Source organism: Python bivittatus, unplaced genomic scaffold (genome assembly GCF_059951505.1).
Source record: "Python bivittatus isolate LINGU-HERP-01145 unplaced genomic scaffold, Pbiv_v1 ctg000200_np1212, whole genome shotgun sequence".
NCBI lineage: Eukaryota > Metazoa > Chordata > Lepidosauria > Squamata > Pythonidae > Python > Python bivittatus.
Window position 1 is genome coordinate 22685898 of NW_028277040.1, and position 72089 is coordinate 22757986.

The 72089-nt window shown below is 38.9% G+C and overlaps 1 protein-coding gene and 1 long non-coding RNA gene across 3 annotated transcripts in view; both read right to left on the reverse strand.

Annotated features, from left to right (window-relative positions):
- Positions 1-7723: 7723 nt before the first annotated feature.
- DCAF17 (DDB1 and CUL4 associated factor 17) lies at positions 7724-30640 on the reverse strand. 2 transcript variants are annotated; one of them, XM_007430399.4, is made up of 15 exons: positions 30585-30640; positions 29278-29501; positions 27882-27985; positions 26781-26871; positions 24355-24491; positions 23060-23138; positions 22501-22590; positions 21156-21263; positions 20401-20506; positions 17144-17286; positions 16119-16228; positions 15223-15307; positions 13443-13526; positions 11531-11686; positions 7724-9566 (listed from the first exon to the last, which is right to left on the reverse strand). In XM_007430399.4, the coding sequence occupies exons 2-15, from the start codon at positions 29443-29445 to the stop codon at positions 9390-9392; spliced, it is 1638 nt and encodes a 545-aa protein (XP_007430461.1). In that variant the 5' UTR covers positions 29446-29501; positions 30585-30640; the 3' UTR covers positions 7724-9389. The 2 variants fall into 2 exon arrangements, with proteins under 2 accessions (XP_007430461.1, XP_025023822.1); XM_025168054.2 differs by having other exon boundaries at positions 30560-30609.
- Positions 30641-64025: 33385 nt separating this feature from the next.
- The window catches only part of LOC148216556 (uncharacterized), a 16819-nt gene continuing 8755 nt past the window's right edge, over positions 64026-72089 (reverse strand). Inside the window, exons 2-3 of the long non-coding RNA XR_015795240.1 lie at positions 70090-70146; positions 64026-64785 (exon numbers count right to left, since the gene is read on the reverse strand). This is a non-coding gene — a long non-coding RNA (uncharacterized LOC148216556). The remainder of the gene's footprint in view (positions 64786-70089; positions 70147-72089) is intronic.

A 72089-nucleotide genomic window follows, 5' to 3' on the forward strand; every position in this document is an offset into this window, starting at 1 on the left:
CATCATCAATATGCTGTGCAAGAGTTTTTTAGTGTATGGGGAAAGCCAGGAATTCTGGTTTGTTCTTTTCAAAACAAGACAAAGATTCCTAAAACAAACCATGGCTTTTCTCCAAGAGGAATAAGAAGATTCCTGGTTTGCATAATACAGAAACCATAGATAGCTATTGATAGCTTGCTTAATCACAGACTATTTATAGCTAAGCAGAGGCTGCTTATGTTAGTATTTCCTCAACCCATCTTCTGTGGTTTAGCAAAGAGGTTGAGGATCACATTATCCCTGTCCTCTGTGTATGGGTCCAGTCAGCTAAGTTTCAATTAAGGATAGAAGTGAAATAAGGCTCATGTTAATCCTGATACAAATTTTAGTACCAAAGGGGACATTACAGGGCAGGTCTATAATAAGGAAGTTGTGTATGCCAAGATGTAATATCAAGAGTATTGAAGTGGGCTCAAACCACTGTTTTCCCTGGTTGAAGCACAGCTTTAAATCCTTTGCTAAGGTCTTTAGGGCAGCTACAGCCAAGTTCCACCAAGCAGGTGGGACATTTGTAAAGAATTCTAACTCCCACTTTAATTGAATTGCATGTAGATTGGGAAGATTGACCCTTTCCTAGTAGAAAGTTACAAGGAAGTGAAGTTGGGACCAAATTTTCAGGGACCTCAGAGTCCATAAAATTTTAGATGCCCCTGGTCCAAAAAAGCTGCTAAACAACATTTCACTCATCAGTATTCTCCACCATATAATATTGGATACAATATATTATTTCCTTATAGACAAAAATGACATAGATGCAAAGTCAACAGTGTAGCTATTGCAAATGTTGGATCTGTTTGCATAACACACCATGGTTAAGTTGGTCCTGTCTTGTTACCTGAGAGTATGTGACCCTGTGACCCTGAGGGAATAATCAAGTTCCTCAAGTCTGCAGCCACCTGTAAAACACTGCAGTTTTAGACACATCCTTCCTGGATGTGGAAGGCTTACCATGAAGTGATGTGCAGTTGGAACCATGCAGTGGTAAATTCATCTTTAAGCGAGGGGTGGTTCTGTTTGCCTTGAAGGAGGCGGTGGTGCACCCTCCTCAAGAAGCCATCACTGGACTCAGTGGTTCTTGACAATTTTCATCCAGTCTCCAGTCTTTCCTTTTTAGCTAAGTGTTGACTAGGTGTTTTGACTACAGTTCTAGAGTGCCTTGAAGGAAGTGAGTTATCTGGACCTGTTGCAGTCAGGTTTTAACTGGGTCACACTACAGAGACAGCACTGATCTCACTTATTGGTGACCTCTGAAGGAGCTGGGATGGAGTGGTGGGACCATCTTGGTACTTGATCTCTGGCTTTCAATACCTTCAATTAGGGTATCTTTCTAGACTGGCTACAAGGTCTGGGATTGGGTGGCATAGTGTTCTAATGGCTCTCCTCCTTTCTCTGTGGCTATTTCCAGTTGCACTGACAGGTAGTGAGCGGTTCAGCCCAAAGCCCCTGGTTTGTGCAGTGCCTCAGGGCTTGACACACTTGCCTCTCAGGTTTCACAACAATTAAAAACCACTGAGTTCATCCAGTGACATGGGGCCAGATAACATCAGTTCAGTATAATACACAGCTATACATGTCGACTCCTGGTCAACCAGGTAATGCTGCTCCTGGAGGCTGTTTGGATCTGGATGGGGAAGAACAATCTGAGATTTAACCCTGATAAGATTGTGGCTATGGGCGTGTGGTTCTTCTGGTCCCGGTGATTTCCATCCATGGTTCTGAATAGGATTGCACTTCCCCGTTCAGAGCTGGTGTGCAATTTGGGAGTCCTCCTGGACTCACAGCTCCTACTTGATGAGCAAGTGGCAGCTGTGGCCAGGATAGCCTTTACACAGATTCACTTTGTGCACTGATTGCATCCTTTCCTGGATAGCAAGTCCTCTGGATCACTCATACTCTGATTATCTCATGTATTGATTACTGCAATACATTCTACATGGGGCTTCCCTTGAAGACCACTTGGAAGCTAACAGCTGATAAGTGCAGGCAGTTATGGGTACACCTCAATGTGGTCATGTAACACTTCTGCTACGTGGGCTGTATTGGTTACCACTGAGCTTCTGGGAGCAACTGAAGATGCTTACAAAGCCATTTATGGGATAGGGACTGGATATCTGAGGGACCTCCTCTCCCATTATTTCTGCTCGCCTCGTTAGAGCTAACAGGCTGCATGCGCTTCATGTCCCATCCATTAAGCAATATAATCTAGGAGACCTAGGAAGTTCATCTTTTCTGTCACAGCACCTGCTGTCTGGAATAGCAAGCCTTTACACATTTTTAAAAAATCTGACTTTCCCCCCAAGTTTTAGGATAGGTTGGTGGTCTGCCAATTTCATGTAACTTACCGGTTTGGGTATTGTTTTTTCCATTACATGATGTTCTTTCTGATTTTCCTTTTTTTTTTTTTAGACATTGTACTGACTGGCTCTGAGCTGGGATAACCTTATGCATTTAAATTAGGAATAAATGGAATAAATAATAAATCAGTTTCTGGCTTTTTACAACAGGCTGAACCACTATATTGACTTTATGGGAAACCTAAAGATAGTGCTTAAAAGGACTCAGTCACATGTTGTTCTCATAGAACCGATTTTCAGATTGTGCTTGGGGGATTTTTCTTAAACCCAAACCTGGATTTCCTACTGAAAACATTGCTGTTCAGCATAGTCAACCCCTTGCTCATCTCTATCAAATTTTCCCTGTGGCATCTAGTTACGGTTGGTAGATTTGTGCTGTGTTTTGAATAGACTCTCAGATCATAAAGGATAGCAGTAGGGATTGCAATTGGATATTATTAGTAAATTCCAGCATTGACAATAACATCTGACCAGATTCAAATTTCCAGACAGACAGACAGACAGACAGACAGAATGAATGAATGAATGAATGAATGAATGAATGAATGAATGAATGAATGAAATTTAAAAATGCCAACATATATCTCATACTAGAACCAGTTAAAAAATGAAAAGCTATTTTGGCTATCAGAGCATGGGAATCTACTCGATTTCAATGTTATTTCCTTTGTTCAAGGATATTTGTTTGGTAACTAAAACACATTTTATAAAATGAAATATCAACCTAACCTGTCTGTGGGCTTCCGGAAAGAATCTGATTGGCCACTACTGGAAACAAGATGCCAAATTAGATGGAATCTTGGTCAGATCCGAGAGGATTGTTTTATTGTTCTTTCTTCAGCATATATAATCAGTCTGCCATCTGCTGAAGCTATTTCTCACCTAAAAGTATTCCAGCAATCTTAAGGACAATCAGTCCATAATTAGTCTGAGAATTAGAGGCTTATTCTCACTTCTGGAAAATGCCTCAGGAATGTGCCTCTGGAATGTGTCTAAAGTAGATTTTAACTAATACAGGTAGTCCCCAGTTTAAGAACACGTTCTGTTCCCAAGATCTGTCCTTAAGTCAAATGTGTATATAAGCCAGAACAGTATTATTGTATAATGCTGTATAAATAGTATTGTGTAATTAACTCAAACCATTATGTATTTAACTCAAATTTTGCTACAATAGGTTCCATTCTTAACTATGGATCATCCGTAAACATGACATTCTTAACCCAGGGACTACCCGTATATCATTCTGAGTAGGAATAATGAGACAATCTTCCTTTTTCCTTCTACAGTAGTTACAATTTATTTTAGACTATATCTTATTATTATTCTATTTGTCCAAATGAGTATCACAGTCTAATCAATTGGATGTTGACACCAATTATTTGCATCCCAGCCAAAGACCCAAGAGCCATGGAGGTATATGATATTCCAGGTAGGGTCATCTTTGCAAAATTAGTGGTGTCAAGTCCAGTAAAATTTAAACTTCTAAATATCTCATAAATCCTTTTGGCACTGCATCAAGACCTTCAATTACAACTGATAGGCCAATAATTTTTTTCCTCCATAAACTTTTGGCCTCACCTTATTAATCAAGATATTTTGTTATTTTCTCCTCTTATTTTTCATCAGTTGGACTGTCTCCAGAAGAACGTACCTTCTTTCCTATATGAATAAAGTCTAGTGTCTTGTTCTAAGTGCTGATCAGTTTGAATTTTGAAATCTCACAGCATTTCATCTCATTTTGCAAACTTTTTCATGCACATAGTCTCAGTGCTTTTTACAAACGGTAAAGCTCAATTTTCTATATACATTCCAATGGACAATTTTTGCAATCCTATCATGGCGTTTGTACTTTGAGTGATTTTACTACAGCCGCTAATGAGCCACTGAGATAATCTACAGATATAATCAACATTTGGTAATGACAGAAATACATTCACTTTCATTTTTGATGGTATTGGTTTCTGGGACTTGTTCTTGAGCTGCCATGATTGTCCCCTCAGTTTCTTTTTTTAGTGTTTCAGATTTCAACCACAACCATGTTAAATTTATTTATTTTTTACCCTGCCTTTATTTTTTGTTAACTCAAGCTGGTGTCTATGTGTAATGTTCCTGTCTTCTATTTTCCTCACTGCCACCACCCTGTGGTTGGGTTGAGAGAGAGTTGGTTGGACCAAAGTCACCCAGAGAGCTTTCATGTGTAAGACTAGGCTGAAGCTGCCATAACTAAAGATGGAGCTGGCACGTAAGCAGAGAGGACAAAAAGCCAGGAATCTTGTTTATGAGATACCTTTGGGGAGGTAGATAAGAAGGAAGCAAGTCGTTAAGGAAACAAAGGAAAAATGTGACCTGAACCAGACAAAAGAAGTTGGGCCTGAGCACATGGAAACCCCCAACCCAAACCCATCAACAGCTGCCAGACTTGTGAATCAACAAAGCAAGGACTTTTGGGGATAAAAGAGGTCCCAAAGCCCGCCCACTGGGGAGTTGTCTGAGTCGTCTTTGGATCCAGACTTGGTGGCTTCTGTCCCTCTAGCTAGTGCCTGGCAGCCTAGCTGGGAAGGACGTGGGTAAGTGTGGATAAGCGTGTGTGTGTGTGTGTGTGTGTGTGTGTGTGAGAGAGAGAGAGAGAGAGAAAGAACAAATATACCTTGCAACCAGTAAAGTTTTGCTGTTACTTTAAATCCACTGGGTCTCTGTGTATTACAAAGAACTTTTGTGCCTCAGTGTTCGGTTGGAAGTGATTTGTGTGTGTCCCTAATTATTTCCCGGCTATTGACCAGGGCTGTGTGTCTTGTCTGCTCAAGCCGCACCTATCTGGAAAACCCAGGTAGAAAGCAAGGGGGGCTGACAAGATCCGCATGCCTCAACAGGCTGTGTGTGAGTGAGTGACCATAAGCCAAACCTGGGAGCAGCGTGTGTAACACATGCCTAAGAAAGGACTAGAACCCAGAACCTTTAACCACTACAGCCAAACTGGCTCTCTCTTCCAGATGTTAATCCAACTTTGACTTATTTCTTACATCCCAATTTAGTTTGGGTTGTCTTCAGGAGCCTTTCCTTACAAATTTCCATAAGTAGAACCTCTTTACTTTTCCTGATATAATCATTTGGACTATATTCTTCTTCTTCCACAGTTTTTTATATTCCTCTGCTACCTCTAGTTCACATGTGAATGTCATTTCTTGGGTGAGGTGCATGATGTATGGTCTTTAGTTTCCTGGTTCTCCAATCAAGATTGTCCAGTTCGACTTGGGTCCAGTCAATTGTCCCTGTATCTATATCTAATTAGAGGGACTGCCCAGGAGTTTACTGCTTTATCTGTATTTTCATCATTGTAGTGAATGAAGAGGATGGCCTTGAAGGACAGAGGGAAGAACCGCTATCAAGGCAACTATCAGAGAAACAAGGCTTGATCCCAGGCCAAGAAAGTAGTTTACAGAAATACTTCAGGCAGCACCCCCCAACAATTCTCATGAAGGGAGCGAGAGGTCCAACCCACGGCCCCTACTCTGTGGGGTGCCTCAGGGTTTGGTGCTTTTGCCGCTCCTATTTAATATCTACATGAAATCATTGGATGAGATCATCCGGCGCCTTGGGTTGAGGTATCATCAGTGTGCTGATGATACCCAATTATACATCTCCATCCTGGGTGACCTAAGTGATGCTGTCACTACCCTCTCACAGTGCCTGGAGGCTGTGGGGGCCTGGATGGGGGCCAACAGGCTTCAACTGAACCCTGGTAAGATGGAGTGGCTGTGGGTACAGGGAGCCTCAAGATCCAGGAGTTTATCATCTTTGGTTCTTGATGGGGGTCGCACTACCCCAGACAGACCTGGTGCGTAATCTGGGGGTCCTCCTGGACTCATGACTCTTGTTTGAAGAGCAGGTGACAGTTGTGGCTAGGAGTGCCTTTGCGCAACTTCATGTTGTGCAGCAGTTACGCCCCTTCCTCAATCAGGAGGTCCTCCGCATGGTCACTCATGCACTGGTCACCTCCCGGTTGGATTACTGTAACACGCTCTACATGGGGCTACCCTTGAAGAGTATCCGGAAGCTACAGCTGGTGCAGAATGTGGTGGCGCCGACAGTTCTGAATGCCCCTAGGAGGGCACATATAACACCGCTGTTATGTGAGCTGCATTGGTTGCCAGTTTGCTTCCAGGTCCAATTCAAGGTGTTGGTCATTACCTTTAAAGCCCTTCATGGCACAGGAGCAGGTTATCTGAGGAGCCGTCTCGCTCCAGTTACTTCAGCCCGCCCCACTCGGTCCAGCAGAGGGTGTGTGTTGCAGACCCCACTGGTCAAGGAATTTCAACTGGTGGGGTCTAGGCAGAGGGCCTTTTCTGCTGTGGCCCCCACCCTATAGAACAATCTGCCTCCCAAGGTCCGGTGTGCCCCCACTCTCATGGCCTTCAGGAAAGGGGTGAAATCCTGGCTGTGCCAGAAGGCCTGGGGGCCGGATGGGGGCTCGCACCAGTGGAGGTGGCTTGTGGGGTGATTGACCTTGCCCCCGTCATCTTGAACATTTTTAGGTTTTATGTACAAGGTTTGTTGTTTAGATTTGATTTTTAATGTATTATTTAACTATTTATGGGGTTTTTTAATTGTTGATGGGGTTTCTGATTTTCACTGTGAGCAGCCCAGAGTCACCAACTGGGGGGAGATGGGCTGCATTAAATTTAATAATAAATAAATAAATAAATAAAAAGAGGGAGGGAAGGAAGCAACATTCTGTTATGATAGCTGTTCTAATAAAAGTAGCTTTAGGTCTGCAGTGTGTCTGTTCTTCCTTTTGTTTACTGACAACTATGTCATTTACAGTAGATGTTAATATTTTTTGGACCTGTGTGTTATAATTTATACTAGTAGTCTTTTTAATTTGGTCATGGAATAAATCACAAGCTTCTATTAATCCTCAATATTTGCATCCTTCAAGTACTAGGGGTCTAATGGCTTTTCTATTCATTAGTAGTAGCCCATTTTTTCTTATACCCTTGCCTACTTTAATTGCTAATATAGGACATTTGTCCAGGCCAATTTTCAAATTTTCCTATTACTGTTGCTGTTAACAGTACATCCTGATTGTTAGAATGTTTGCCCTTCTGGTAAAGTTAAGTTCTAAATTCCTCTTTCCACTTCCTGAGGACTTCCTGCTGCCAGAATGTTAGGTTCTATCCCAAAACAGAGATTTAACAAGGAAAACAAAATCTCCTCTGCGTTGGCTATTTATTTTAAAAATGCGTGGAGCTTTTCTGTACTTATTTAAGCATAATTTATTTTCTTGGTCCTTTCCCAAGCTAAAGTTTACTTTTTCTCCACAGAGATCATATGGAAGCGTTTGGTATTTCTTTATTCCTCTCATATTACTTAACTGTTGAGCATAATGAATAATTTAAAAATATGATTTCCAAGTTACTTCTCATTTGCATTGGCTGAGACAGATAGGAAGGTAAGTGTAGCCAAGTCCCATAGCCAGAGGCTTATATGGCTTGATGCACAGCAATAAAATTCCAAAATGTAAAATGTAGGCTTGCAATTCCAAAAGAATATGATTACACAGTTAGAGCCACAAAATGTATCAAGCAGAGATGCAGGATGGATTACTCCACGGATGGCTGCTGTGCTCCCCCCCCCTTTTTAAATAGTTGTTTTGATTTGATAAATAATACAGTAAATTAACATAGCTTTATACATCTCCCCTCTTCCGTTCATTAGCAACTCTCCTTCATTTTAAGATGAGCAAAGAAAGGTATAATAAAGCTGTGCCTTGTAGATTTCATTCTGATCTTCTTCCTAATAAATGTATGAATCTGTAAGTAGATCATCATATTTTTCAATTTTAAACCCACACATTCTATAAGTATTGTAACATCACTATTGGTCCTCTGTTTTGTGATGTACCTATTTGATTAAACCACTTCACCATTATACTAAACCAATAGGTAATGACTAAGGATGCACAATCTATATAGCAAATCACATGTGTGAATCTAGTCATTGTCTATTAACAAATACTTATTTTCAGCATCAAAGTGCCAGGATATAAAAAGGAACGAGTGAGAATGTTTTACGTGTTCTAACACAAATGACTGTCTTTCAATGAAACACTGACGGCAGGGGGAAAAAAAATCAAACGGAATTAATTCTCAGGAACATCTTTCAGAAATGAATTTTTTTCCTTTAAAAGAAAAGAAGTTAAAAAACAGAAATTTCCAAAATGAGATACCTGGGAATGGACAAACATAATATTGGCAAAATCATGCAGCAGGAAGATGAACAGCCAATTTCTTAAGTCATAACCACTCTACTCCAGCCTATTTCTGCATACCTGTAAAATAGCACAGCATCCCCTGTCCAACTCCCTATGCATTTAGCAGTGGACTGTTACACACAGTCCTACTTCTAAAGAGAATCCCACTTGATAGATGGGATTCTTCAGATGACTGGCAAGTGATCAGTCATCTGCTGACAGAAGAACTAAGGTCAGCTCCCTCCCTGCCCATTAGAAGAAATACAACCCTGTCAGTTAGTGTGTTTATACAATGTCTAGCTGGAGCAGGGCATAAGTAACCATGATTAAGCCCCTATATAACTGAAGCAGTATTCTTTGCTCCATATAGAAGAGAATTTGAACACGATTTAAATTCCAATTGTTTTTTTAAAGACAGCAAAAATGTAGTTTGAGTTATACAATGCTCCCAGCAATATTAATTTGTCCAAAAGAGCTCTATTTTAGAGAAAAATATATATACAACAGTTGCAATTACAATTTTGCTACTTGAGTGTTTTTTTAAAAATCATATTTAAAATTATTTATACTACAGTACATTTGATCCTAGCCAAAAGGCTGAGAAGCAATTAAAAAAAAAAGGATTTACATTTACAGAAAGGTGAATAACAGTTATTATTATTATTACATTGCACAAAAAGAGGCTTACACATCTTTGGATACTGTCTACAGCAAAGCCTCCGTAACAAGTTGAATTCTAAAGATATTCAGTATTTCCCTCCAGTTTTTGACCAAACACACCCTCTTCTTTTTCCCTTCTGTATATTGTCATCTTCTTCACTATTGCAGGTCATCTGGTATATGTGACAGCTGAACATCCTGTGGGGCTTCTGTTGTATGTGCAACACTATATTTCTATCAAAGTAAACTTCATGGTTGTACGTCTGCATTAAGAGAACAAGAAACATAATTTTCACTTCAAGTAATGGAGTGAGAATGTAGGCCCTTTGTGATGATAAAACCCTTATATATGATATCACCTTCCAGGTTATTGGTAAGTGCTTCAGACAATAATTTGATTTTAAAACACTGTTGGAAGATATTCTAAACTGAGTGCACTGTTCTAAAACGGACAAGTCAACCTAAAACCCATTTCTGTTGGTTTAGCTTTTATGTTACTACTGTAGATTTATATCCCATCTTTCCTTCAACAAGCAGAAGATCCCTATTTATTTCCATTACAACGTTGGGCTGGTAGGTCAAGCGAAGAGATGGAGACTGAGCTACACTAAGGACATCCTGTTGCATTTAAGCATGGATTTAACCTGGGGCATCCTCAGTCTTACTATGACACAGTATATATTTATGTGAAACTTGAGCAAAACGTCAGCCTTATGTCTTCCAAGTAACCTTAAAGCTAACTTTACTCGATCTTATATGGTAGCATTCCACAATACATTACTTGCTGTTTGGTGACGCTAAGGGAAGTGTTTCTCTATCAAATCCTTTTTCCAAAGAATTAAGTCAGAGAGGGAACCATCCACATAACTGAAACTTCCATGTTTGAAATGGACAATGGCCAAGACATCCTGAAGGATCTAAAATTCCATCTTAAAGGAAAAGTTTGAGAGATGTGGACACATTCTTATGAATGTCGTCCCAATGTCTCACAAATCCTCAGTAACTGAGCTGTGAACAGATCTACTTCCATGGGAATCTAAGAATGGCAGCAAATTCTAGCATTGGAAGTAGCAGAAAATAGGCAGAGCACGTGAGGTGTCATTTCCTACTATGGTTTCATGATTTCTAAAAAAGTCAGAGGCTAGATAAGGAGGAAAGTGAGGGAAAGGTAGAGTTTCTTAGCTACTAAAACTAAGAAGCTGCTTGAGTTTGCTGCCTTGAACCAAGGTATCTTAGAACGATACTCAAGGCTCAAATCTTCATTAAGTGTATCCACCGCACCCCCAACGGAGCTCTACTCTCTTCACTGTAATCAGAAATGTGTAAAATTAAGCATGAAGGTAACTAACTCTTGATTAATATGTACTTCATGAATCTAACTTTTAGGAACAAAAAATATCTTGTTAAACATTGGTAAATGGAATTTACGTCTCCCTGATATCTTTTCTTTTGGGTGGTAATTAGACCTTCAAGAATTCCAAACTTTGCTTCTTTTTAAAAATAATTTTTCCAGTTTTTCTCACGTATACGATACTGAAACAGCAAATATTTCTCGTATAATCCTTGTACCCATGAAGAATGAACAATTCAACCCATTGCTGTAACCCTGAGGCACTCTAGATACATTATCACAATAATTTCCAGAATTCCCAACCAGCAAGGCAGCAGGCTGGGACGACCTGACTAAAGTTATCAGTATACATACACGAACTGGAATAGTCATAAGCCCAACTTCTCCCTGACTTCAGCTGTGACATATTTTCTTCCATGTTAAAGCTTAACAGCCTGTTTTTCCCTTTTCTTCAAACTGGGGGCCTTAAAAAAAAACCAATGTCATTTACACATCTATCCAGTTAGAAAAAAACTGTCCTTCAATTTTGTTTTGAAAAAGGTACTTAAAGCTTATTTTTACATTGGAAAGGTTCTTTGGAGGGAAGTGTGTGGATCACAGCTTCGAAACAACCAGCCAATTTGTGCTTTAAATCTACAAAATGCAGCTCTGGAAAGAAATCAGATGCATCCAACAGGAATGCACTGGGTGTACTTCCAGACTGCTGCACTATTGTTTTTCTATAACTCCTTTATAGCTTTGTCCCCCTGCTTGGCAACTTTTACCTTTAGGATGGGAATGGCATACATAAATGGCTCAATAGTAGCCCGTTGTTAGAGCTAAGTTAGAGTAGCATGTTGATAGTAGGAACATCAGAAATACCTAAATTATACTCACCACATCCCAGGACTCCACAAAAGGAAAACTCTTCAACCGAGTACCCTGTTCATTACAATGGAAGTCAAGACGAGCTGCCCCATCAACTCCTATCTGAGTAACAGCCACAACAGACAGCAAGTTCAGTTCATCTTCATAGTCAACAATTTTGAAGGTCTTACCCCCAAAAAACAAAAAAAGAGGTTTGGTTAAATCCAACACTGGGCATATCAGTCACATTTTTAAGTATCTCCTACTTTCAATACAAATTTGAAACAGAAAAATAAGTAAAAGTTCCCTAAATTTTTAAAAGCTTACTTTCATTCACTGTTACTGGTCATAGCCTACATTTTCAATCCAGTTTACTTGGGATCTCTAGAATCCTTTCCACAGTTGTGGAAGTAGTAGTACTTCCAGTAGTACAGTCCAGTAGTCCAAATAGCAGCTCCAGTTGCCTCACTCTAGCAGTCTGTGCGTAGAAAGGAGAATGGGTGCAGGTAGGATCCCTCCATTTCAACAAAGAAGCTATTGGAGGCTATACTCATCTGAGCTTCTACTTGTACATTATCAGGTTTATTTATTTAATGGACTTCTATCCTACCTTTCATTCAGAAGCTCAACATGGCACCCGTAGTGCTCCCTCCTCTTATTTTTTCTTCACAACCACCATCTTGTGAGGTAGGTCTGAAGTCACCTAGTGAGCGTCCAACGACTGAGCATAGGATAGAATGTAGATCTCCCTGATCCTAGTTCAACACCTCACCATTACACCACACTGGCTCCCTTATTATATTTGTGATAACTATTCACAAATAGTTGTGATAACTATTCACAAATACTTCACAAATCCAATTAAGCTAACAGATGGTCACCAAACCACTGACATCATCAGGATTTAGTTTATAACGTTCACTGCACTGTAGCTTAAGATACTGAGAGATGTTTTGGGAAAAACAACAATGTAGCAACTGCCCAGATGAATACTGTACGTAGCTGTTAGAATGAGACTGCCACATAGACAACTCATACAGGAATCCCATGTCTTAAGATCACACATAATTTTATTCTAAAATGGGACTGAAGACATTTTTGAATTTATGTCCCCAGATTAAACCCAGGAAAGTATTTTTAAATAACTTCCTTCTGAAAAATGTAATTTAAGGCTGTAAAACCAAACAAAAGGTATGCTTTGGGTAAAACTAAGGGTCTTGCTTCTCTGCGGTCTCTTTTTAAATTTGGTAATCAAATATAAATGAACTACAGATTTTAAAAGCCACAAACAGTCCTTGCCATGTTTTCACCCCCCCAACTATATTCATTTCCATGGAAACAAGGCTGGAAATGGTTTCCAGAAGCTGAGGAATTAGAATTCTTGTGGCTGTGTCATCTCAGCTACAGTTCCTGATAGGTGAAAAATGGTTTCCAAAAATAGTTGTTAATGATACAGGGACACATTGCTCAACTGAGATCTAGAGTTTTCTTTGCATTATTTACCATCTTGTTGTGAACTGCATGCTCTCCAAGAGCATAGAAATGGTCCCAGGCAAGGCCTTGTGAGATTTAAGCGGATAATGAACAGCCAGGTTGATTCTTCATATCTCTTTCCAGGATTCCTAAGGCAGTAACCCAGTTTAAATTTCTAGAATTTAACAGGCCTTGAATTCTTTAAGTGCTATTAACACGATAATAATTCACAGATTCCTCACAGATGAAAGGTCAACAATAAAATAAAAATACTCGCTTTATCTCTCTCTCCTGCAAAAGAGAATAGTCCTCAACCTATTCCTGGATATGTCAGTTAAGAAATCATGACATGTGAACATGATTGACATTTTGTAGGCCTGTGCAGACTCTGCCCAGCCAACATGGGTCATTTCAGTGGCTGCCTTATTCAGGATCAAATGTTTGCCAACCATCTGTGAACTGAATTTACCTCTTGCTCAGGATCATCATCCAATAATTTAAAACGCTTCTTCACTATTCGGCCAGATGCTGTTACTGTTACAGGGTTGTTCACCTTTGATATTAAAAATATGGAGAGAAGAGAGGTTTTTGTGTTGTTCTGACAAATGATCAACTAAGGACAATACTAACTGAAGCACTGGTTTTAAGTCTTCCTGAACACAGATATTAAATAGGCTTTTAACTGAGTTGCTGCTGCTAAAGGATAAATTGGCCCAAAGATGTAACATATCAAAAGAACTGAAAAAAAATCACCCTGCACCTAGAAAATATAGCTGCCTTATTGTCAGCACCACTGCATAAAACTATTCAAGAGAATAATGGAGTCAACAGTAGGAGGAAAATATAGAATAATAATCCCTAAACTCTAGAGATGTAGTTTTCTTCAGCTTGATGGATGTTTATAGGACAAAGAGTAATATAGCTTTCTCTTGAGTTAAAAATACTTTGCTGTTCATGAAAAATCTCCTTTCAAACAGTATTAAATCGTTTTAAAATTGCCTCTTTATTAGACTTCTCTTAACCTAGAGTGCAAAACAAGGATTGATGAATGGCAACTCCCATCAGCTCCAGCCAGAATGGCTGGTAGGAAAGGATCCTGAAAGTTGTGATTCACCAATATCCAGAAGGCTGCAGGTTATCCACCTCTGCCTTTTCCTTTTTCTCAGAAACAATATGAAGTGATTCCAAGGGACAATCTGGTTATACAGGATAAAATGCTGTTTTGTCTTGGGATTAATTCAAAAGTGCCTCATGACATCAAATTCTGGTCCAGTACAAATCCCTCCATTCCTGCCATCAATCAATCAGTAACTCGTAGACAGGAAGTAGAACTCTAGGAAACAAAGAAGCAAACCATTGTTCTAAAATTATTTTTCTGACTGCTAAAAGGCTCATTACTCCTTCTAGTGGTTTTGAACAAATTTATTTGAATCTTCCCACATAGCTTTCAAAACTTTCTAGCCGTGAGTTCTAGAAGCTCTTTTGTTTTCAATTAGAAAATTAATATTCATCTTTTTTTCTCTCCAAACCCATCTTAATTCTACAAGGGAACATACATAAAATGATAAACATTGCAACAAAGTAATACTTGAGAGCTCTGTTCCTTTCTGATGCTGGCAATTTATTCACTAGATCAGTGTTTCTCAAACTTGGCAACTTTCAGATGTATGGACTTCAATTCCCAGAATTCCCAGCCAGCAAGCTGGCTGGGGAATTCTGGGAGCTGAAGTCCACACATCTGAGGCAATGACAGCTTAAATCTTCTCCATTAGGAGAGATTTCTTTTATAGTTTCACTAATTTTCAAAACTGCCTAGCTTCTCTCTAACAAACTGACCTTGTAGATGGGTCAATAAGCTGCATATAAACCTAGAGCTCAGAGAAGTAGCAGGCCTTCAAATATTAAATTATCAATATTTCATCATGAGCTTCAACACCATGTTCTTGGAAATCTGTTTCTATATCTCATTTTTCAGACGGCTTGCAAACATTTTATGACTGGGCTCACGCTTGCTATTAAGCCATATGGATTGTTTGATGCTGGTACCGCAGATTGTGCAAGGGCAGCCATCGTCATTAGGATGTTTTGGTTTAGCATGTTTTACGAATCCAGCCAACTGTGATCTATTTAATAAACTATGATTATACATGTAATGTTTGACTCAGGCCTCAGGGACAGAAACTCTCCCAATGAAATATATTTTCCTTAAGGAATAATTATTTCAACCGGTTTTCTTTTTATAACCTTACATTATTTTCCCTGTTGGCTTCTATGATAAAATCTTCAGTAACTTCTTGCTGCTTTGCATTTTCAGTTTCCTTCAACTTCAGGACTCTGTGGAAAAAAAAACCCCATGGGGGCCATATTCTCAAGAATGGGGAAAGCAGAAAGTACTTTTCCCCTAAACACCAATTTTGCTGTTTTTACTCCTTATAGAAAATGAAGTTATGGTTGTTTGAACAAGCCACTGCATGATGGAGCCAAATACTGCTATTTTTCAAGAAGAATCTTTTAAAATAGCTAGATGCCTCTCCAGAACAGCATGCATATAGTATATATGGAAGAGTATTCATTCTTTAACCCCTGGACCTGCCATTTAAAAGGGTCATATAGTGGGATATGAGAAATGCTTCAGCCAAAGAGCCGCTGCCAAGAAGGTAATACTGATCTACCTAAGACATGGTCTCACTCAGGATAAGCCCTATGGCTTGGGACCAGGTTATTTATGGGACTGTCTCTCCCCAGTGGTATCTACCTGTCCTGTTAGATCTGGCAGGATAGGCATGCTCTGGGTCCTGTCCATGAGAGCGCACCATCTGGCAGGACCAGGAACAGAGCCTTTCCTGTCAAGGCACCTGCCCTCTGCAATTTCATACCCCCAGAGAACAGACTCACCCCGACCCTGCTGGCCTTTTGCAAGGCCTTAAAGACCTGGTTTTGTCATCAAAACTATCATACAAGCCCTGAAATAGCTTGCCCATTCCTTATTATCCCAGTGTGGCTCTAATTCACCGGTTCCCACCCCAACCCCATGGTATAACTTTTAGCTTTAGTTAATCAGATATTCAATCTGAGCAGCCAATCCCACAGAGAACTAGCACATTACTTTCATCCTGATGCAAGCTAGTTTTCAGCAGGCACGTACCTAATTAAATTTGGACCCACATGTAGCATCCTTCCAGAACTGTCAGGGTGGAAAGATATCCTGTCAGGTTCCAATGAGCAACATTTCATATCCTGTATGCCATTCTTTGCCTAAATTGATGGAATAAAAAGTTTAAATCTAAACGAAGACTGAAGACAGCAAAAGCTGAGAAGGTCTATTATCTGCACATTCCAATATTCTTACAGGACTGTGGGAATTATGCATACAGAAGGTTGTTCCATTTTAGGAATCTCAACACATTTTCGTAGCCCAAACCCACAATTTCACTGATTCTTATCAGCAATTATTTAGACTTCTTTGGTGTTCCAATATGTTTAAAAAATCTTTAGAATGTTTTGTTGGCTCTGCTTCTGGAGCTGTTGCTCCCAGTTGGTCCTGTTCCAAACTCACTAAGCTTTAAATTCCTTATTGGTCAGAATTAAGGAACTATGATGGATGGGCAGAGGGAGTTCTGCAAAGATCTGAGGAACTAAACTGAAGTTAGTGGAAGGCTATATTTTTATGTGATTTATCTAAGGAGAGGCTATAGACATCTGAGAATGCAATTCTGAATTGGAATGAGATCAACTGAGAAGATTTAAATTCTCTCTTTAACATTAAAAGTCTATTCACACTTTCCCAGGAATACGCTCAACTAAATTCAGTGGGACGTACTTCTGACTATATATGGATAAGTAGATGAATTACAGATGGGGAGGGGGGATGTAGATCAAAATCATAATTGTTGGCCCTGCCCACTTTGCTTTTGGATGTACCCCTCAATGGGATATGGCCTTTCAGGATCTTTCTCAGATTGAAGTTCAAAAATTCCTCAACTGGATCATGTATCATTTCAATATTAAGATGATGCTATTTGGACATTAACTTTCAATATTATGTTGCCAATCTAAATAAAACTGTCTGGTGATAGGCACAATCTGTGAACTCCAGGTGAAAAACACTAACATTTTGGTTCTATTCTCATTCAGGAGGGAAACATGTAATTCGTTACATTAGAACGTTACCAAAGTATGGTCTTTTAAAGAACAAACATGGAAGATTCCTTCTTGACTTTTCTTGTTAGGTGTAATGATATAATGCCAAGGATATCCTCCAATTTGAAATGCACTCTCGAGGGATGAGACTTCAAAAAGAAGGTCTGGAGTATCTGTGAAGATAACTGAATATTAAAAAACATATTCACATGAACAGCTTTATCATTTCACTTGTTCTTCTCCTTGTTCAATCAAAATAAAACCTTCCATTGAATTTGCACTAAATGCAGAAAAATGCAATTCCCCAGTTTATAACGCAGTGATGATTACAAAGCATGCTACTTTGCATTCAATTAGCAGAATTTAAAATGAGTATCTGAGTAACTTAATCAACAGCACAAGGAATCAATTTTTCCCTTAAGTATTATAAAGCGACATTACAAATTACACACAGTAATAGAAACTTTAGCATTATTAGAAAACCAGTTAGGCCATCTGGACATATGTACACTACAGACACCAACTGATTTAACCATTAATCACATCTAACACATTTTCAGCACATCATTCTAATGCTTCTAGGTTTTCAGGGGGAAGTCATGATAGCTGAACTGATATAAAACTGGTTTATACTTGAATGAAGGGTTCCTTCATTGGCATTAATTATGAAGAATATTGGGTAATCCTAAGTCTGTGGTCAAAAACATTCAAAACTTTTGCTAAGCTAAGCCCATAGCAAATATTTCTATTGATAACCAAAGTGTATATTTGAATGCAGATATAAATCTGGGTTAATAAAAATGTAAACAAAATTATAATATACTTCTTAATTTTACTGAACACACTAAATTCTCAGAAAGTCTTGAGGCCCAAGAATAAAAACATATTGCTGTAAGGCCTCCTGTTGCCATGATTCTACTGAAGCAAATTTACTTCAGAGGAATAACAGCACTATCTGATTCAAATTCCAAAGATATTTGCAAGTGGGGTTTCATGCTTTGCCTTGTTTAGTTAAACAGTGCTTTGCTGAAGAAGCCATAATGGCCTGAGTCATGCAATCTGGTAAGCCATAAACCATAGTTAATGAAATATAATAGTAGGTGTACACATCATATTAAGCCAAACTCAAACCATATTATGGCTTAGTAGAGTATGTAAAATCCAGGGACTGTGAAATAGAATGGAAGTAGTGACATCATTCTGCATTATTCAATGCATCCTTTTCAAGTAACTAACACCATTGAAACGTTATTTAACAATGGAATTTCCCTGATATTTTCCTGAAAGGTGTCTCCATCTGGTCAGAATAGTTGTTTGTTTTTTTATTTAATCAAATTTCTCCCCCGCCCATCTCCCCCCAATGGGGGAGTCTGGGCGACTTACAAAAACATTAAAACCATAAATATATATAAAATACATAATACATCTAAAATTTAAAAACAGTACTAAAAAAGGAAAATCCAAGAAGATGGAAAATCGGGCTGAGGACAGCTGGCCACTATGGGGCTAGCCACCCTGCTGCTTGAAGTATTCCCTCCCCATCCCAGGCCAAGTGACAGAACCAGGTCTTCAAGGCCCTTCGGAAGGCCAGGAGTGAGGGGGCCAATCGCACCTCCGGGGGCAGAATGTTTACATGATATGTAAACACATGTTAAAAACATATAAAATATAACTTACTTTTTTTAAAAAAATGCATTACACTCTCTCACACACATATAAAACAATTTAGCTTAATGCGTGTGTGTGCATATATATGTATACACTCACACACACACACACACATACATGTATATACATGCACATATGCTAAGCTAAATTGTTTTTTAATTGTCCTCCTAAAAACATAATGGAACACCTGAAGCTTATGGGGTTACTGTATAACATAAATTAACTCTCTGTCGCCCTTCAGATGCTATTGAAGTACAGCTCCCAGGATCCTTCACCCTTTGTCATACTGGTTACCACTGACAGGAACTGAACTTAGTAACATCTGGAGAGCCACATGTTGCTTCTGTCTCCTTTATAACTAATACAAAAATTGCAAACAATTTCCCTTAAAGAGAAATACTGATGGAGGCATACTGATGGAGACATGCTGATGGAAAATAGGATTTTTTGAAAAACAGTTCAGATACTCCTAAACAGAGACAGCTAACTGGATCTGGCCAATGTTACAGTATACCAGTACTTTGCCATTTTCACTGGCTGCCACTAAGTTTCTGAAACCACTTCAAAGTGTAGAAGTAAATTACAAAGTCTAGAACAGTTCTTCTCCAGCTATACCCCTGCCCCCCAAATAAGGTAGGACAGATAAATACAAAGAATGGCATTTTCCAGACTGGTGCCCCATTTTTGGACCACTCTCTGCAAAGAGGTTCATCTGGAGCCTCCATTATGCTCCTTTTAATCATATTATCTTTTTATTTTCCACAAGTATTTTAGGGAGTGCTGGTTTTAGTTTGATCTTATCTACCTTTCTATTATGATTACTATTGCTGTAGTACATGCTGCTATTTTATCATGTATACTGCTTATACACATTTTTATGCAACTGCAGTTTGGAAAAAGCATAACCTTTTCACTCTTTAAGCTATTGTATAAATTTTCCCCAAAATTTCTTTCCTGGGACACAGAGGGGTACAACTAAAAATAGGAAATTAGTCCTATTTTTATTTATGCTTTTAAATAGTTTTCCCCAATTTGATGTCCTTTATATATGTTGGATTGCAGCTCCTATACCATTCTGAGCTCTGAATGAGTTGGAGGGCATTAGGTTTGGGAGTCTGTTCCAAGACATTTCCATTTGGCCTAACTGTCATTGGCCAGAATTAAGTTTCATTAACATTAACATTCTATAGCATTTATTTCATAGAATTATGCAGACTGGAATCTCAAAAAGATGCTTTAAGCATGCAGGGGCATTCACACAGCAACTGTTAGCAAATCTTTAAAGCAGCTGGATCTTTTGTGCTTGAATTCAAAATACTGCACCACCTTAATATTTTAGTCAGTGTAACTTTTTTTTTTTTTAACTTATCTGAGTTTTTAACAGCACAACCTGACCGGCTGCAATTTATATATTCACCTACTTAAGAATCATTGTCACTGAATTCAAAGAGGCTTACTTGAATATAGGATTGCATTGGGAAAGGCTAATCTGAGTAACATAAACAGTAGCTAAAATACTACCAGATTATAAAACCAATACTAACTGGGACTGCTAGCATTTTTAAACAAAATCTGAAGCCAACCAGTTATGCTGATGAACAATAAGCCTTTATAAATACCTGTTATTTTAATGTTACATGGAATGCCAAAAGGGTATTTTCCCACAATCCCAACTTTGCCATTCCAGCTGTATTCCTGTCCCAAATCCACCTGGTGTTCCATGAACTAAAAATAATATCACATTAGATTAATTCTATTGCACATATACGATGACCTAACTAATACTTGCATATGCATCTAAGAGAAGTCTAAATTGATTTATAACAATTTTTTAGGCATCTCACCTGTGTGGATTTACCTATACTTACTCCTGAATAATTGTGTGCATCAGATTGTAACCTCAAGTTGTATTTTTAAAGTACAGCCTTGTTTCTTAATCAGAACTTTCAAATGATCTTCAACAATACATTGCCAATGAAATTAAATTGTTTAGCATTTCCTCTACATTATATTGGCTTGGATCCAAGCATTTTATTTTTAAAAATACAAAATATTGACAAAACACCTAAATACACTAAAAGAAACACAATTAAACGAAGCAATCTTTAAGTGTAATGAAAAAAAATAACAGAAACTGAAAAAAGAAAAGGATAAAAAAATCATTTTTTAAAAAAAATCATCTTCATTTCTTTTTTTGGGTTTGGATCCAGACAAGTTTTTCGGTTAGTGCCTGGGTAGGTAGTACATGATCCTTTCCTCTGTTGTCTCCCCACCCGCTCACTGGCAAAAGTTAAAAGTCCCTTAAAAATCTCATATAAACTTATAGTGATACTACTAATAAAATAAATAAAGCATTGTAATAATATCCTATTACCTGTTCAGAGATTGCCTGGAAGCTATACAATCTGACATGACCTGTGCTGTGTGTTACAATCAGCATTCTGTGAGATACTGAAACATCTGCCATGCTATTTCCAAAGATCTGGTTTGAAGGAAAGAAAATCTCATTAGTCAAGTGATCACTAGAGGATTCCAGCATCTGACCAACTGATAACAAAAATACGACATAAACAGTTGTCACTATGAGGATACTGGTCGCTATTTTCTACCGAACCATATGATTTTCCATCTAGTTAAGTTCTGATGGGCAGTAGCTCTTCAATTTCTTTCCATAGTATTTCACAGTTAACCCTAAGATCCTTTTCAGGAGAGATGCCTGGACTGAACCTGGGACCTTCTACATGGAGAGCATGAAGCCACGACTATGCTACGGCCGCTCTCTCTGGCAGCAGATTAATGATGTTACATTAATATTAAATTTAGATAAGCTATTGCTAATTGTTTCAGGACAGTGGAATGCTTGTCTGGAATTCTCGCAGAGCATTTTACCAGGAATATGACAGTAATGAAATTGAAATTATAAGATCACTCATGATAAAGCCCACTGAGCATGGAAATCTTCAGTGGCTGGAATCATACATTATGCAAAGCTATTATGCATAGTTTAGGCCCAGAGTGCTGTGTAAACTCAGGTATTGTGCTTCACAAGACACGTGAATCTAAACAACTGTGGTTTATTTTAAAAACATAGTTAACAAATTTTGCCTTAGTTCAATACATAAGTCCAGGCAGTAATTCTGGAGGATTGTGGTCCTGGCAAATAAGATATGGGGAGACTGCATGTAGTTTGTACGTTCCCCACCCTGGACTGTTAAAATGCTTGTGCAATCGCCACTAGAAACAGCTAGCAGAACTACAGAGCTTCAGTTTTAAGCATCTTCATTTTGTACTAATCAATCAAAATTGTGAAATTTTTTTAAAAAATTAATCCAAGTTATTTTACATATTATATTTTTCTTCCAAACCAGACAATTTATGTTTAGTTACTATGTAAATGGTACAGATAAATGGGAGGAAAGAATGTGTGAAAACTGGGATTTAATTGAAAGGGGGTTGAGGTCTAGCAGCTATTTTGATCCAATGAAGCTAGAGCTTCCACACATCAATTTTGCACACTCAACAGGGCTGTACTTTTGTGTAGATATACAGGAAACATAATTAATAAACCAAGATTTATGGTTTTGTGCTATGTGTCTATAATTTGGTGGACAGCTCAGCCTTCTCAAAGTTTGTAAAATAAAACAGAAGTAAAAGGTTTTATATGGATCTACTTTCAGGTATTACTAGAGAGGAGAGCATCACTAAGACAATAAACTTACTTTTTTGTCAAGCTCCAACATGCCCATAAATGAAAGTGGCAAAACTCTGAATACAGCGAGAAAGAACAGTACAGACTGCTGCATGCCTGCCTAAGAAAACAGACAGAAAACATAGCGTAAGACTGACATTCAGATGTGCACATTTCCTATTTATCTAGCACACTTATAAAGCTTATGCACTCACATACATACATACATACATTTTTCCTGTTTCGAAAAGGCAACATAACCTTCCCCACTTAGTCTTCAATGTAAAGAATTTTCTAGCCAGGATATGCTTCACTGAAAAGTCCAGGGATTACAATTGGGGAAGGCTAGATTAAGGCATGGCTCATGTTTGTGTGGTCTCAACTGCCTCATTTGTATAACTGCAACACGATGGAGCAGTAACTTGTGTACTAACCTCAAAAAGGATTCATAAGGTATCCATGTACTGTAAAGATGCGGTTACCATGTAAGTATGAAGAGAAAGCAACAAGTTTTCTCTGAAATGCAATACTGGAAACGCGCTGAAAGATCTTTTTGAAGAGCAGTCACAAAGACTTCCATGTCAACATACCTGTCGTGCAGCTGCTGGGAGCTTCTGCTGAGTTGACTTTATTGCCATGACCTCTTGAGGCATGTCCCAACTTAGGTACCTGTAAGGAATAAAGAGGAAACTCATCAAAAACAGAATTATAATGTATTTTTAGGAAGCCAATTGGGAATAAAATCTTTTATTTAACTAAGAAACAACATATTTTTATTTAACCAGGAGAGTTTTCTGCCCAAGGAAAGGCACAGTTTGGAATGCATTTTTGTTTGATTCAAAGCAGCTATCTCCTCTTGCAATTTCGAGACTGCTATCAAATAAAAGACAGTTACACTGTGTTACAAGTTTACACCTTAGTCCTGAATGCAAATTGTCATCACGGCCATTTGATTTCAACGAGAAGGACTTGCAAGTCAGTATAGGTTGAGCTGCAGGCACACAAACTACAACAACAACAACAAATGGAAATAGGACTGTGGCAAAAGAAAGCAAAGCCAGTACCAATAGTAATAGGCATGCTGGGTGCAATCCCAAAACATCTGGAGCACCACTTGAAGACCATCGACACTGGCAAAATCACCATCAGTCAATTGCAAAAGACAGCTTTACCTGGAATAGCTTACATCCTGCAACGATACCTTTAACACCATCAAACGACATCTGCCTATCCCAGTCCTCGGAAAGGACTCAATAGGTGGATAAAAATGCCAAATCCAGCCTAAACAACTGGCTGACTGTGCGACCTACAATAATAATTTGATTTATATAGCTGCCCATTTCACATACATGACTCTAGGCAGCTTACAATAAAATAAATAAAATATAAAATATAAAAAAATAAAGCATATGGCAGCTAAGCATCATCCAACTAATTATCCACCCATCCAGGAGATGGCCTCTATCACATGCTCAGGGCCCCAGGCTCAGGCACAAAACCAGGTTTTCAAGGGCTTCCGGAGGGCCAACAAGGATGGGGCTAATCTAATTTCAGGGGGGATGATGTTTCAAAGGATGGGTGCCATGGCAGAAAAGACTCTCTTTCTGGGCCCCGCCAGCTGACACTCCTTAGCCAATGGCCCCCAGAGCATGCCCCTCCTGCCAGATTGGGTAGGATAGGTAGAGACAACTGCGGAGAGACGGTCCTGTAAATAACCTGAAATTTCTTTACCTAGAAATAAGCCCTACTGAGTACAATGGGCTGTACTCTTTAGGGTTACATTTTAAAGCACTGAAACCAGAACGGCTTGCTTTCCATAAAACAAGAAGAGTTTCACTCCTTCTAACACATTAACGTAGTCTTATATCAAGCCTACTTTGATTACCTGAATTTGCAGTGGGAAGCAAGATACACCTTTTCAAGTATTTCTCCTGAATTTGCAGACAGACGGAAAAGCCAGTTGTGAGCGGTCAGGGCTGCCCAGGAAGGTCTGTAGTCTGAAGGCCTGGGCAGCACTTCCCCCTGCATTAAAAGGACTTTAGCTCTACAAAATGCAGAGAAAGGTCACATGTCATGCAATGCCACAGTTTGCTAAGCTATGGTTTACTGAATAAACTACAATTGGCTGCATTCATGTAAAGCCAGTTGGAGGTGCTTTTTACTCCTATAGGCCTTCACTTATTGGGATCTCACTGGTTGTTCATCACCCTGTGCACAAATCACCAAGTTACATTCACCCAAGCAGGTAAGAACAATCTTTCTGCCCTCCAGAAGATTTGGACTTCAATTTCCAACAGCTCCAGCCAGCACAGCCAATATTAAGTGAGTTATAATTCAAAAGGTCCTGGAAGACCCAACTTTTTTTTATTATTTTCATTTAGTTTTGCTTTAATGTGCAAAAAGGAAAAACCCACACAAAACCCCCATATTATATTACATACAATTGAGTCTAATTTTAAAACATATTATTAAGCCTTGATGTACAAAATAATATTTATCTTTCCTTCCAATATGTTGACAAAAAGCCAACTCATAAACAGATAGAGATAGTCCCTAGTTTAAGAACAAGTTCTGTTTCCAGGGTCTGTCTTAAGTTGAACTTATCTGTAAGCTGGAACAGTATTATTGTATAATACTGCATAAGTAGTATTGTGTAATGAACTCGAACCATTGTGTATTCAAATCATTGTTTATTTCACTCAAATTTTGCTACAATAGGCTCCGTTCTTAACTATGGGTTGTCTAGAAACCGGGCATTCCCAACCTGTGTCTATAATCCAAGACTCTAAATCTGGAGTAACTCTACTTTTCCAATACTGAGCACTCCTCTTCCTTGCTATCAGGGACATAATAAGCTATAGAGCCTGGTGAAGTGTCTACCTTGGGGCCCATAAGACCAGGGCCTGCAGGGCTCCCCACTACTTGTCCACACATTCAGTAAATCTATTTATACAGGTAAGGCCCCAATAGAAATCATGGACCAGCAGCACAGAAGAAAAGAAAGAGAAAGGGGGGGAAGGAGGAGCTGTAGCCGATACAGATTGCCTGGAAGTGGGGCAAGTAAGGACTGGACCATGCATTTGAAGCAGAGCCTTTGGTGACCCTGGTGGCTTCTCCAATACTAAAGTCAAACATGGACAACACAAGGTTGCCTGTTCTTTCACAAATGATTTTGGACCACACCCTTTCACACTTCTACATATTAATTGATATCTTGTTGCAATTTATATATACTCTAACAGCAAAACGGTACACTAGGGAAGTAGCTAAATACTGTAGCCTCTTCTGAATTCTTAAGTTGTATAACTGATTGTTTTGCCCAACCATATACTTGAAAACTCCATCTACCTACCTACCTACCTACCTACTGTTCAGCCTTCACACATCACATATTTGACCCCAACTAACAGCAGATACAGTGGTACCTCGGGATACGAACTTAATCCGTTCCGTGACTGGGCGTATCCCGAGTTGGTTGTAACCCGAAGGAAATTTCCCCATAGGGTTCAATGTAAATCCGGTTAATCCGTTCCGCCCTCCAAATTTGGTCGCACCCCGAGGCAAATTTCCCCATAGGGTTCAGTGTAAATCCGGTTAATCCGTTCCGCCCTCCGCCCGAATTTGGTCGCAACCCGAGGCAATTTCCCATAAGGTTCAATGTAATTACCGTTAATCCGTTCTGGCGTCCACGGACCACGCGTCGGGCGGGAAAGCGGCCGGGCGCGGCGTGGTGTGGCGCGAAAACGGCCGGGTGCGGCGCAGCGCGGCGCGGTGTGAAAATGGCCCGGCGCGGCGCGAAAACGGCCCGGTGCGAAAACGGCCTGGCGCGGCGCGAAAACAGCCCGGTGCGGTGCGGTGCGGCGCGAAAACAGCCCGGCATGGCGCGAAAACGGCCGCAGACCACGCGGCACGGGCGGAAAAATGGCCGCGGACCACGTGGCACGGGCAGAAAATGGCCACGGACCATGTGGCACGGGCGGAAAATGGCCGCCGATCCGGTTCGTACCCCGAGGCGGAGTTCGCAAACCGAGGTAATTTTTTGGGGCCGGAGCTGGTCGTAACCCGAAAAATTCGCAAGCAGAGGCGTTCGTATCCCGAGGCATCACTGTACATGGAAACTCATAAAAGGCGGACCCCAAATGAGGAAGCTTAGTGTTAAAATGCTGCTTTCGTTCATCAAATGGTGCTCCTGAGAGATCACTTAATTTGTCATGCTTGTGACTAAAAACAAGTAAGGGAGCATATTTTGGATATGACACAAGGGAGTCAACGACTTGTCCTACTCGGCAAAGTCACTTAAAAAAGTCTTACCACTGGGCATTCCAGTAACAAGGCATCCTCTATTTTTTCTGAGGTGGGCCATCCTGGCATTTGATAAATTATTCTGGGCTCTGGTGTAATGCTGACAGAGACAAAAGAAGGGGGAAATTACAAAGCACCCCTTTCCATTATTGAAGTAGTCCGTTTTATTTACTAAAAACATAAGCACGCTGCTAGGTTGGGCAACAGGCCCATCTAGGCTAACATTCTGTATCACGCAGGGTTTACATGGACATAACATGCTAAACCAAAACTAAATAAATCCCATTGTGGAGTAGCGCAAGGTGAGAACAAGTCATGGTGCCCAAGCAGATTCATCCAGAAAGCTCACAGGCTGCAAATGAGCATTTTCCCTCTCTTATTCTAGCACCATAGCAACTGGAATGTAGGGAATCCTCAAACAAGGATATAGCCCCTGATTTCCCTTTCCCAAACATGTCTAGCTGCCCTTTTAAAGCCATCTACATGACATCTGATGGGAATGAGTTCCATGACTGAACTATTATAAATTGTTACCCAATTCTTGGTAACCACCAGCACTCAGGACCTTCCCCCTGCCACTCTGTGGTACTGACCCCCATCTCACCCCAGAGGACTGGAATTATCTCCTCAATTCTGCTTCCTCATATCTCTCCATCACTGGTCACTAGGCATGGAACCATCTTGGACAAAAAGTACCCAGTCATGTTCTGCCTGACTTGACATTTCCAGAGACATATACCAGGATATTAATTTGTTACTTTTTATTTAACTTAATGTACCACTAACTACTGAATTCTTTTGGCAGTTTATAATAAAACATAAAACCAAAGTTAAAAGTACAAAAAATAAAAACAATTAAAAACAAGCACCTGTAATCCTAGGCATATTTAACTAGAAGAGCTATGTAGAAATAAACAGAACCTTTCCAAATTGATAAGATCAGGCTTCAGTTCTACAGAATTTTTGCCATCTCACCCACTTTTACCCAAAACACTATGGCTCTGTGGCTACCTTGATATTACTAATACTCAAACATGTGATAAAATTACTCAGAAAAAGAGAAATATCTCTCTACAATATCTTTAAAAGGTTTTTAAAGATAATAATTACCAGCTCACACAGCGCCGGTAATTGTCAAGATAAATTTTTCCACTATGATAAGAAACTGGAGATGAAGACTGTATAGTCCAAACATTCTTGAATGTTGTTGTTTCCTGAAATAAATCATAATGAACCATAAAAAGATTTGATTTAGGATACTTATTTAAACTAATCATGACAGTTATCCTTATAGTTTATTTGCTGCAAAAGGTAATCATTTTTAGTACTATGTCATAAATGTAACAGTTGTTTACCTGTTACACTAGAAATTTTCAGAAAACTAGTTATTTACAAAACTAGAACTGATTTGACTGATAAAAACAAAGCCAGTTGGGTGACTTTGGGCCAGTTTCTCTCTCTCAGCCCTAGGAACAAAGCAATGGCAAACCACTTCCAAAATCTTGCCAAGAAAACTGCAGGGGCTTGTCCAGGCAGTTGCCAGGAGTCAACACTGACTTAGAGGCACCCCTCCCCAAAAAATCCTGATTTTTTAAAAAATTACTTGATATTTAAAAAAGAAATACTTTAAATGTATTTACTTATTTATATTGATTTATAAATTAAAATAAAAATTTAAATATGCACTCTCTTGCATTTTAATAACAATTATATATTTTTCTCTCTGTTAATTTCTCCATAGATACAAGTAGTATTCAAACTAGACTCTGAGATGTATTAAAATGTATCTTAATTATGGCAAAAAATAAACCAGCAATTAAGAAAAACATTTCTCAACCGCATGTTTTGCGTTAAGATGGAAAATAATATGCCTATTTTCCAGCTTCAAATATAAAAGCAACTATGCAATTTTAATTGATTTTACAATTTCTCTGAGCCTGTTTATTCTATAACCACATCTCGTATAAATAATATATCTAACAATGTAAGCAATGGTGCAGTAACTTCCCAGGAACTCACAGGGATAAACAACACTACTTTCAGTCCTATGCAGGCTTAAGTAGAAATAAGTACCATTGACCAAAGTGGGGCTCATTTCTGAATAAAGATGTACTATATAGGACTGAATTGCAGCAACCTGTGAAAAACTCAGAAGAATCAATAAAGCTGCCATCTCTCCAAACCTAATGGAAAATAAATCTCATCAAATTCTGCAAGGCTTATTTCTAAGTAGCTATATATAGGTTTGCACTATGAGAGACTTGTTTGGAATGTTTATCTTGATTGCATTAATAATCACTGAAAAATATTTCCTCTAGAGCCACTTCATGCATCTATTTTTAGTAAATATACTACTGTAGAAAACAGCATTAAACCTATACTTAATCTCAAAATTATGATCTACATATGAAATTCATTCTAGGTTTCTATGCAGAATTTGTCAATAAACTTGTTATAGATTGAGCTATAAGAGGTACTGCATATGAACAATTCCCACAGCTGTTACCTGGCATATTAGTTTCCTCAAGAGACTCATGTTTTTCCTATAAACAGCTCCAGCATCTTTTGTATGAAATCCCTGTGATCTTCTAGTTAGTAGGCAGCAGATATTGTGGATATCAAATGCATCAGAAGTGGCTTTTGCTGGTGCAGGTGAAGATGAACCAGAAAACATTTTGATAAGATTTCCAATTTCTGCTTTGGATAGTTTATTTGGAAAACAGTAACCATCTAAACAGAAGAGAACACATGTTGTCTTTCCGTTTCCTCCAAACATGAACATGTTTCCTGAAAGGTCCTTTCAGACCTTTGGATACTTTCTCCAGACATACATGCTAGTATAATTTAGAATTTCAGCATAAGCTGCAGTCTTATGTTTGCTTAGAAGAGCATCCCAGTTACATTTTAATGGGTTTTCTGAATAGATATGCATTACTATCTTGAGTATGATAGATGGGATTATTCCACAGCTATCCTCAAGAAGTAGCTTTCCCCAACATGGTGCCCTCCAAAAGTTTTGGCCTTCAACATGGACATCTTGGTTGAAAATTATGAGAATTGAAAAGCTGGGAAAGAGAGAAGCTGAAGTCCAATTCATTTGGACAGCAACAGATGGGAAAAGATTACCTAGGAGAAAACCAGATGTTCATGTTTCCTACCAAATTTCACACTGGAAACATTACACAAACTATTTTATTACAGTGTTCAAGCCTCTTAAATATCTTCTAGCAATAATTCTCAAGCAGCTATGAATTTTCTAACTAGAAACTTTTCCCTCTCCCTAACTTTATCTTATCAGTCACAGAAGAAATTAATGTTTTAATCCTTTGAACAGAATACAGTACTGTATACCTATAAAACCCTGCTGTAGTCTTAAAACAACCATCGTCAGCCCCCTTACTGGTGAGTAAAAGCTCCTAAATACAGTACATCGGGGTTTCTTTCCATGTAAACACTAGGCTGCATTACCGACCCTGGATCGCTGCCTATTTGTAAAACTGAATACCGTGTTACTAGAAGGCTTACTCAGAGGCACATCTTCCTGAATTATCTGCAGTTCAGAGTAAATGGAATGTGGGTTTAGGGAAAATCTTAGGAAAAGGATCCTTGTTAAGAGCCCTCCTCGCAGAACAATATACAAAGCAGCAGACGTCTCTCTCTCTCTCTCTCTCTCTCTCCACCTAATCTCCGATACCAAATGCCAAATCCTCCAAAACAGCCGCAATTAAAAGGCCTGGCTGGCTCCCCCCCCCCCCCGTGTCTTTTCTCCGCCACCCCGCAATACTGACCGGGAACAACGATTTCCTTTCTTACCATCTCAGCGCGGGAGTCTTCGAAGTCGAGCCTACGATCCCCAAAATGCACCGCGCCTGCTTCCTTCGTACGTAAACGCTGGAGAGCCCTTCTCCGTTGTGCGTCACGAAGCGTTGCCCGGGTTCTATGCCTGTAGGAGAGTGGGTAGTCAGTGGGAGGAGTCTTTTAAGACACAGCGCACGTGCTGTCCTTTCACTTGCTGTGCGTTTTTTAGACATGCCCGGAGTTTGTTTAGTATTAAATATAGCGATGGGATTAGAGGAGATGCACGAATAAGGGTATCTGAAACGCTCTCTGGATTGCAGGGCAAATCCCCACCTTCAAAATCACTTGTTCCGGAAGAATTAATCACTTGAAATTAAATGCATGGGCTGCGCCTGTAATTAGGAAAACTTAGGTAAGCGAAGAAAGATAGTGCCAATGGGAGAAGATCCGAAACTTTGTATAGTTATCTGTGCGTTTGTACCAGAATTGCTATTGGTGCCTGTGGAGCATAATATTGCCTGAAACTCTTCTTTAAGAATAAGACCTGAATCCAGTGGGGTTTACTTCTGGATAATAATGCACAAGAATCTGGTTGTTTCGGGTTCTTGGGAAAGTGATATGAATTAATTCCTAAAAGATTCAAGGAATGGAGTTGAAACATTCCTCTTGCCTGAGGTGAGGAATTGCCTTCGGGCTGCAGGATCACTGAGCTACAAACTAGAAAACTAGTTTTTAGCATGTTGTGTAAGTCTGTGTTCTTTGCTTGTAACTCAGTGTATTGTGAAAATCCAAAAAAAAAAAGGGGGGGGGGTCATTTCATAAACTCTGGTTAAATTTACCACAGATAAATATGGTATGTGTTGGAAGACCTGAAAGGCCAGGTTAGGGATGGATTGTCATGGAGAAAATCTATCTATGTGGTTGTTAAGAGTCAACACCAATCTGATGGCACGTAATCAATAAAAAAAAAAAGGTATGTGACTACTGTAGTCATTAACGGTGTAATTCAGGAACAGGCCACAAGGATATCTGCAGACACTTCCTTTGATGTCTACAAAGCGCCTTGTCCCTGCTGATTTAAAAAAAATAAAACCTTTAAAAAGTTGATGAAATCAACTTTGCAGAGCAAAATGAGTTTATCCACCGTTGCCTTTATTTTCATGAATATATCTGGAACCAATAACACTTAGCCACACAACCACGATTTTTAATTTTCTATCTGCCCTCTTATTTAGAAAAAGACAAACTGTGTGATAGAGAGTATCCTGCAGAGAAAGTGGGAGCAAGCCCACCCGTTTGGTGCCTTGTGGTTGGCCCTTGGAGGGCATCTGCGAAGTACCTGCAGTGTTCCAAAAATGTGGACCAGCCCCCTCTGTTCCTTATGGCTTTCTTGCATTATGAAATGTATCTGGAAACTTTAACTGGTTCAGAACAAATCAGCTTATTAAACTGAATTTGGCTCAGTGAAACATTTGGTTAGTGCTTCTAGGCTTATGGGACCTATTTGTTTCCAGACTCAGTTCATAGTTCTTAAAATGAGATGGACGGTGTATAAATTTGATTAATAAAATAAATAAAAAATAAACCTGAGTTGTAAAGATTTCTTAGTTTTGTGGGCTGTGCTGCTATGTATTTGAGTTACTCTGGCTTATAAATGTTGCCAGGTTTTCACTTAGTTTAACCACTTCAAAAGCTGTTATGGTAGAAAATATCAACATTTTAAGGGAATATATTTTCTCATGTCTTTATTTGAGTGTAAATCCTATATTGGTAAATAGGTGTATCTGATTTAAATATTTATTTGTTTGTTTATTTTATTTATATATCAAATTTGTCACCGCCCATCTCGTTGAAACGACTCTGAGCGGAATATAAGTTTAGAAAAGTGAAGTCTTTAAGGGCAGGGAACAGATCTAAATAATGAAGGAAGTGGTGTACACACACACACACACGTTTCCTGTATCCCCCTCCCCCCCCCAGCTTTCACATTTTAGGTGATCTTCTCTTTTCTGCATTTATTCTCTATGGCTAGGTATTGAAACCATTAAAAATGGTATAACTGACTGGTCAAAATAAGGTATTGCTTAAATGTATTTAACTTATACCCTACCTTTATCCCATATAACTCAAGGCAGTGTACATAATGCTCCCGACTTATTTTCCCCTGACAACAACCCTGTGAGGTGAGTTGGGCTGAGAGAAAATGACTGGCCCAAAGTCACCCAACTGGCTTTCCTGCTGAAGGGAGGCCTAGAACTCAGAGCCTCCTGGATTCTAGGCCAGCACCTTCACCACCACACCAAACTGGCACATTTAATGTTAATTCTAATTGAAATACTAAGAACAATAATAATTTATTAAACTTGTATGCCGTCTAACTCTCAGTGACTCTGGGTGGCTCACAACAATCAAAGAAATTACCATAAAATCAATAAAAGATAAAGATAAAAGATGGCAAGCACGATGAAGTGAGGGGTCTCCCTCTCCCCCACCAAAGGCCTGGGTGAAGAGCCTGGTCTACACAGCTCTTCTAAACAACAACAGTGGGAGTCATCCGGATCTCAGGGGGAACCTCATTCCAGAGGGCAGGCGCTGTTACAGAGATGGCGCGCTTCCAGGGTCCTGAGAGATGGCCTTGTTTAATCAAAGGAACATGGAGCACGCCAACCCTGCAGGATCAAATCAGCTGGGCAGATGTTATGGGAGACAGGCAGTCCCTCAAGTGATCAGGCCCTATGCCATGACAAAACACATTTGTTAACTTTTTATTATACCAACCAATGTAACTTTTGACAAATGTAGTGACTTATAATTTCCATCACTGTTAGAAAACCTTTCTGAAAATTATTCATTGAATAGTTTTTTCCCCCCTGACTTGCTTCTATTTACAGCCTTCCTCAGCCTTTTTTTTTTTTTGGTGCCTTCAAGTCAGTTTTGACTCCTGGCAGCTATCAGGACTAGTCCCTGCAGTTTTCTTGGCAAGGTTTTTCAGAAGTGGTTTGCCCTTGCCTCCTTCCCAGGGCTGAGAGAGAGTGACTGGCCCAAGATCACCTAGCTGGCTTTGTGCTGGCAGGACTAGAACTCAGTCCCCTGATTTCTAGCCTGGGGCCTTAGCCACTACACCAAACTGGCTCCCTTTCCTCAGCCTAAATCCCATCACATGTGTTGAACTGCAACTGAAGGAAGAAACAAGCTGAGGAAAATTGGCTGATAACAGCAGTGGGAATTTCTAGCTCTCCAAATAACAACAGCAACAACAACAACACCTGGGCAATTCCAGTCATTAGATACACAGCTGGAATAGTGGACTGGACTCACACTGAACTAAAAGCCCTGGATAGGAAGACCAAAAAAATAATGGCAATGAATCATGCCCTTCATCCACGCAGCGACGTTGACGACAGACTCTACTGACCAAGGAGCAAGGTGGGCATGGAATGTTGCAAGTACCCCAGACAGCTGAAGAAGAAAAAGGGCATTGGAAGAATATCTGAAGGACAGTGAAGAAGAGGCACTGAAGCTAGGACACCATGAAGGCGTACTGAATACCAAAGGAACCAGAATGGCCTGTAAGAAAGACCAAATGAAGAACAGAAAAGAGACACGGCAAGGCAAAGTATTACATGGCCAGTACAGAAGAAAACTAGTAGTCAAAGCAGGTAACAACAAGACCTGGCAAAGGCTAAGAGCAGAAAGTTGAAGAAGGGGCTAATTCTGGCTGCAGAAAACCAAGCCTTAAGAACAAATGCATATAAAGCCAGAATAGAGGAGACAGCAACAGACAGCAAATGGCGCCTCTGCAAAGAATCTGAAGAAACAGTGGACCATCTAGTTAGCTGCTGCAAGAAGATCGCACAGACTGACTACAAACAACGGCATGACAAAGTAGCAACAATGGTGCATTGGAATATCTGCAAGAAGTACCATTTGCTGCAAGCAAGAACTGGTGGGACCACAAAACAGACAAAGTCATAGAAAATGAAGAAGCTAAAGTGCTTTGGGACTTTAGAATTCAAACAGACAAGCACCTGCCACACGACACCCCAGACTTAACAATTGTTGATAAGACAGACAAAAAAGTCTGGATAGTGGACACTGCAACACCTGGACACAGCAGAATAGAAGAGAAAGAACTGGAGAAAATCACAAAATATAAAGACTTATAAACAGAAGTGGAACAACTGTGGCAAAAGAAAGCAAAAATAGCACTAATAATAAGAGGCACCTTGGGTGCAATCCCAAAACATCTGGAACATCACTTGAGGACCATCAGCATTGACAAAATCACCATCAATCAATTGCAAAAGGCAGCTTTACTTGGAACAGCTTACATCCTGCAACAATACCTTTAACACTGTCAAACCATCAGACAACAACATCTGCCTATCCCAGGTCATTGGGAAGGATTTAATAGGTGGATAAAACTGTCAAATCCAGCCTAAACATCTGGGTGACTGTGCGACCAACAATAATTTATTAAACTTGTATGCTGTCTGACTCTTAACAACTCTGGGTGGCTCATGACAATCAAGCAAAGAAATTACAATAAAACATAAAAAATAAGGATGGCAAGATGTAACTGAGTGATCAGGGGATTGGATTGCCAGACAATTGATATTTAGTGGGTGGCCTTGGGCTAACTTCTCAACTGAATTTACCTGACAGATTTGCCGTGGGGATGAAGAGAGTCCCCTTCCCACATAAATTGCTTACAACTTCCCAAAGAAAGGTGGGATATAAATGCAACAACAGCAACAGCATGAACTGCAATTCAGAGTAGCTCAGTTATTTATTTATTTGTTAGATTTATATCCTGCCTTGCCTTTTTCCTCACAACAACAACCCTCTGAAATAGGTTGAGCTGAGAGAGAGTGACTGTCCCAGTCACCCAGTCAACTACTGTGGCTGAAACTGGACTTCAGCTTAGGGCTCCTTGGTGTCATGGCTGGTGGCAAGAGGTCCTGGCAAATGTAGTTTAACAACATCTGGAAAGCCACAGAGGTCCACGTTCAGTTACAGGATAATATTTTCTCCTGCTTAAAGTGGGGTGACCTTTTCTCATGAAGGTTTTCTGTGTTGTTGGAAAATGCCTGCTATGATAGGAGGTTGCCTGCAGTAGGAGTGGTTGCTCCAGGCTTAGGAGACAACATAGCCCTTGTTCCTTTTCCTACTAAGAAATGACACAAACCAACATTTTAAAAAGGAAACTTTCACCTAAAGCATTGGCATTTTTGACTTTATGAAATAACCGACTGGCATGAAGTCATCTCCACAATGACAGATCACCTGATCGGGGCAGCTGTTTGTAGAAGTGCAACTGTATGGTTGCTTATCATCTTGAGCATTACTAAGTTGCAGGAAGTCTGATCCAGCACTGTTTCCAAAGATCTGCTCCCATGGCTATGCATGTGTTAGATTGTATATAGGGGGATGAGGAAACATTTAAGCATTATTGTTTCTGTGTAGAACCTCATATTAGTGAAAATTAGTTTTGCTTGAACATTTTGGCTTCTGCTTAACAGTTTGAGGCCCCAACCTCCCACAAGAGAAGCTGGATAAGAACATTATTCAGACAAGCACGAACACCCTGCAGCAATCTAGAACACTAGAAAAAGGAAACAGATTGCCTATGCAACATCTTCCAACAAAATGGATACCCATGCAACTTTATCAAAAAGTGTCTGACCACTCAACCCACTACAGCATAACCAACAGAAGCTATGAAAAGGAGAACACTACCATACATTAGAAACATCTCAGAAACAACCAACAGACTTACAACCACACGGCATCACCGTAGCACACAAACCAACAAAAGCTCTCCAAAATGTCCTAAGTAAACCAAAAGACTCAGTAGTCCAAGAAGAAAAAACAGGAGTCATCTACAACATACAGTGTAAGGACTGTAACAGCCACTATGTAGGACAGACAGGCAGAAAACTAGCAGAGCACATCCATGAACACCAACTAGCAGTCAGAAGACAGGATGAAAACTCCTTAATCTCACAACACATGGACAGACTCAACCATAGTTTCAACTGGGAAACTGTGAGCATCCTAGACCAGACTAAATCCAAAAACGCTAATGAATTCCTGGAAGCTTGGGACTTAGACACATCAGCCATCAATAGACACATAGAGTAAACCACATTTACACACCATTTAAAAGAGACAATAAGAAAGCCAAGAAGGAAACAAAAAGAACAGAACACATCCTCTCTAGCAGCCTACACCCAGATAAGCAGGGATTAACACCAGACAAACAATCAAGCAGAAAACCACACCCCCACAAACACTGGCAGGACAAGCTACTGTATATGAACAGGGAGAAAACCCCACACTCACTAGCACTGATAATATTACAGATAGCCCCCAGTTTAAGAACGAGTTCTGTTCCCAAGGTCTGTCCTTAAGTCGAATTTGTATGTAAGCCAGAATGGTATTATGGTATAATACTGTATAAGTAGTATTGTATAATTAAGTTGAACCATTGTGTATTTAACTCGAATCATTGTGTATTTAACTCGAATTTTGCTACAGTAGGCTCCCTTCTTAACTATGGGTCATCTGTAAACCGGGTGTTTTTAACCCACGGCCTACCTGTACCTAGTTGGGTAATGAAATGTCTGCAATCAAACAACCAAGTTCAGAGAGCACCAAGGACTCCGCAGTTTGAGGCCTATTAATGTTGCTATTCTTTTCTGAAACCACTTGTACTGTCTTCTGTGACCACATCCTGTGACAGTAGATTACACAGATTGTATTGGGTAAGAAAACGGTTTTCTTTCCAATATATTGCACACCATCTGCTGCTCCTAAAAAGGGTTCACGTACATTATCCTTCTGACTTTTATGAAAACGTTCCTAACTTTGGATGCAATCCTGCACACGGTTAGTCTCTTTAATTTCTGGAATTGTTGTTCAGCAACATCTGGAGAGCCACAGGTTGCCCATTTCTACTTGATAGGACAGAACTTGCCATTCATTTGTTGGTAATCAAGCTGGAAGTTTCCTAGAGCTAACAATCAGAAAACAGCTATCCCTCCTCGGTTAACACTTTTCTGTAGAAGGAAAGAAGGTGAAACTAGACTTTTTGTGGCCCATCATGGGTATTTCAGCGAAAAATAAAAAATATTCCAGAATATTCCAGTGCCCTGAATTCCAGTGCCCTCAATTATCATGTTCACATTATGTGTACTTCTACTTTTCCTTTACATACTTCCCTTTCCTTCCAATATATTTATGTTACAAACTGACTGTGCATCTGATATATTATTTAGCATGCATGTTCCCTAGAGATGCTCACCAGGAAACAGTTAACTTAGTTTTTGAAACCATCCAATTTGGTATTATAGCTCTTCATTATGTTGCAATTGTTTTTTTTCAAATAGTACATTTCTAGAGCTGGTAAGTTTTCAGTGTAAATGGATAATCGTGGGAAATTTTTTCTTCCCACATTGCAAAATTGGGAACAGCTCAGACATTTGTCTGAGAGTCATCAACTGTTGAATGACAAAGTGAAGAGCTATACGTGTATCTATCAACCAATTGTTAGATTTATTTTTATATAAATGCTTGCTTGTTGCATGCTAGCTTTTAGGCTTCTTGCTAGCTTTTGATGTCACCACAACATTCCACCTAAACAATTATCTGCTTACATAAGAGAAGAACAGTATTTAAGCCATTCTTCTTCAACCTGGTGCTTCTGGAAGCTAGTGCAGGGTGGAGGGAGGAAAGAGAATTGTAATATTCAAATAATTCCAGTGGGAGTGAACAAGGTGCAGAGCAGCACAAATGGTCATGAATATATTAGAGTAATGATCTGATATAGGCCTATTTTCCATTTAACATATTGGTTTGATCTTTAGTAGCTTTTCATAAGCCATGTTATTCAAAGCCTTCCTCTACATACCAGTGGCATTTGTTGTTTCTTTGTATATGGCCAGGTTTCTAACATTAAATAGAGAGTACCTGCCATGAAAAGGTATGAGTTAGCATTTTTTGTAATATTTCTCCTAGATACTTTTGACCATCTGTCTGATTATCTCCTGCGGGCTTATTTCTGAGTTAATGTATTCTGGCCACTGAAGCAGTATTGCTTATAGCAAGAATTTAACTTTCACTATATGCATATTCTTCCTCATCACAATAATTTGGTGAGTCTGTCTTCCAGTGGTGTTGCAGAATTGGGAAAAAAAAGGCTGAAAGCTAATTGTGAGAGAGCTATAGAACAATGGCAAGCAATAGCAGCTTTCTAAAACTTATTTCCTATGCTTTCAGAGCTGGTTCAGTGGCCTATTACATTACCCTACAGTTCTTATTGTTAGCTTATATGTAAGTGTAATTCAGCTTCCAAGAATTGAAATGTTTCTTGGTTATGTCAGTAAGGGTCTATGGAGGAATCCTGTTCTTAGCCTAACTATTCAAACTAGTGCATAGCTTGCTTGCTCTTTTTCTTTCTTTCTTTCTTTCTTTCTTTCTTTCTTTCTTTCTTTCTTTCTTTCTTTCTTTCTTTCTTTCTTTCTTTCTTTCTTTCTCCTTCCTTCCTTCCTTCCTTCCTTCCTTCCTTCCTTCCTTCCTTCCTTCCTTCCTTCCTTCCTTCCTTCCTTCCTCTTTCTCTCTCTCTCTCTCCCCTTCCTTCCTTCCTTCCTTCCTTCCTTCCTTCCTTCCTTCCTTCCTTCCTTCCTTCCTTCCTTCCTCTCTCTCTCCCTCCCTCCCTCCCTCCCTCCCTCTCTCTCTTTCTTTCTTTCTTTCTTTCTTTCTTTCTTTCTTTCTTTCTTTCTTTCTTTCTTTCTTTCTTTCTTTCTTTCTTTCTTTCATCTGTTCTGGTTTTCTGCTTCCATGACATGGTGAAACTTTTTTCTAAAATAATTTTTTATTAAAGATTTCTAAAAAGGAAGATAAAAACTAATTAATATAAAATAAGAAAAAGAAAAAGAAATAAATCAAACAAAGCTAAAAGTGCAAGAAAGGAAAAAAAGTAAAAGAAAAATAGAAGAGAAAAAAGATACAAAGAAGTAGCTTCTAATCTTCTTTACAGCAGTTATAAGTACAATTATAAATTTACCTCTTACTCTGTGGTTACAAGATAACTCTTCTTTCTATAATCTATCCTGTCTAACCATCAAAACCATAAATCATAAGTTCATTTTTTCTGTTTTACGCAAACAGTCCATAAGCGGTTTCCAATCAGCAATAAACATAGATATTGTCTTTTCTCTGACCAAAGAAGTCAATTTAGCCATCTCAACAAGTTCCATCATCTTCACCAACCACCCTCCATTGTGGGTATTGCCAAATCTTTCCATCTTTGTGCATACAGTAATCTTGTTGCAGTTATGTACAAAAACAAAGTTCCATGACTTTTTTCCCAACCATTTGTTCATCAATCCCCCCCCCTCCACAAAAACTCTGGTCTCAGTTATATATTGATCTTTAAAATCCTCTGAATCAGTGTGTGTATTTGAATCCAGAATTTTCTAGCTTTTTTACACATCCACCAAACATGATACAGTGGGGCAAAAAAGTATTTAGTCAGCCGCCAATTGTGCAATTTCTCCCACTTAAAAAGATGAGAGAGGCCTGTAATTTTCATCATAGGTATACCTCAACTATGAGACACAAAATGGGGGAAAAAATCCAGAAAATCACATTGTCTGATTTTTAAAGAATTTATTTGCAAATCATGGTGGAAAATAAGTATTTGGTCACCTACAAACAAGCAAGATGTCTGGCTCTCACAGACCGGTAACTACTTCTTTAAGAGGCTCCTCTGTCCTCCACTCGTTACCTGTAGTAATGGCACCTGTTTGACCTTGTTGTCAGTATAAAAGACCCCTGTCCACAACCTCAAACAGTCACACTCCAAACTCCATTATGGTCAAGACCAAAGAGCTGTCAAAGGACACCAGAAACAAAATTGGAGACCTGCACCAGGCTGGGAAGACTGAATCTGCAATAGACAAGCAGCTTGGTGCGAAGAAATCAACTGTGGGAGCAATAATTAAAAAATGGAAGACATACAAGACCACTGATAATCTCCCTCGATCTGGGGCTCCACGCAAGATCTCACCCCGTGGGGTCAAAATGATCACAAGAATGGTGAGCAAAAATCCCAGAACCACACGGGGGGACCTAGTGAATGACCTGCAGAGAGCTGGGACCAAAGTAACAAAGGCTACCATCAGTAACACACTACGCCGCCAGGGACTCAAATCCTGCAGTGCCAGGCGTGTCCCCCTGCTTAAGCCAGTACATGTCCGGGCCCGTCTGAAGTTTGCTAGAGAGTATTTGGATGATCCAGAAGAGGATTGGGAGAATGTCATATGGTCAGAAGAAACCAAAGTAGAATGTTTTGGTCTAAACTCAACTCGTCGTGTTTGGAGGAGAGAGAATGCTGAGTTGCATCCAAAGAACACCATACCTCCTGTGAAGCATGGGGGTGGAAACATCATGCTTTGGGGCTATTTTTCTGCAAAGGCGAAAAACATCAGGACGACTGATCCGTGTAAAGGAAAGAATGTATGGGGCCATGTATCGTGAGATTTTGAATGAACACCTCCTTCCATCAGCAAGGGCATTGAAGATGAAACGTGGCTGGGTCTTTCAGCATGACAATGATCCCAAACACACCGCCCGGGCAACGAAGGTGTGGCTTCGTAAGAAGCATTTCAAGGTCCTGGATTGGCCTAGCCAGTCTCCAGATCTCAACCCCTTGGAAAACCTTTGGAGGGAGTTGAAAGTCCGTGTTGCCCAGCGACAGCCCCAAAACATCACTGCTCTAGAGGAGATCTGCATGGAGGAATGGGCCAAAATACCAGCAACAGTGTGTGAAAACCTTGTGAAGACTTACAGAAAACGTTTGACCTCTGTCATTGCCAACAAAGGATATATAACAAAGTATTGAGAAGAACTTTTGATATTTTCCACCATGATTTGCAAATAAATTCTTTAAAAATCAGACAATGTGATTTTCTGGATTTTTTCCCCCATTTTGTGTCTCATAGTTGAGGTATACCTGTGATGAAAATTACAGGCCTCTCTCATCTTTTTAAGTGGGAGAACTTGCACAATTGGTGGCTGACTAAATACTTTTTTACCCCACTGTAAAATGTCCCTTCTTGTTGTTCATGTTTCCAACATAAATTTGAAGTGCCTTTATACATTCTAAACAATTTCTCTGGTGACATATACAGCCATTTTATAAAAATTCTCGTTAAGATTATAACATAGTGTAAATTTCAATCCTTTCAACCACCTATTTTCCCATTGTTCCATCTCTTTATTATAACCAAAATTTTTAGCCCACTTTATCATACATTCTTTCACTTGTTCTTCTTCTGTTTCAAATGTCAATAAAAGTTTCAACATTTTAGCAATTACATGTTCATCATTTGTGCACAATTCTAATTCAAACTTAGTCTTACAATGTTCAAAACCATAAACTCTTTTGTCTACTTTAAATCTTTCTAATAACTGTAAATAAGAGAACCATTGACAATGATATCTCTCTGTCACCAGTTCTTCTCTTCATTTTATTTCACATTCCCCTTGACAAAATTCTAGTAACTCATGATGTTACCCATTTGTGTTTGCCTATTATTTCTCATCTATAAAATGCTTCTTGTGCTGAGAGCCACAAAGGTGTTTTCAGGCACAACCTGGGTTTGTATCTATTCCATATTCTCAATATGGCATTCTAACATAATGATTTTTAAAATCCACATTAACCTTGACTTTGTCGTACCACCCAAATTTCACCTTCTAACTCCAAGAGCCTTCTCAGTAGCAGCCACTCTTTCATCCAAACCAAACAGCAAGCTGCAAAATACAATTTCAAATCAGGTAGACCCAATCCTCCTCTTTCCTTTGCATCCTGTAACACCTTATATTTAGTTTGTGGGTTTTTCCCCCTACCGCACAAATTTAGATATATCCTTCTGCCACTGTTTAAATGGTGCATCAGTTATCAAAACAGGTATGATCTGAAACAAAAACATCATTCTAGGCAAAACATTCATTTTTATCACATAAATTCTCCCCACTAATGACAGTTGTAGTTTCCCCCTTCTTAACGTCTTTTTTAACTTCATTCCATGTCTTTACATAGTTATTTTGAAATAACATACAGTTTGTATTTGTCATAGTGATACCCAGATATTTTACCTTCTTTTCAATCTTAAAACCCATTTTATTCATCAGTTCAAACAGATCAGTTCTGTTTGATCTTTTATTTTCATATTTTTTTGTTAACAACTTCATCTTCTGTTTATTAATCTTGAAACCTGCTAATGCACCAAATTCTTTTAATTTGTCCATTAATATTTCAATTCCCTTTAAAGGATCTTCTAGAACCAACACCAACTCATCTGCAAAAGCCCTTAACGTATAAGTTTCTTTTTTAATTTTTACTCCCACGATCCTCTCATCTTGTCTTATACAGGTAGTCCTTGACTTACAACCACATTTGGGACTGGAACTTCTGTCACTAAGTGATGCAGTTGTTAAGTGAGTCATGCCCGATTTTACTACCTTTTTTTTTGCCATGGTTGTTAAATGAATCACCATGGTCATAAAGCGAATCCATCTTCCCCCATTGACTTTGCTTGTTGGAAGCCCCCTGGGAAGGTTGCAAATGGCAGTCAGTGATCCTGGGAGGCTGCAACCATCATAAATACATGCCGCTGGCCAAGCATCCAAATTTTGATCACGTGACTGTAAGGACCATGTGACAGTTGTAAGTGTGAGGACTGGTCGTAAGTCACTTTTTTCAGTGCCATGGTAACTTCGGCCGCTACACGAATGGTCGTAAGTTGAGGACTACCTGTATCTCTATTCAATATTTCAGGAACCAAAATAAACAAGAGAGGAGACATTGGGCATCCCTGTCATGTTCCTTTTTGTATCTCACAGGGTTTTGTTAGATTTCCATTAACAATTATTTGTGCTTCCTGTAAAGTGTAAATCGATGTTACCCATTTTATAAAGTTCTCTGCAAAATTCATATCTTTAAAAATCTTGAACAAGAAAGCCCGGTTCAAATTGTCAAAGGCCTTCTCTGCATCTAAGAAAATCAATGCGGCTTGTTTTTCATTAAGTTGCTCCAAATATTCTAAAATGTCCAACACATTTCTAACCTTGTCCTTTAACTGTCTTTTAGGTAAAAACCCACATTGATCCTCATGAATAAATTCTTGCAAAATTACTTTCAGACTATCAGCTAGAATCATTGTGAACAACTTGTAGTCATTCAATAATATCAACCTATAGTTTCTTGTAAAAGCCAAATATTGTCCCTCTTTAGGTATTAACACTATATCGGCCTCTTTCGAACTCTCTGGCATCTTTCCTTCCTGTAAGATAGAGTTCATCATTTTTTGTAAAGGTTGTAAAAATTCATCCTCAAAACATTTATAATAAGAACCTTATCATCCATCTGGTCCAGGCACCTTTCCTGGTTTACTCTTTTTTATAGCTTCAGAAATTTCCCTTACTGTTATAGGTCCATTCATAATCTGTCTCTGTTCCTCTGTAATCCTAGAGGAATTTTCTCTAGAGAGATGTCACTTCTTTTACATTCCTTTTTTGTATGGCCACATTGTCCATTAATACAGTATCTTGTAATTTCGATATTTTCTTTTCTTTTTCTTTTTGTGATATATATGCTAGCCACTTCCCTGGTTTATTAGCAAACTCAGGGTTTTTTTGCTTTACATAATTCATTTTTATTTCCATTTCTCTTACTGTTAACATAGACAATTCTCATTGTAAAAGCTTAATTTGTTGAGAAATACTTATCTTCTCTGGAAATTTCTTTAATTCTTCTTCTTTTCTCTTTATCTCATCCAAAATAGCTGGTGTTTTCTCTTGACTCTTCTTTTGAGTTCGCTATTATGTTGTATAAAATAACTTCTAATAAAAGCTTTACTTGCATCCCAAACCATTTTTGAATCAGTGCCTTTACCAAAATTATTTTCAAAAAATTCTTTTAATTTCTTTTTACAATCCTCCACTATTGCTTCTTTTTATAGCAATATTTCATTTTGTCTCCATCTAAAAGAACTAGATTTTCTTTTATAAACCAAGCTCACCAGATTATGATCCGAAAAAGTCTTTGATAATACAGTAGAGTCTTGCTTATCCGACATAAACGGGCCGGCAGAACGTTGGATAAGTGAAAATGTCGGATAACACACAGTAATGATTGTGTGTGGTAAAATAAAAAATAAAAAAAAAAATGATCTGCGCCTGTTGCAATCGATTTTTGCATTGCGGTGCCGCACTGTCAGGAGCAACAAGAAAGAGTACACTCACGCTCGCAAACAAGCAGCACACTTTTCTCGTCGCCGATTTATGCATGTTGTGTTTTTTTTAAGGGCGTCGGATAAGATGGAATGTCGGATAAGCGAAGGTTGGTTAAACGAGACTCTACTGTATCTTTACTTTGGAAACCCGAGTAACCAAGTTCTTTGAAATCCAAATTGAGTCTATTCTTGAAAAGGATCTGTGTCTTTCAGAAAAGTGTGTGTATTCTCTTGAATTGCTATTTTTCTGTCTCTGTACATCAACCAGCCCTAAAGTGTCCATCAGATCAAAGAAAACTCTTGGTAATTTGCCTTGAGTGATTCTAATATTTTTCTCAGAAGTCCTATCCACTTGTGGGGAGATTACTCCATTCCAATCACCCATCAAACACCAACATTCATGCTGAAACTTTTCTAATTTCAGAAAAAAAAAAGCTATGGTGTGGGTGTGGTGGGATTTGGTGTCTTACTGTTTTGTTTTGTGTTTGAATAAAACCACGATGAATAATCTTAAGGAATTACAATGTAAATCATGGTGGAATGTTGTGCAAATCAGTGATTCCACCCATATCCATATACCGAGCTTTCATTTTACTAACCCCTTGGAAACTTTTCCAGATGTCTTCCTTCTCACTTTGCCTTTGACATATTTGCTTGACCTGCTGAAGCTATCAAACAGCTGTGGAAGACATGTAACCTTTTGAAAGGGATAGTAATGTCATGCAGAAGGGCAGTGTCTTGTCTTCGGAGCAGATGTCTTTGGTGGTCAGCATTTGATTATCGTTTCATTTTAAGGCACAGTGTTTAACTTACGTGAGAATTCTTGCTTGTTTTATTAGAAACCTTCAGACTAAAACAATCTGATATGAATGCACTTGTGTGTATCCAAGTCTGTTTGTTTTGAGCAAACACCTTGTTACTCACCAGGCAATTTCTCATTACAGTACAGTAGTTGCCACTGCAGTGGAGAAATTTGCTATACAAGAATTGCAGAGGCATTCTTGAACCTTCGCAAGTTTGTTTAATCTGCTTTTACTAATCTAATAGTAGGAGCTCTCCATCCAAAGCAAGTTACATTTTTTAAAAGCCAAATACAGTTTTGAATTACATTTGACATTGATTTCAATTTGAGTTAAGGGGTTTGGCTTTTTAATATGTAATTTGTGTGGAATCCAGCCCAACAGCCACAGCTTTCTCTGTGTATGTTATCCTAAAGTACTTTAGGGGGCAAATATAACTCAAGGCTGAATCAGGATTTGAACATTGGACTATTGAAACCAATGCTAGCCACTGCCACAACCTGAAATATTATTTCTAGAACCGCACAGAGATTTAAAAAAAAACTCACAGAACAAACAAGAATAAAATGATTAAGTACCAAAGATAAAATCTCTCCCTGAGCAGTTAAAGTAGTAGTGTAATAGAAGATTCTACCCAAAAGCTTTTTCACAGATTTATATATTTTTCAGCTCCAAACATCTGGAGGAGTGAACAAATTCTTCTGTGAAATTCCAGTTATGCAGTATTTCATAGTCACAATTAACTTGGGAGATTAGCTGACCCTGTTCTTCTTCTTGTGGCCACCTCATATGAACAGTTGGGGGAGCACATATTGAAACATCACAGTCAGTTAACTAATTCACTGAGAAAATGCACAGAGTTTAAAAGATTAAAGATTAGTGGAAGAAAGAAACCCTATATTGTTGTGACACTTTTCCCACAAAAAAGCATAGAAGGAAAATAAACTCTTGTAGGCTGCAACCACAATCCATCTGCTGTTAACATGCACAACAAAAATTTTAAAACATCAGTTAAGGCAGGGTTCCTCAACCTTGGCAACTTTAAGACGGGTGGACTTCAACTCCCAGAATTCCCTAGCCAGCAAGGCTGGCTGGGGAATTCTGGGAGTTGAAGTCCACCCGTCTTAAAGTTGCCAAGGTTGAGGAACCCTGAGTTAAGGCATTGTCTCCCCACATTCCCTTTTCTGGTTCTTCAGGTGGAAAGGAGAAATAGAGATTTAAAGGTATTACTGATCTGTGTTTCTTCCACCTATGATGAATTGCTTTCATGAATAAACTACCTAAGTAAATTTGTTACAATCAAATATTGGTTAGAGCGCTTAGCTTTTGAATCTGTCTTTACCCTCTGCCAGAGGGGTCTGTAATTTAAAACATATTTTCCTCAATTACTATAGTGCAAGTAATTTCTTGGTTTTCAAGTACAGTAGTTAAATCACAGTACTTTTAAACCTATATTTGGTCATAAAAATTAGCTTTTTTATATTAGCAATGACGTACCAGACTAACCTACAATTAGACATGTAGAAATGGTTATTACAGGTAGCAGTTTTGGATTTTGTAAGGAGGTGGATAATTACTCTTTAATTAAAGTGGCTTTACTTCAAAAGGGAAAGTATATGTTTGGAACCTTAATGAAATTCAAAATATGGTGATCTGGTTGCAGTTTGATATGACGGGTTTACCATATGCATTCATTCAGTTCATTCATCGGGTAGCTTTTAAAAATTTAATAAACAAGAGAAAAACCACAGAAATCCAACTTGGATTGATATTTTCAGGTAACAGAAAATAGCCCTGTTATATTAAATGTGAAATAATTATACTTCAAAATTCCACTTTTGTCTAGCTTTATTTTTTTAGGATTTTTTTTTTTTGTTAAAATACTGTTGTTTAAAAGAGTCTTTGCTTCATATCTGAGGAATTGCAAGGTATCCCAGAGGTTCCAAAGCGACAAGCATTCAATATTTCCTCATCGGTCACAGATTTTGTTGGATAAAGTTTTTGATCAAAATATGTAAGATTAAAATGGTCTGCTACAACTTTTTCCATTTGACTTAATGGAAACCTTTGCACATTAATGTAATCGTAAGAGCTGGTTTATGCAAACGTGCCCAGTCATGGCCATTGCTATTTTCCAACTTCAAGCAGCCAACAACCCATCTGTATGTTTGCTTGTTTGTTTTGCAAATGCAGGACGAAGGAGAAAGTAACCACAGACTATACCCTTGGCTTGTATTAAGTTTTGTTTATGGCTTCATTCTCTGATTAGCTCCAACTAGAAGTATACTTCTCTAAACAAATCACAGACAGTGGTTTGCCAGCCATGCTGTTTGGGTGAAGAAACCAAGGAGAATAATGTAATGCTTTTCTTTTCTTTTACATAAGAATGTTATTAAGTTATAAAAAGTATAAAGGTAAAAGCAAACAAGAGCTAATAATCGAGGAAAAAAGTAGAAAACGAGAATTAGAGATAGAGAAAGAATACAAAAGTGATGGAAAGTAAAAAAAGGGAAGGAAAATATTACAAAAAGAATAACTTCTGACTTCTTATACAGCAGATATAGGTAAATCATATAATAACCTCTTACTCTAAAACTACATCTTAACATATATATTTTGTGTAACCAATTAATTTAACTAAGCATCAAATCCATATATCATAATTTCATTTTTTTCTGTCTCCTGCCAAAAGTCCAAAAGGGGCTTCCAGTTTGCATTAAAGTTAGTCAGTGCTTTTTCTCTAAGCAAAGCTGTCAATTTTGCCATCTCAGTTAACTATCATCTTCACCATCCATTCTTTCATTGTATGTAATGTCGAGTCTTTCTACTTTTGAGCATATAAAAATCTAGCTGCAGTTATCATATATAAAAACAAAGGTCCATGAGCTTTTTCCAATTATTTATCCATCAGCTCCAAAAGGAAAGTCTCTGATTTTGACTGTATGTTAACCTTCAAAATCTTCTGAATTAATATGTGAATTTGGGTCCAAAATTTTTGGCTTTATTACATGTCCACCAAGGATGATAAAAAGTCCCTGTTCACATCTCAAATATATTTGAACCCCCTTTGTACATTTTTGATAATATTTCTGGTGACAAATACCATCTATACATCCTTTTATAGAAATTCTCCTTCAAGTTATAACACAGTGTAAATTTTAACCCTTTCATCCACATATTTTCCCATTGTTCAATTTATATTTTATATCCAAATTTTTAGCCCATTTTATCATACAATCTTTAACGTGTTCATCTTCTGTTTCAAATCTCAACAAAAGCTTATGCATTTTACCAATAAGATGTTCATCATTAGTACACAATTCAGTTTCAAAAACAGCTTTGTTTTGTTCAAAACCATATTTTTTTATCAACTTTAAATCTTTCTCCAAGTTGTACATATGAAAACCAGTGACATGAATGTCCTTGTGATGTCAAATTCTCTCTTGATTTTATTTTAAATTCTCCTTGGCGAATATCAAGAATATCTCCATAAGTTAACCATTTCTGCTTAGTTACCATTTCTTTCCTATAAAATGCTTCTTGTGGTGATAACCTTAGGGGTATTTTTGGACACAATCTATGTTTATATCTATTCCAAATTCTCAAAATAGCACATCTAATAAAGTGATTCTTAAAATCTACATTAACCTTAACTTTATAATACCATAAATAGCTGTGCCATCCAAATCTCAATTCGTATCCTTCCAAATTCAATAATCTGCTATTTCCCAGCAACACGCATTCTTTCAGCCAAACTAAACAACAAGTGGCAAAGTACAATATGAAATCAGGCAAGGTTAGACCTCCTCTTTCTTTAGCATCTTGCAACACCTTATATTTAACTTGTGGTTTTTTACCTTGCCAGATAAATTTAGTTATATCCTTCTGCCATTGCTTAAATGGTAAATCGGTAGTCACAATCGGTATTGTCTGAAACAAAAAATAGCATCCTAGGTAAGACATTCATTTTTATCGGGAATAATAGAATGCTTTTCCACTAACCATCCTGTATGTTTAAGCCTAAATCATGGTTATTTTAACCATGTTCGTTGATATAGCCATAGTGGCCTGATTAATAAATATTGCTAAGCCATAAACTATGGCTTACAAAACCTAGTGGCTGAGTACGCTTATGAAGCTAAACCAAAACTAAAGAAACCACATTCCAGATTAGGAATGATCTGTGAACATAGCCTTCATGTAGATATGAGCATCTGTGAAGATGCAACACACACAATGTGAAAACACAACACAGTAAAAACAGGCCACATTTTTATATGCATTTCTGCTCTTCAGAGCTCAGAGGTGGGGATCTTCCTAGTGCAGCTTGCTTTGGTGGCTTCAGCATGATTTCTACTCAATTCAGAATATATTTGCATTTTATTGTTAGTTACCAGGATGAGAGAACCTCCAATGCAAAGCTGTTATTTTATTCTTTGCCAATTTATTTATAATCAACAGCAATCCAACTATCTGTCAATGTAAGATGTAACCTTTTGGGAAACATTTGGTATCTCAGGCTCACTTTTCTTATTTGTTGTATATACAATAACTGTAATTGCTTTCATTCTAGAAAACAACATGGGCTTGACTGTATTGAAAGTGGAGCAGGAATCAGTATTCGCTTCCTCTCCTATGGAAGACTGTGGCAGAGCCCATAGCAGCACCAGTGGGCTTCTCTTCCCTGCTTGAGACTGGAGGAAATATGTCAGTACAAAAGACGCTGCTCTCCCCACTGCCTATCCTTAGCATCCTTAGCATCCATGAGGCTGGTCTGTGCTGCCGCTCCCACACCCCCAGTGATTCCTTCCACAGGCCAGGCTGGTTAATTTCCCCCTCCCCTTCCCCCCTCCCCCCACTCCAAGAAAGAGCACCTTCAAACTGCAGTGGTCAAAGACCAGCATAAAATGAACATTCAATCATATGAAAGAATTGAAATACGGCCAAACCCTTCTTAAGGGAATGTTGACCTTGTGGACGACCCAAGGCCAGTACAGTATTCTCTTGAATCAATCCACCCTAAAACAATCAACAACAACAGGAAATAAAATAGCTAGTCTCTCCAACAGCCAGAGCGCAAATGGTGTGGAGGTAGAGAGCCCAGTTACTGGATTAGGTGGGGCAGTTCTGCAGTGGGCCGATTGGAGCCCAGCAGGTCACTATCCTCTAGAGGTGACTCCTTCATGTGATCTAGAAGGTCCTTATGGGAGGTTTTCTTCTCCCAGGGAAAACACTACAGTACTACAGTGAAGCTGGGACACCTCGCCCTGACCTTAGCCTGCCCCAGCGGTGGGCTGGCTGTGAGATGGAGCTTTCTTTGCAAGAGGCCAACACAGCATATTCAAAGTAGGGCAAGGAGGCTGTGGAGATGAACCTTATGAATGCTTTGTTAGGTTGGGACATATAAATGAGGCAAGTACAGAAGGACTCTGAAGATCTACTTCCTGAAATAGCAAATATGGCAAGTCAGCAGCCCAACACAGCTGTATTATGGTGTTTGCAGCAGTAACTGTGGGTAGGAGTTGTGGATATGGTATTAGTGAAACAGCAGCAGGAATAGCTGTGTTTGCCTCCCATGAATGATGGAAACAGACAAGTAATTTCTCCTTCTAATCCAGCACATGATTCACATCAAGGCTGGCTCTGCCTGCTGTTTGTTCATACCAGTGGCATAGCCAGCATATTTGACACCTCGAATGAATCATTTTTAAACACCCCTCCCCTTCATTGCTGAGAGCCAGTTTGGTGTAATGGTGAAGGTATCAGACTAGCAACAAGGAGACCGAGAGTTCTAGTCCTGCCTTGGGCACGAAGCCAGCTGGGTGATCTTGGGCCAGTCACTTCTCTCAGCTGTTGGAAGGAGGAACTGGCATGCCACTTCCAAAAGATGCTGCCAAAAAACTGCAGGGGGCAGTTGCCAGGAGTCAGACCAACTTGAAGGCATACATTTTTTTCCTCTGTTGCTGCTGCATCGCCACGGACCACCAAACAGCTGCTCCGCATGCAGGCAGCAGTGACTGGACTGTACACCTGCCACTAGCCTATTGGTGTCTTCAGCAGGACCCTTCTTATTGCCTGAGCCCAGGGTGGATCACCCTCCTCCCGGTGCCCCCTTTTGCTACGCTACTAGTTCATACCTCTGGTGAAAACTACTTGCTGGGCAGGACAGCAGATGGAGAGAGACAGGAAGAGGAAGACGCTTACAGCTTTGGCTTGGCCTGCCCTAGTATGTGGCTCCTCATGGATTATTTCTGAGAGAATGAAACATTTCATCATCCTGCTCTGTAAGAGACTACAGTGGTGATTACAATTTGTTTGTGGGCTTTTAAAGGCCACCACACTTTGTTTTTAGAAGGCAAGATTTCCTCCCTTGGTTTCACTAACAGTAGCCATGAAACGATGCCTGAACTCAAGCAGTGTTGTCACTGACGGTAGCTTTTCCTTTGCAATTGCTCACACACAGTGTAGAACTTTTGAGACCCCTTTTACCCTTGAAAGAGGCATGAATCCATATTTTTATGCAAGCGTTTGAATGCTAGGCTTTCAGACGTTCGAAGTACTTCATCTTGTGATCCATTTCAGTCCCATCACAATTATCGTGGGCAGAACTGTTTGTGAAAATTGGCTCCCTGAGAAAGATGAGTGTTTCAAAACTTCCTGCTCGGTGGAGGGAGATAGCTTCTGTTTCTCTTCTCTTACCCCCAAGAAATATGTTTTTGATTTTCATAATCAGTACTTTCTTGAAACAGACTTCCATATAAGTTGCAGTCCAATGAGAAGACTCTACTCTTTGAGATGCTTGAATAAATTCTGTAAAATTGATGTCACTACAAATGCCTCTAAATTCTAGTGTAACATTTAGTTTTACTACATCTTACTTTTACTATTTTTTTATTTGTAAAGTAAAGTAACTAGTCATTAAATTGTTATCCTCTGTGAATTCCTAAACTGAAATTACTGGAGAATATCTTCCATTGCCCAGCATTTTCCACTTTGTTTTGACATAATACTCTGAAGTGGTTGTGAATGCAGTAACCCTTTACTCCAGCCTACCTGACATGTGAACACCATTATTTGACTGGAGAGACTTAAATCTTCATCCCACTCAAATCCATCTATTGTGCTCTCCAAGTAAAAACTCCATGTACAGTGATACCTCGGGATACGAACGCCTCTGCTTGCGAATTTTTCGGGTTACGACCAGCTCTGGCCCCAAAATTTTACCTCGGTTTGCGAACTCCGCCTCGGGGTACGAGCCATTTTCCGCCCATGCCACGTGGTCCGCGGCCATTTTCTGCCCGTGCCACGTGGTCCGCGGCCATTTTTCCGCCCGTGCCACGTGGTCCGCGGCTGTTTTTCCGGCCCTGCCGCGTGGTCCGCGGCCGTTTTCGCGCCGCGCTGGGCCGTTTTCGCGCCGGGCTGCGCCGCGCCGGGCCGTTTTCGCGCCGGGCTGCGCCGCGCCGGGCCGTTTTCGCGCCGGGCTGCGCCGCGCCGGGCCGTTTTCGCGCCGCGCCGGGCCGTTTTCGCGCCGCGCCGCGCCGTTTTCACGCCGCGCCACGCTGCACCCGGCCATTTTCGCGCCGCACCACGCCGCGCCCGGCCGCTTTCCGTGTGGTCCGTGGACGCCAGAACGGATTAACGGTAATTACATTGAACCTTATGGGAAATTGCCTCGGGTTGCGACCAAATTCGGGCGGAGGGCGGAACGGATTAACCGGATTTACATTGAACCCTATGGGGAAATTTGCCTCGGGGTGCGACCAAATTCAGAGGGCGGAACGGATTAACCGGATTTACATTGAACCCTATGGGGAAATTTCCTTCGGGTTACGACCAACTCGGGATACGCCCAGAGTCACGGAACGGATTAAGTTCGTATCCCGAGGTACCACTGTAGTTCACCTTTGGCTGTTTTGGGTTGTGTTTAGTAGTCTCCTAAGAGATATGAATAATCACAAATATGATTTAAGCAAAACCACTTGTATTTTCCTTTTATTGTTGTAATCTATATGGGTATTAAATACATTTCTCCCTCTCTCTTTACTAGATAGATAGATAGATAGATAGATAGATAGATAGATAGATAGAAAGATATGTACGCATGTATGTATGTATGTATGTATGTATGTGAGAGATGTTCTTTTATCTCACTAAGAGACCAGATTTTTATAGTTATAGATCTGTGGAGGAATGGTGATCGTGTTGAGTAGCTGGCATATAATATGCCAATGTATCATTCCAGCATAATGAATCACCATTATGCAGGAATCAAATCACATAGGTAGACAGATTTATGAGTTCACAGGCATTTGTGTGTGTATCTCTCTCGTATTCAAAATGACAAACTGTGTAGTGAAATCAGCCCGGCACTTTCCATCACTGTACACTAAAGAATGGGCAATGTGTGAAATATCTCCCCCACCCTACCCCAGAAAGCAACAGAAAGATAACATACTGCAGAGCTATTCAGATACTCAAACACTACTGTAGGCCATTCGAAGAGGGCATTCATTAGAAGGGGTGTCAGGCTAGAATCTGCTGGAACACTCAACAAAGCATAAGAATGGAACATAAGAATAGTAGGAGTTCCAGAGTGCAACAAGGCCTATTTTAAAAAGCAAAGGGGGATAATGGCATCTAGAATATACACAGCTGATTACATATGGTGCTTAAGAGAAAAAAGAAAGGGCTGTGGAAGCTTTCAAAATAATTATTAAAAAACACATTTATTTTCTTGCATTTTTTTCTTTCTTTTTTTGACAAAGACCGCATACAGTGGTCATAGGAAGAAGAAGAAAGACCCAGGGAAAAAGCCATAGAAAATTTAGTACTAAAAAGCTGCCAGAGGCCCAAGGTAAATTTTCCTAAGAAAAAGTAATGTTATAGTTCATCTATTCTTCCATTTGTATGCTAACTCTTAATATCACAAACTTATGTACTGTACATGGGTTTGAGGGATCTGATTGAAAGAGGCAGGACCACACAGATGTTTAACTTGTTTTCCCATTTTTAGTCATTTAAAAGACAGTAAGAAGCAATTTCAGCCAAGCTTTATCGGAGCAGTCAAGCAATTTCACATGCCTGGTCCAAGCCTCACTAATTGTTTTGCATTCTTTTGTGAGGCATTCTCCCTTCCCAGGGCAGTTATGTCTTTTAAAAGTGTAAGAAACAAGCACATTTTTTCTCTGTGCTCTAATGTTTAACTCAAAGCCATTTTAAATATGAACCACTTAGTAAGTTATAATACAAACTTAAGTCAGGTGTGTACCTAGCATGTATGCCTTTCTCTACATTGCTAAATGTTAGCACCATTTCTATCTAGATTAGTGTTTTTCAAACTTGGCAACTTTAAGATGTGTGAACTTCTGGCCTGCATCCTGCCATCAATCAGCCTAGCAGCTTGTTGTCTGCTAGCTTTTAACTTGCAGGTAAACCTTGATAATCTCCTCTGCCATGTTCATTTCTACAGGAGCTTTCTGCATCGAGTAGAAAAACCCTGTGGAGCTCCTCCTCTTCAGCACCCTTCTCTGGGTGCTGCCCAAACAATCTTCCACTTGTCTCCAAGCTAATACTGGCAAACCAACAATACAACTTCAATAGCCAGTTGCTGTCTGAGTCTGCTTTAGCGCTTTTAGCCATCACCTCCATTTCTAATCTTTTGCTCTTCAAGCTTCTCTTACCCAGAGTCCTTTCTGATGGTGCTTCACTCCACCTCTAATGCTAGTGGGTGGCATTTGACATTGGTCCAGTCCATCTGCAGCTTCTCTTTTTCCTATGAGAGCTTTCCTATGAGAATCTAAACTAAACAGGCTCTCAACCCTTTATCAGCAAAGTGAGTACAGCCTGTTTTATTTGGGTGTCTGCTGCAAGGATGCATGAATATGTGAAGAACCAGCGGGATGCTTTGGCAGAAAGCTGGCTCATCACAATTTTGTTTAACAGTTTTCTATCTGTGTGAGTGTGTGGAGAGAGAGAGAGAGATAGAAAGAGAGAGAGAGAGAGAGAAAGAAAGGAGTGGGGAAAATTTGTCACATCTCTTTCTTACACATATATCTTTCCCCAGAATTAATAGATTTGGGCTTGATAAATTTTGCATATTAAAATGAACCAGTTCTCTTGTGCTAATTCTATATTGTTGAGATCTTTTATGTGGCTGTCATTGGGGGAATCATTTGGAGAAGTAGAATCTAAATAAGGTACAGACATAAATGTCATGTGATCCAGTTGTTTTTGATGCCGTCTGCTATGTGAGAGAAGAAAGCTAGCATAATATGCAATTCTCCACCTGCAGTCTAAAGTAGCAGAGTCCAATAAAGACTTAAAACATTTTGGCATGCATACATTCTCTCTCAAATGGCTTCCTCCTCTTGTACCCCAATCCAACTACTTAGCCCTATATTGCAAGCATGTATGTTCTAAGCTCTCACAGTGAATAGATGTTTGTAGATCTTTTCTGAATTAATGTAAATTGATCCTTTGGCTAAATAAAAAGAGGTAGGTGCAATTAAAAACATGTCTCCTATTTTCAAATGCTTCCCATAGGTGAGATGCTTTGAGATACTTTGTGGCTTTTCTGTACACAAAAGCCAGGACGGTAGTCTGGCTGATCAAAGTAATGAATCCAGATGAAATTTGACTTAACATATTTCCTAAGTGATGGACAATTCCAAAGAGCTTGCAATTTTTTAACCTCATTTCTCCAGTGAGTCAACTGGGAATTTTTTTTAGGTAACACATGTAAAAATGCGCCTTCCTGCTTTGCGGACCAACTATTTTACAACTCCTACAAAAGTGAAAAGAGTTGTCTCTTAGGTATTGGAAGAAGTGCTCATAGAAGAGATCAGCAGTGTCTGCAGGCTGTTACTGCTTTCATCAGAATGAAAAGCAGTGTTCTGCCACAAATTGTGCCCCTTTGCGGCATGCGTGTGACATCAGGATGCATCAGGGAAGGGGGTGGGGCTTGTGTGGCAATGCTGCTTGGATCACTCTGGCTGTCCTTAAAGCAGTGTTGTCCAAACTTGGCCACTTTAAGATGAGTGGACTTCAAGTCCCAGAATTCCCCAGCCAGCATGGCTGGCTAGGGAATTCTGGGAGATGAAGTCCACTCATCTTAAAGTGGCCAAGTTTGGACAACACTGCCTTAAAGCCTCCCCAAAGAAGACATGTATGAGGTCCATTCAGGGGCTCAGATGGGAGACCACAACACTTCTGGATCCAAATCTTTTGGCTTCTGCTGTCTGTAGAGAGAACAGGCAGGATCTTTGCTCAAAAGTGGTAGGGAGAAACGAGTCAATTTTTTTGCAGGCCATGCTGGAAGTAATTTTGGATGCTTCACTGGGTTTTTTTTAAAAAGCCCATAGACTGTTAAGAACATGAAAATAGCCTTGCTGGATCAGACCAAGGCTCATCTTAGTCCAGTGTTTTGTTTCTCACAAGGATCTGCGATATGTCTTTGGGATGCTTGCGAGCAGGAGATGGAGGTAACCCTGATTCTGCTGTTGCTCCCCGGTTCGCCCCAACCTAAAAGTAACATTGTGTCTTCAAGACTGGTGACCTCTCACAGCATATTTCCTATTGAGGTCAACTTTCAGCTTTCATAAATTCCGAGAGAGCCCTTGTTTTCCCAGAACTCCTGATGCCTTGTCTGGTGCAATGGGTTCATAGTATGAGAGAGGAATGGGGACAATTCAGAAAGTCACCCATTTTAGTCTATTCAATGTTGGAATACAAGCCCTTCTAATACTGTCTGGGTTTGATGTATTCTAGTCTGCTTGCCTACAAGGCCTAGGTAGTTTCCCCCTCTTTACTCCCCCCTTTTGTTTGTTTACTACCTTGTATGAGAAACCTGGAACCTTTTTCTGTAGGTATTCTGGATCTGGCATAATAAAGGCACTGTGCTGATGTGGACTTGAGAATTTTCTTTATGGTCAACTTTACTGTTCTCATTTCTCACAGTGGTGGATGCTGCTAGTAAGACCATGCTGAATGGTCTACTCATTGAGAAAGACCGATTATTCTGTTTCGTGGAATAGTTGCTTGGAGAGCAAGGTTCTTAGGAGAATGAAAACAAAATGAAAACTTTTCATTTTGCAAAGCCTAAGGGCACATCTTGGGAGTCTATCGGATACCCTAGCACCTGTGAACAGTTCTTTGCTGACTCTTGCTCTACACTGTATAGCTGGTGTAAAAATGAGAATCCTGTTGCTTTTCTTGATTCATTGTGCAAACCTTGTTTACTTTTCTTATAATCTTTCCCCTTGGATTCTTGAAAACACCCCTTTCCCAATTCTTTTCAAGATGCATCGGAACATGGTTAGCATTCAATAGAAATGTAACAAGCAAGGTGCAGACAGTAGCTTATTGCAAGATATAGGGAACTCAAACAGCCATTTTTCCTCCTTTGGAGGCTTGTATGTTTAAATTGGGTATAAGTGAATATTGCCAGTTATGTTTCCTTCTAAAGCTTAATCTTATTTTCTAATGTGGCAGCACATTTTGACCTATTTATTGGTAACAATGAGCCAGGCTAATGAGCAGATTATTTGGAAAAACTGTAAATAGCTGCACTCTGCTATTGCTCAAGTATGTTTATAAGAGAAGCTGGAGACATGGCATCCTTTTTAAATAGGAAGACAGTATTTATGTTTCAGCTTTGTATGCCATTCAGTTTTAGTTTCTGCTTCCAAACAATGCTACAGGTAGACTGCTGTTAGTAAAGAACTAAAGATGCATTTGTTGAGCTCGGTTATTGGCGACTTCATGGACACATCTGTGTAGTTTGGGAGCAGTACTGACTGAAGCGGTTTGCCATTGGCTTCTTGCAGGTTTTTCTATTTTTCACTTTCCAATCTAGACTTCAGCCTTCATATTCCTGGAGAATACCAATCCATGTACTAACCAGGCCTGATTCTACTTATCATATTTTTCCGTCAATAAGACGCCCCCATGTACAAGACGACCCCCACTTTTCCAACCCAAAATTAAGAAATCAATATTTTAAAGATAGTGCAGAACACATTTTTATTTAGTAATTAGCTAACATTGACCTGATACACTCGGTGGGAGGAGGTCCAAACCGTCTCTCTGCTGCTCTGTTTCCAGGCTCTTTTGCATAACTGATTACATTCAAGCATGAGTGAAACTGCCAATAGCTTGTCTCTGCAAACAGCCTTCCTCCAATTGGTTTGCTCAGCATCAGCTGACATCAGTTACATAAGGCTCATGATTGGAGGAGGTCTGTTTGGGAGACAAGCTATTTCACTCGGGATTGGAGGCTAGCAATAGGAGGAAGCTGTTTGCAGAGACAAAGTATGGGCAGTTTTGCAACCGCGTGGTTCTCTCCTCGGGTGACTTCCTTGAATAAGACGCCCTTCAATTTTTAGCGTAAGGATTTTAGAAAAAAGTATCGTCTTATAGTCGGAAAAATACAGTAGTTCTGAACTCAGGCATGGTTTGCCAGGTACTGCCATTTGCTGAGATGCTATTAGTATTCATGTTCATAAACTGGTTCAGTCTAATAGGGCTTCCAAATCGATGTAGAGATGCTTTGTTCTGTTCTAATGCAAAACAAAGACAGGAACGTCTGTCTGTCTGTCTGTCTGCTTTATGTGTCTATAAATAAAAAGTCAAATACCCGCAGCAGAGATGACTCGTCTCACTCTGGGAGGGAGCACCATAGTCGGCTGCTGTTCCAGAATTGGTCCTGTCCTGTGTTGTAGTTGAACCAGTTTCTTTTGCTGATGGAACATAAAGCAAGTTCTCTGGTGACTATAGATCATAGGCAAGTTTATATGAAGGAATCAATCTTTCAGAACCTGGCCTCAAGCCATTAGAACTTTATAGTTCCAAACTAACACTCTGAACTAGCTTGGAAATAAAATGAAAGGCAATGTAGTTAGTTCAAGATGAGTGATGTATGGTCATTGAAGCACACACCTGGTAGTAGTAGCTAATGTCTGAGAATTTTATCCAAAGGTAGCGTCATACCAAATGCATTAAAGAAGTCTAAGCCAAAGAGAATTTGGCCTGAATCACCGTGGCTTGATCAGCGATAACCTAATTAAAAAAAAAAGTGAACCAACAAAAAAATGAGCATCCATACCTGATAACTTTATTGCCAGTGTCCTCTTTCTTACACCTGTGAAAATTTTCAGGTCTATTTATATATGGCCAAATGCAGGGACAAGGGATCTTTTCAGTGAGGTGTGACATTCATATAGCAGATTCATGCATTGCTGTTTTATTGAAAGCTAGCTGCTCCTGACTCCTAGATGGTGAATAATTGGTTATGTTTAAAAATTTTAGCCAAAAATTGTGATTCAAAAATCGAGGGGAATGGAAAGACAACACGGAAATTTATTTCTTTATATGATAACTGCGGCGAGACTTTTATATGCGCAAAAATGGAAGGATTTACAAATACCTACAGCTGAAGAATAGATATTGAAATTAATGGAATTGGAGATGGCAAAAGTGACTACTTCGCTCAAAGAGAGGGCACGGCCTAGCTTTGTTTCTAATTGGAAACTACTCCTAGACTTTTTGCTTGGCTCTCAAAAAAATGCAATTTTGATTTTTGGATTTGATGATTGATATAGAAATACCTTGTACGGATCATGTGTACTATTGAAATAGATTGATTTTAGGAATTTTCTTGAATATTAGATTAAAAACTATTTTTATTATGTAAACTTTTAGATATTAGAGTAAGAGACAAATATATTCTACATCTATACCTATAACAAGGAAAGTCGGAAGTTATCTTTCTTTTCTATATTTTTTCCCCCTCGTTTCCTTTTCCTTGATTTTTCTGTATTTTAACTTTTTTTGAAAACATAATAAAATTTATATTAAAAAAAATCAAGGGGAATGATTAGAATTATAACTGGGGAGCAGATAATACCTACACATTTAGACACATTCAGTATTTTAAAAGTAATAGTAGTTTATTTAGAAGTAAAAATCAAGATTGCAAAATCTCTTGAAAAAAGCTCTCTTAAGCCAACTCCCCAACAGCCATTCACAGAAATTCCACTTACCCTGCCTGCCTCAGTCAAGCAGAAAGTACTACTGTATTGTTAATATTTACCAAAACACACTCAGAAAACATTATAAGGTTTCTAAGTTTATTTTAAATAAGGATAGTGGTATTATTCTTATAACATGAATGACCCAAACATTCTTTAATGTTAATGTTTAGTTAAGTCTTTAGTCTTAACTAAAAGACATCTCTTTTAGTTAATATACTCACCACTGGACTTCAGCAGCACATAGTCAAGAACTGCAGTAGCAATTTTTTTATAGTCCTCCAGCTGCTGCAGAGGACTGGGAGACTCACCTCCTTCCCCACTCTTTTTTTCTCTAAAGTGCAATCAGTTTTTTTAAAAAAATAATCCATCACAGCATAACTCCTTCTCCTATCCCCAGAGGTGAAGTTGGTTCCCACCGTACTCTTGTTCAGAAAGGCTGTTACGGTTCTTATGTTGTAAAGAATCTGAGGAACAACCACAAATCAAGATATTTATATAGTCATGAGTTCACTACTTATAACCTCTTCCTTGTCCCTGGAAACTCTATGTAGCAATTTATACAGATATTTATTGGGCCAATAAATGACTTTGTGTCATTAGTGAAAAAAAGTAAACAGTCATATTCTATGTCGTGACATATTGGTTGCGAGTGGCCATAAATAGGAAACTCCGCTAGGCAAAGTTGTGAAATTGTTGGACTATGTTCAATGTATGTCATTTAAGCCACATTTGTTTACCAAATATAATGAAAAAATTGGAACAAATCACCTAAACCTCCTCTTCCACACAGAGGTCAAAGGGTTTTGAGAGGAAAAGTGTTGTCACATGTGTAACTGAAAAATGAAGTACTGATTTTCTTTACTTTTGAGCAAAAAGAAGAATTTTAAGGCTCCTGGCAGATGATACTTGGTCTACAAAGTTATCTTACTCAGAGGATGATTTTGAACATTTAAAAAGGGTAAACTCCAGCACGTAAGGCAAAGCGGAAAATGTCTTCGTCTTCTTCAGCCAAAATTACTGCTATGAGAGAGAAGTTAAGATTTAGGCTGCGGAAAATGAAAGAGGACGATATGGAACTGTTCCCAAATATTGTTGCAGCAAACAACAGTGAGGTTATGCCACAAATTGCTGAGCATCTTGAAAAATTAGAAAATAAAATTCAGTACTGTTTTCCAAATATATCCATTGAAAACTGTGACTGGTTGGGAAATCCCTTTATGAAGCAAAATCAAACCAGTTCCATCTTAGTCTCACACAACTGGAGAAATGAATGGATACATCTAATGGTCTCAATTTGAAATTTAATTGGAATTTATGGGAAAGGTTCCTGATGATTTTTGGATACAGGTGAAGTATGAATACTCTCAGATAGCAAAAAAGGCTCTGGTAATCCTCATGCAATTTCCAACTTATTATCTGTGCAAGTTGGGCTTTTGTGCACGCATAAACATAAAAACTCAGAAAAGGGATAGATTACAGATGGTTGAGGAAGAAATGCCAGTGTGTTTCTCCAGTATTCCTCCTAATATCAAAAGAACACATAAATCAAATTAAGCCTTAGTATCCCTCAGTCTAGGTGATGAAAGAAAAGAATCCTGATAAATTTCTGTTTGTTTAGTTGTTTCATGTTATTTAAAATTAGAAATATACTGGTGATGCAGTAAATATAGTAATTAACAATTCTGAAGGCTGCCAATTTTTCCCCTCATTTTTTTTTTACTGAAGTTGTAACTCCACAAAGGTGTTTTGAAAATAAACACTTAGATTCTCACTTATTTCATTTCACCCAGCAATTCCATTCATGGCTCCAATATGCATTCCTGATGCAACCATGCTAGTAGAAAATGGAAATGGAAGAAGCCTGGCGCAGAATATTATAGGGTGTCATCAGAAAAAAAAAAAGAAGAAGTTGAGGAGTACTGGGCTAGAGAGATGCTATTTTTGCAAGGTCCCTGGATTTTGTCTCAGTTTTGGGAGAGGTAAGGGTTGCCTAATAGCACAGTCAGCTTCCCAGCATGGTTGACTACGTGGAGTTAGTTAAATTGTACAAGAGATAAATCCAACCCCCTGGAGTTAATTGATTAGACTAGTAGATCTGCTTTTGGTGTTCCATGATACACAAACTCCTCATTGAAGGTGTTATGGAAAGAGAGCCATACTGTGAAGCAATCTTGGATATTACAGAACTGAAAAATTGGTAAACTCACATTTCCATCAAAGTAAAACCTCAGCTGGCATGCTGTTTCAAATAATTTTAACTTAAAGGTAGAAGACAACAGGGTGGAGAGTAGAGAATAACATTCAGTGATCAAGGAGGAGAAGGTTTTTTTCGAAATGACTAGTTTGGGTTGCTACACAGAACAAAACATCTTGATGCAGTTAAAATTATGGACCCCAGGTGAGGGGGATAGAGAGGAAAATATTGGAAGCCGTGAGAAAGCTGTTATGGTTACACAGTAATCATGAAGGTTTAAAGAAAAACAGTGGATAAGCTATTCTCCAAAGTTTCAATTTTTAGATCCGCACTGAAAACACGGAGACAAACCTTAAGCCTGCGTTAGGCACCATTTAGAACTGTTCTGCAGACAGACATTTCCGGCATGAAAGATAAAGATACAAAACGGAGGCTAAGCTGTTATTGGTGGCATGTGAGCCCCAAGAATCTAGTCTTAGAAATAAAAATGTAAATGGCCTAATGGTTACAATTGCTCAAACTTTAACACGGCAATTTTTCATGCACTCATGACCATGACCATTGTTCTCAAGGCTAGTAATTCACCAAGAGAGCTTTGAGTCATGCCATCTGGGGAGTTCAGCTTTGGTGTTTTATCAGGGATAAAGTGTTCTTTTGGGGAACTGAATGCAAGCTAATCTACCTAGACATGAGAAAACAAGGTGGGTCAAGGCAAGAAGTACAAGATAGTGGCCTAGATAACAGTAGTCAAGTTTTGGAGTAAGCCCAGCGATAGCGATAGGTAAGATTCCTATGAAACAATCTCAGTAAATAAATGAATCAGAGGTCAATCTTGTCCCAAATCAAGTCAAGAAGATTTTTGTTGTTTGGCCTTTTCACTTCCCTAAATTTTGCTGCTAATAGTATGTAGCATATAAAGCTACATACAATTAAAATTTAAGTAGTTCTGATAATAGCGTTAAAATTTTGTCTATTTGGTAAATCTGCATGCCAAATTACATATATTATGAAATACCGTGTACAAATATGTGGACATATTTTTATGTACATGGAAATGAATATGCATCTGTTGATAGAACAGGGATGTGCACTGTTAAGAGGGAAAGATTAGCAGCCCAGGTCCATTGGATTTCATGTAGTCTCCGTTTAAGTTTAGCCCATTAAATATGATTATTTTCCATTTATTTCATATATTTAAATATATACATATATTTATTTATTTTCTTATTCTGCCACTAGAGGTGGGTGGCAACTTTTAGAGAATGCTAAAAGCTTTCAGGGATTGCATGTGGCTCTGCTACAGAAAAAGAAGAGTTCAAACTATTGTGCCTGTCATGGAAAGTAAATCAGATGGATTCTTCAGTCCCTAGATATAGCATTTGCTCTGCAAGCAGAAAATCACAAGTTCAGTTCTGGTCATCTCCAGGCTGGGATGGGGGAGGTTCTGCCCATCAGTACAATTTGTGAGTTAGATGGTCAACGTCACATTGTAAGCCCAAGTTGTCTTGCAGATATAACCTTCAAATCATCTTACTTTATTCAGTAATTGTTCACTCTGCCTTGTATTGTAGTGTGTAGCACCAAATGGCAATTCAAAAGAATTTAGGGCACCATGTAGTATTTATTAATATATTATTACACAGCAGTAATTGCACTTGAAAATTCTCAGAAACCAAAAAGGATCAATGTAAAATCTGCCATAGTAAAAAGAAGACCATTTCTTATATTCATTACGGGTGCCTGCAATACATTGATCAAGGCCTAAGGAACTATTTTCCAAGGGTACTTCCAGTTAAACAAGCTCTCTTCCATGGGGAATTGGGGTTGTTCGTCTGTTCATACAGTAGAGCCTTTTGTGTTAAAAAGTTACCAAGGTAGTGCAGAACAAATCTAAAAATAGAATAATGAAGAGATGAACACCAGCAGCAAAATCATTACAATATTACAATATAATATTAACACAAATAATTTTTTTCCATAGAAAAATGAAAAGAATATACAAGCTCAAGTTAGAGAAGCAAGGCAACATCTCATGGTGCCAAAATACCTACAGATGTCTCACTTGGTGCCCACCAGACTTCTAGTGCCATCAGACTTTGTCTCTAAATATGAAGTTAGTTAGTTGGCTGGTTGGCTGTTTGAATATGTGTGTGTGTTTCAGACTGTGGAGTTACACTTACGTTGCTAATCATCTTATGAGAAGGATTTTTAGCTGTGATCAAAAGAAGTATCAAATTTACTCAAGTACAGACTTACTCCATAACTCAACTGTTCTCTAAAAAACAAGTTTGAATAGTTAATGTTGCTTTTTAACGAGATGGCGATGACATACATACATACATACATACATACATACATACATACATACATACATACAATCATAAACCAACCAGAATAACTTCATTGATAGTGTATTTATTTTCAATAAGAGTTTTTTTGGGGGGGAGGGGGTTGCCAGTCTTGACTCCTGGTGATTGCCTAGACAAGTCCCTGCAGTTTTCTTGGCAAGACTTCAGAAGTGGTTTGCCCTTGCCTCCTTCCTAGGGCTGAGAGAGAGGCCCTGGCTCAAGGTCACCCAGCTGGCTTCATTCCTAAGGCAGGACTAGAACTCTAGCCTTAACCACTACACCAAGTTGGCTCTCAATAAGAGATTAGGATTCAGTAAAGTAGCAACATTTTAATAATACCAGATTAAGACATTCTCTTTTCATGATTTGTCTTTTAAATCTAGGAGTGGGTTATTTTGCATATATACATTTTGTCTCTTTGTTAAAGTTTACATCTTTTAAGAAAAAAGAGAAAGCAACAGCTTTTTAGAAGAAGTACATTTTAAAAATAGCTACTTAGTGATACAAAACAAGGTAACACACAAGCTAACCTCTTCTGCTCAACATGTTGTTCCTGGATGATCTATTGAAACACCTCTTGAACAGCTTTAATAAATTTCCTTTTTAATTGTCTGAAAATGTGAAAAAAAAGTTGGATAGCTTAATTTTTGCTTTTGCTTTTACTTCCAGGTTGGTCTTGATGTTGGAAATAACTGGAAAGTTGTCTGGTAAAGTCATCTCATTTTAATCCAGCCAGAGAAGAAGTACCATCTTACGGTAAAGGTGTGAGAACACTGGCTGCCAGTGTTGATGAGAATGTTCACTTTAAGTGATGAAAATTAATTCATAAATCAACCAACTGACCTTACAGGGTTTATCCCTATATTTCTTGAGAAGAAAGGTAATTCTTCCAGTTGAGTTAACTACTCTGTGTCGTGTGCTTAAAGCACATCACTCCAGATACATCAGTTGCAAAAGATCTTCTGATCTTGATCACGCATATCCATCATGTTCTGGCTCTTCATTTGTTAACTTTTGAACATGTGAAGTAATTCCATTTAAAAATATTATGTTTCTTAGATGATATGAGTTAATATGAAAAACTTAGATGATTTGAGGAAGTATAGAAAACAGAGTATGCTGTTCGATATGTAATATCGATCCCGTAGTGGCCGGCTGTCCCCGGCCCGATTTTCCATCTTCTTGGATTTTCCTTTTTTAGTATTGTTTTAATTCTATATATTATGTATTTTATATATATTTATAGTTTTAATGTCTTTGTAAGCTGCCCAGAGTCCCCTATTGTAGGGGAGATGGGCGGGAGAGAAATCCAATAAATAATAATAATAATAATAATAATAATAATAATAATAATAATGGCTAATCCAGCTAATGACTCGATGCTTCAGTCCCCAAGTAATGAATATAACACAGTCAATTTTCAGAGAAAATATAAATAGTGAATACCTGTCATTTGTGACTTGTGTTTCGAATCAGACCTAAGTCCTTGAGAAAAACTCGCAGAGCTGTGAATAAATTCATAAAAGCAAAATTTGTATTCTTTGAACTATCTTGTCTGCCTTTCTAGTTTAAGATATCTGACTTTTGCCATGCAAAGATATGTATGTGAATTACTTCACATGTTCAAATGAATGTGTGTGTGTGTGTGTGTGTGTGTGTAGCCTTTGAGTGAGTTTTTGACTCCTGGCAACTGCCTGGACTAGTCCCTGCAGTTTTCTTGGCAAGATTTTTGGAAGTGGCTTGCTTTTGCCTCCTTCCTAGGGCTGAGGGAGAGGGACTGGCCCAAGGCCACCCAGCTGGCTTCATGCCTCAGGTGGGACTAGAGGTCTGGGTCTCCTGGGTTCTAGCCTGATGCCTTCACCACTACACCAAAATGGCTTTCTGTATATTTTAGGGACATACAGTGTACTGCCTAATGAAACATACATACAGTATGTAGTTTTCCTGCTCTTATGTGTTCCCAATGATTTGAATGGGGAACAACAGCTGACAGCAGATCTTGATCCTTATTTGAAAGCGGTATGTAGGGGAGCTTGTGCGTATGTCGCAAGCTTCCATGCCTTGAAAGATAGGAGGCCAAAAGCAAATTTAAATTGGACTCTTGTTGATTGAGGTAAAACTACTTAGTTGTTTCCTTTATTTTCCCATAATTTAGACTCACAGCCTCCCCAGGTTTATTTCCTTTTCATCTTGCATTTAGGTGACTACCGAGCCACAAAATGATTTAAAGCTCTAGTCCTCCAATGACTTAAGATCCGCTTCCATGCAGATAGATACTTAGCACTTGATAGAGCGTTCCTTATCTCAGTGTTAGGACACATGCCTTGCTTGCTTCAGATTGCAGATTCAGTCTGGAGATCTTTGACTTGCCAGTCAAAGCTACATTGGCACCAGTAGTATGATTCGTATAACCACTTCATTTGTTCAAAGAGGAAACTTGCTTTCCCATGCTTTTAGACACATTATTTCTCTCTGGAGTTAGTTTTAAATATTAGCAACAGGTCAACAAGCAGTGAGCAAAGAAATACTTCCGATGCATCTGTGACTCAGCTCACTGTCCATTGTAGCTGTCTTTATTTCCAAATAATCACTTTGGATCAAAAGTTGACATTGATATCACTAAAAATTCTTAGCCCAGTCAATGGCAAACTAGGTCAAGCTATCTTTATTTCCATCCTGCTAAATATGACTGCTTATTCTGGAAACTGGCTGTTTTTATCCCAAGAATAGTGTTAATTATAAGAGATTCTTGCAGGTGGAGTGCCCTGCCTTCTGTTCCTCACGTTGATGATTAATGTTGAGGGAGAATGTGGCACTGCTTCTGTAGCAGATGTTGGATGAAGAAGAGGGGAGAGCTAACACCATGTCGAAGCCAGGCTGGACGCACCCAGGATCAGCCTCAGAGTTCCTGGGCTGCTCTTAAGCTACTTCCCATTCTCCATGCTGCTTTTTCACTTCAGTCTACCTTTTGACTTCCTGTTTCCCACTTCTCCCAAGAACTGATCTTGGGAGTTTTATGTACATATTTATTGTCACTGAGAATTGGCTTTCCAAAAGCAATTAGGGAACTGATATTATTTTGGGATTTTTTTCCCCCTATCCAGCTACAATCCTCAAATCTTTATTGCTGTGATTTTGCTTCAGAAGCAGTGGGGCTGATATAGATACTTTATGAACAGGAGAAGTTTTAGAGAAAACATAGCATTCCCTCACTTGGGTTGGTGATTTTCAAAGCAGACATAAATTCCAAAGACAGTATCTGCATGGAATGAGTTTCTTGATCTTGAAACAATTGCTTTCAAAAAATAAGGGAATGGCTATAAAATTATGTCATTGAGACTGGTGCATGCAGTCTCTCTGATTGGGACTACTATATATAGGTTTTAATGGCCTTCCAGATGTAGTACCAACCTAAGAAGTCCACTTGGCCTCATTGTGAAGCATCTTCTGTAGCCTGAGCAAAACTTTAGCTTCATTTTGCCCTTAAAAATGTAAAACTGGAAGACGGAGAAGGAGCTAGTATCGCTATTGCTATGGCTTTTATCTGGTGCTCAGTGAAGAAGGTGCAACATGGATTTCCTTGTGATAAATGATGAAGTATTATTAGCATTATGGGGCACTGATATTTCTGCTCTGCCCCTGCTTTTACTGGAGGCTAGTTGGAAAAAACAGCTGTTGGTTGTTTTTATTCTTCCTTTTTGAAGAAAAACATAACAACAACCTGGTCCACAGAAAGATAACATTCATTCATTCATTCATTCATTCATTCATTCATTCATTCATTCATTCATTCATTTTCTACCTGCCTTTCCGCTCAGAAGGCATTCCCAAGCTAAACCACTGGAGGGAGGCAGCTTAATCATTTCTGTGTAATTGGAAACCTTCCAATCAGTTCAGATCTGTTTCTTTTCTTTCTTGTTTTTTTTTTTAATGGGTGGCTCTGTAATAGAGGTGCTCATTCTTCAATTCTGCAGGGTGCTTTGTTTTTGCATATGATGACCTGTTGTTTTACCCTTTCTCAAATGGGAGCCTGGGCGTTCCCGTGGTCTTTGTTCTCTTTTCTACACATCCTAGGAGATAAAGGATGACTGAAATGATGGGAGATCAGGTAAATGGTAGATGCACTCATGGATATCTTTGGTGTTCAAGACTTCCTAAGAGAGGTTATATTGTTAAACAAGCTTAAGCTCTCTTGCATCCAGGTCATTTACAATCTGTATCTCCTCTCTCTAATGTGAGCTGATCAAAATAGTGATTCATTAGTTAGCCACTTTTGTGGCAAGACATATTTATTAAAAATGGTTGGTTTTTCAAACCAGCAACAGCCAGAATTTTCAATCAAAAGCCTAGTTGTTCCCACATCATGCTCTGAGGAAATTGCCTGCTTTGTTCACCAAACAGCTGGGGTAAATTCTGATTTTCTTGTTCAGAAAGAATGCATTTCCCATGTAGTCTATATCTTCTTCCTGTTTGTTCAGGGACAAGCGTGTGACTCATGTATGAAAGAATTCTGTGCCAAACCTGAATGAGGTGGGTAAGCCAAATAAATATCTGAATCCTTTGGCACACCATGAATATTCAAAATTTCAATGGATATTTTCATCACCATAATTTAAGGAAAGAATGGGAGCCTGATGCCATTATGTTGTTGCTGGACTCTCAGTTCCCTTCAGCCCCAATTCAGACCACAGAACATGTGATTTGGGGCTAATGGGAGTTGGGAGTAATGGCAACTTGAAGACCAAGTAATGGCAACTTTCTGCTTTTAGAGTTTGTCCATTTTCTTCATCCTACTACCTATTAGCTAATTATACTTTGAGTGGCCGTTTTGCAGAGCACATCTTACCTCCATCCCCTTTATTATAACTTCTTCTCCACTCTTAGATCAAGTTGCTGGAATTGACTGCAAAACACCAAAGTTCAGCAGTATGTTATTTCAGGGTTATTTACCAAATTAATAAGCAAAACGGTATACTGGGCCCCTCCCCCAAATGAGCTGAAAAATTCAGGCTTACTTTCTACTGTATGCTGTATCATAGCATTATTGCCATACACTCTCCTCCTTCTGGAGGCCAATTAAAATAGGGAGTAACACAGCTTTCCTCCTACAACACACAGACATATACAGAATGACCCTGGCCACAAAAGGCTTTCTCCCTCTGATACATGTGCTGGTCTAGGAGTAAATTCTTCTACTGAACTCCAAAAGTCTTCTGAGTATCCATGCACAGTCTGTGAATGGCTGTAATGAACATCTAATTCTTAAATATATAATATGGTAGTAACTTCCACTGTCCCAAGTAAATATGCTAAGCTTTAGAGGTGGATTAGGAAGCCTGTGGCCATTTAGATGTTAGAATAAAACACCCACTGCATACAACTATTAGCTGTGATAATTGGAACTGATAGAGTCTGAGAACTCCTAGAGAATTATAGTTCTCCTACTCTAGATTTACATGTTATTTGTACTTTGAGATCACTTGTTCCTCTGCATTTTACAGATTATAGTATGAAAAGAATCTATTTAGTCATGATATTTTTTGGGAAATTGTGTGCCTAAAATAAGTTTTCCTGAATGAGCCAGTGTTGTTGCTAAAATATCCTTTCAGTTTTGAAAACTTTTATTTTTCTATAAAACCAGTAATTGATGGGTACCAGTTATTTATGTGTTAGATTTATATTCTGCCTTTCCTCCACAAGCTCCGGGCAATATACATCCCCCTCCCCAACAATAACCCCACAAATAGATTGGGCTGAGAGAAAAGACTGGGCCAAAATTCCCTAGTAACCTTGAATTCCTTTGGGTAGACTTGGACCTTAACAACTATATCAAACAACTGTATATATTTAGAGACAATATTTTTGCAATGTGCAAACTCTGGCTGATCTTATAGAATAGTTACTTTATTTTACCATCAAATCTTATACAAGTAATTGGAGTTTCTATAAATAACAGATATATTCTGTGGTTGAAAAATAAATAACCTTCCCATCTGGAAGAATCATTTGTGTAGATTTGAGGGCTGTCTAGTAATGCAACGCTTTTAGATAATGATTTGAAATCTAATTAATAAAATAGTACTGTATTTAGTACAGCAAGACACTAAAAGTGGATTGTTATACTATTTCAGAATCAATAATACTGCCATTAAAATCACTAAACATATACTTGGGCTTTCTAAAACGTGTACTGCAGCTAATTAGTAGACATCTGCTTGAGTTTTTGTTTCAGAATGATTTGCTATAATCTGGAATGTTAAAACTGAGGGAAAACCACTGGCAAGTTTGTTAATTTTATTTGCAGTGTTTGGAATAATAATTTTGGGATGATATTCAAAAATACATTATGTATCTGTTGAAAATGTATTGTTTTCCTCCATGCATCTATTTACAAACATGAATTGCAGATGTATATCCATAGAAACCCAGAGGCACATACCTACTCATGCTTCCCTTTTAGTTTGTACACACAGACATATTCAGTGTGTAGGCACACCTAGGAAGCTGGGAACAAAGGTTTAACGGTAAGAAATAGTATTATCTCCATTCCACTCATATTCAGAAGTTCCTTAAATATTTTACATATACATGGCAAGGACACATGCATCTTCCTCAGACGTACGACTTTTTTCCCCATTATACGGTAAGAAGATTTTGTGCATACTGTAGAATGTATTTGGTTGGTTGTTTGTTTAATTGGTATGGCTGTCCATCTTACCAAGTGACTCTGGGCAGTGAACAAAATTTTAAAAATAAAAACAATTAAAATAATACAAACATTAAAATATATGGCAGCCGAGAATAAAGCAGCCATTATAATGAATAAATTAACCATGAAACAGGTTC

Coding starts and splice junctions, on each gene's coding strand:
- DCAF17 (XM_025168054.2), bottom strand. CDS start 30,587: ATGGTAAGAAAGGAAATCGTTGTTCCCG. Junction 16,229..17,143: donor CTTTAAAAGACCATACTTTG/GTAACGTTCTAA, acceptor CCATCAATTTAG/GCAAAGAATGGCATACAGGA. Junction 13,527..15,222: donor AAGCCAACAGGGAAAATAAT/GTAAGGTTATAA, acceptor TTAATATCAAAG/GTGAACAACCCTGTAACAGT.